The sequence below is a fragment of the Loxodonta africana genome, chromosome 3 (assembly GCF_030014295.1).
Source record: "Loxodonta africana isolate mLoxAfr1 chromosome 3, mLoxAfr1.hap2, whole genome shotgun sequence".
Lineage (NCBI taxonomy): Eukaryota > Metazoa > Chordata > Mammalia > Proboscidea > Elephantidae > Loxodonta > Loxodonta africana.
This window is the reverse complement of record NC_087344.1, coordinates 14,002,201-14,060,113: the sequence shown is the minus strand read 5'-3', so window position 1 is coordinate 14,060,113 and position 57,913 is coordinate 14,002,201. Positions and strand designations below refer to the sequence as shown.

Genomic DNA, 57,913 nt, shown 5'->3' with positions numbered 1-57,913 from the left:
TCTGAGTCCAAGGAAATATTACAGAATAGGCAAAAATGGGAAAACGGGGAAGCATGCTCCTAAAGCTATGTCTGCCAGAGTCCAAGGAACATTATAGAGTCATCAGTATATATTAACATTACGAATGGTCAAAACCATTGGAAAAGCTTCTTTTCAGGAATTAGCTAGAAAATGTGATCCTACAATCATTGGTACAGGTTTCACTAATGACAGTCAGAGGGTCTTCATTGGTCCAACAAATTTTCTATTCACTAAATGCTAATAGAAAAAAAAAAGAGTGGAAAGTCTTTTGTGTTCTGTTTGATTGGTTTATGTGAAAGGATCCCTAAAAGATATTTTCCAACGTTGTCTTAACTATTGTCTTTTTAACTCAGGGCCTAGTTGATGTGCCCTTGTGAGTTCTTGTGTGTCCAGGTCCAGCTGGGTCATATTCTGCATGCTCAAGAAAAGGGAATAATGATTCCAATAGTATTTCCTAAATCGATCCCATTACAATGTTTGCACGTAGTATACACAATTCATAGCTAATTTCTGGGTCACAATATGGATTTAAAACTTCTCACTGGTAATTTCAAATACCACTATCTGAGCAGAAAGTTTCCTCTGAATAGATTCTAATTTTTTAACAATTGTCATGGATTCAATTGTGTCCCCCCAAAAATGTGTGTATCAATTTAGATGGGCCATGATTCCCGGTATTATATGACTGTCCACAGTTTTGACATCTGATGTGATTTTCTTATGTGTTGTAAATCCTGCCTCTATGATGTTAACGAGGCAGGATGGGCGGCAGTTGCGTTGACGAGGCAGAACTCAAATCTACGGATTGGATTGTGTCTTGAGCATGTTTCTTTTGGGATATAAAACAGAGAAGCAAGCAGAGACACAGGGGGACCTCAAATCACCAAGAAAGCAGTGGCTGGAGCACAGTGTGTCCTTTGGACTCGGGGTTCCTGTGAGGAGAAGCTCCTAGTCCAGGGGAAGACCTGGTGAGAAGGGCCTTCCTCCAGAGCCCACAGAGAGAGAAAGACTTCCCGTGGAACTGATGCCCTGAATTTGGACTTCTAGCCCACTTTACTGTGAGGAAATAAATATCTCTTTTTTAAAGTCATCTGCTTGTGGTATTTCTCTTATAGCAACACTAAACAACTCAGACAACAACTTCATTAAGGTATAAATCAAAGCCATACAATTTACTCATTTAACGTGTACAATTCAATGGTTTTTAGTAAATTCACAGATACGTGTAACCATCACCTTAGTCAATTTTAGAACATTTTCATCATTTTAAAAAGAAACCGTGTACTCTTTTTACACTTAATTGTGCTCATGAAGAACCTGTATATAGACCAAGAAGCAGTCATTAGAACAGAACAAAGGGAGACTGTGTGGTTTAAGTCAGGAAAGGTGTGTGTTAGGGTTGTATACTTTCACCATACCTATTCAATCTGTATGTGGAGCAAATAATCCGAGAAGCTGGACTATATGGAGAAGAATGGGCATCAGGATTGGAGGAAGACTCGTTAACAACCTGGGCTTTTTAATATGCAAATAACACAACCTTGCTTGTTGAAAGTGAAGAGGACTTGAAGCACTTACTGATGAAGATGGAAGACCACAGCCTTCAGTGTGAATTACACCTCAACATAAAGAAAACAAAAATTCTCACAACTGGATCAGTAAGTCACATCATGATAAATGGGGAAAAGACTGAAGTTGTCGAGAATTTCATTTTACTTGGATTCACAATCAAAACCCACAGAAGCAGCAGTCAAGAAATCGAAAGATGCATTCCACAACTGCTGTCAGCATTGCATTGGGTAAATCTGCTGCAAAAGAGCTTTTCAAGTGTTGAAAAGCAAATATGTCACCTTGAAGACTAAAGTGTGCCTGACCCAAACACTGGTGTTTTCAATCGCCTCATATACATGTGAAAGCTGATGAATAAGGAAGGCCAAAACAGAATGGATGCCTTTGAATTGTGAAGTCACTGAAGAATATTGACTATTCCATGGAGTGCCAAAGAACAAACAAATCTGTCTTGGGAGAAGTACAACCAGAATGCTCCTTAGAAGCAAGAATGGTGAGACTAGGTCTCACACACTTTGGACATGTTATCAGCAGGGATCAGTCCCTGGAGAAGGACATCATGCTTGGTAAAGGAGAGGGTCAGTGAAAAAGAGGAAGACCCTCAATGAGATGGATTGACACAGTGGCTGCAACAATTGGCTAAAGCATAACCATTGTGAGCATGGCACAGGACCAGGCAGTGTTTCATTCTGTTGTGCATAGGGTCGCTATGAGTTGGAATCAACTCAATGGCACCTAACAACAACAACAATCATCTCATTCCACTTCCACTCCCAGCCCTGAGAAAACTATAGATTCCCCAGTTCTGGACATTTCATTTAAATAGAATCATGTAATATACGGTCTCTAGTGATTGACTCTTCTCACTTAGCGTAATATTTACAGAGTTCATCCACATTGTAGCAGGTAGCATTACTTCGTTCATTCTTATGGCCAAATAACATTCCATTGTACAGATATGTCACAATTTTTTATCCATTTGTTACTTCATAGCTATTTGAGATGCTGCTGTAAACATTTGTTTACAATTTTTGCATGGATATATGTTTTCTTTTTTTAGATATATACCTAGGAATGAAATTACAGGGTCATATATGGTAACTAAGTTTAATAATTTGAGGGACTACCAGAATATTTTCCCAAATGGCTGTACCATTTTAAGACTGGGGATCCAGAGGCCCCTGAGGTCAGCTCTAACCTTGTAGTAACCGAAGCTGCAAATAGACAAGGGACAAGCAACAACAGACAAAACACATCCTGGAACAATGAGTCAAAGCAACCTAATGATAGAGCTCACAGATTTCCTCAAAGCTGTCTTTTTTTCCAAAAGCAGCCAGATGGAACCAGCCCTATGGACATGCGCAGAACATCCACCTCTGACCACTATGTGATCTTCTACCAGAGGCAACAGAGAGCTACAGCTGAATCCGGGGAACTGAACTGGGGGAGCAGCACTCCATAGTAAGTCCTGCTATGAACCCCAGAAGCCCGGGGGACTGGAGCCGTCTTGAAGCCGTCTTAGAAAACCGCTGCGTGTGTACCTTAATTAACATATCCCCACCCAAATGGGCTACTTCCTGGAAAACCCCGCCTATGCCCACGAATAAACATAAATCCTTTCCCCACTCAAAGACTTTTAAAAACCTATGCAAGTTCTTAGTTCAGGGAGATGGCAGTAAGCATTCCCTAGGCCCTCCTCATCTCCGCTTGCAAGCCTCTTTTAATAAAGCTTTGCTTATATATGGAAAATTCTCCATGCCTCACCTGTTCATTCTTGATCCGTGAAAGTCAAGAACCTCCTTTTAATTAATTAAATTAATTAATTAAAGGTGAAGAGGTGCTGGCAACAATTTTACATTCCCATGAGGAATACACAAAATTTTTAATTTCTCCACATTTTCACCAACACATGCTTTTTTTCTTTTTTTTTTTTTAAATAGGAGCTATCCTAGTGGGAATGAAGTGGTATCTCCCTGAAGTTTTGATTTGCATTTCCCTGATGACTAATAATGTTGAGTATCTTTTTTCCTGTGGATTTCTTCTTTGTAGAATTGTCTATTCAAGTCTTTTATTCTCTTTTTAATTGGTTATTTGTTTATTTTGGAATAAAACTATATGAAATATATTTGATTTGCAAATATTTTCTCTAATTCTATGGATTTTCACTTCTTCAATGCAATCCTTTGAAGCACAAAGTTTTCAAATTCAATTTATCTATTTTTTTCCTTGGTTGCATGTGCTTTTGGTCTACATTTAAGAATCTTTTGCCAAATCCAAGGTCAAGATTTGTCCGTGTGTTTTCTAAGCATTTCACAGTTTTAGTTCTTACATTCAGGCCCTTGATTCACTTTGAGTTTTTTTTTAAATCTCATTTGAGGTAATCATCCTATTTTATCATTTTGCATGTGGTTTTATCCATTTGTCCTAGCACCATTTATCAAAAAGACTATTCTTTCCCCATTGGATGATCTTGGCACCTTTGTTGAGATGAGTTCTACGTACGTGTGTGTGTGTATACATATATATATATATGGGTTAATTTCTAAACTTTCAATTCTAATCTATTGATCTATATGTCTATTCTTGCACTAGTAGCACATTATCTTGATTACTGTTGCTTTGTAGTAAGTTTGAAATCAAGAAGTGTGAGTTCTCCTACTTTGTCCTTCTTTTTCAAGATTGCTTTGGTTATCCTGTGTCCCTAGTAATTCCATACGAATTTTAGCATCAGTTTGTCAATTTGTGTAAATAAATAATCTGGAATTCTTATGTTGTTATTGTTGTTAGGTGCCGTCGAGTCGGTTCCGACTCATATCGACCCTATGCACAACAGAACGAAACACTGCCCTGTCCTGCGCCATCCTTACAATTGTTGTTATGTTTGAGTGCATTGTTGCAGCCACTGTGTCAATCCACCTCTTTGAGGGTCTTCCTCTTTTCCACTGACCCTGTACTCTGCCAAGCATGATGTCCTCCAGAAACTAATCCCTCCTGACAACAAGTCCAAAGTATACAAAATGCAGTCTCGCCATCCTTGCCTCTAAGGAGCACACTGGCCGCACTTCTTTCAAGACAGATTTGTACCTTCTTTTGGCAGTGCATGGTATATTCAATATTCTTCATCAATGCCACAATTCAAAGGCGTCAACTCTTCTTCGGTCTTCCTTATTCATTGTCCAGCTTTCACATGCATATCATGTGATTGAAAATACCATGACTTGGTTCAGTCACACCTTAGTCTTCAAGGTGACATCTTTGGTCTTCAACATTTTGAAGAGGTCCGTTGCAGCAGATTTGCCCAATGCAATGCATCTTTTGATTTCTTGACTGCTGCTTCCATGGGTGCTGATTGTGGATCCAAGTAAAATGAAATCCTTGGCAACTTCAATCTTTTCTCCATTTATCATGATGTTGCTCATTGGTCCAGTTGTGAGGATTTTTGTTTTCTTTATGTTGTGGTGTAATCCATACTGAAGGCTGTGGTCTTTGATCTTCTACTAGTAAGTGCTTCAAGTCCTCTTCACTTTCAGCAAGCAAGGTTGTGTCATTTGCATAACGCAGGTTGTTAATGAGTCTTCCTCCAATCCTGATGCCCTGTTCTTCTTTATATAGTCCAGCTTCTCGGATTATTTGCTCAACATATAGACTAAATAGGTATGGTGAAAGAATACAACCCTGAGACACAACTTTCCTGACTTTAAACCAATCTGTATCCCCTTGTTCTGTCTGAACAACTGCCTCTTGATCTATGTAAAGGTTCCTCGTGAGCACAATTAAGTATTCTGGAATTCCCACTCTTCACAGAGTTATCCATAGTTTGTTATGATCCACATAGTTGAATGCCTTTGCGTAGTCAATAAAACAAAGGGAAACATCCTTCTGGTATTCTCTGCTTTCAGCCAGGATCCATCTGACATCAGCAATGATATCCCTGGTTCCACGTCCTCTTCTGAAACCAGTCTGAATTTCTAGCAGTTTCCTGTCGATATATTGCTGCAGCCGTTTTTGAATGATCTTCAGCAAAATTTTGCTTGCATGTGATATTAATGATATTGTTCTATAATTTCCACATTCAGTTCGATCACCTTTCTTGGGACTAGGCATAAATATGGATCTCTTCCAGTCAGTTGGCCAGGAAGCTGTCTTCCATATTTCCTGGCATAGATGAGTGAGCACCTCCAGCACTGCATCTGTTTGCTGAAACATTTCAATTGATATTCCGTCAATTCCTGAAGCTTTGTTTTTCGCCAATGCCTTCAGAGCAGCCTGGACTTCTTCCTTCAGTACCATCGGTTCCTAATCATATGCCACCTCTTCAAATGGTTGAATATCAACTAATTCTTTTTGGTATAATGACTCTGTGTATTCTTTCCATCTTCTTTTGATGCTTCCTGCGTCTTTTAATATTTACCCCATGGAATCCTTCACTATTGCAACTTGAGGCTTGAATTTTTTTCTTCAGTTCTTTCAGCTTGAGAGACACCCAGCATGTTCTTCCCTTTTGGTTTTCTACTTCCAGCTCTTTGCACATGTCATTATAATACTTTACTTTGTCTTCTTGAGAAGCCTTTGAAATCTTCTGTTCAGGTCTTTTACTTCATCAATTCTTCCTTTTGCTTTTGCTGCTCGACGCTCAAGAGCAAGTTTCAGAGTCTCCTCTGACATCCACCTTGGTCTTTTCTTTCTTTCCTGTCTTTTCAGTAACCTCTTGCTTTCTTCATGGATGATGTCCTTGATGTCATTCCACAACTCATCTGGTCTTCAGTCACTAGTGTTCAACGTGTGAAACCTATTCTTGAGATGGTCTCTAAATTCAGGTGGGATACACTCAAGGTCATATTTTGGCTCTCATGGACTTGCTCTGATTTTCTTCAGTTTCAGCTTGAACTTGCATATGAGTTATTGATGGTCTGTTCCACAGTCGGCCCCTGGCCTTGTTCTGACTGATGATATTGCTCTTTTCCATCATCTCTTTCCACAGATGTTGTCAATTTGATTTCTGCGTGTTCCGTTTGGCGAAGTCCATGTGTATAGTCGCCGTTTATGTTGGTGAAAGATGGTATTTGCAATGAAGAAGTCGTTGGTCTTGCAAAATTCTATCATTTGATCTCCGGCATTGTTTCTATCACCAAGGCCATATTTTCCAACTACTGATCCTTCTTCTTTGTTTCCAACTTTCTCATTCCAATTGCCAGTAATTAGCAATGCATCTTGATTGCATGTTTGATCGATTTCAGACTGCAGCAGCTGATAAAAATCTTCTATTTCTTCATCTTTGGCCCTAGTGGTTGGTGTATAAATTTGAATAATAGTTGTATTAACTGGTATTCCTTGTAGGCATATGAATATTATCCTATCACTGACAGCGTTGTACTTCAGGATAGATCTTGAAACGTTCTTTTTGATGATGAATGCAACACCATGCTTCTTCGAGTTGTCATTCCCAGCATAGTAGACTATATGATTGTCCGATTGAAAATGGCCAATGCCAGTCTATTTCAGCTCACTAATGCCTAGAATATCGATGTTTGTGTGTTTCATTTCATTTTTGACAATTTCCAATTTTCCTAGATTCATACTTTGTACATTCCAGGTTCCGATTATTAATGGAGGTTTGCAGCTGTTTCTTCTCATTTTGCATTGTACTACACCAGCAAATGAAGGTCCTGAAAGTTTTACTCCATCCACATCATTAAGATCGACTCTACTTTGAGGAGGCAGCTCTTCCCCAGTCATCTTTTGAGCACCTTCCAACCTGGGAGGCTCAAATTCCAGCACTATATCAGACAATGTTCTGCTGCTATTCATAAGGTTTTCACTGGCTAATGCTTTTCAGGAGTAGACTGCCGGGTTCTTCTTCCTAGTCTTTCTTAGTCTGGAAGCTCAGCTGAAACCTGTCCTCTTTGGTGACCCTGCTGGCATCTGAATACCAGTGGCATAGCTTCCAGCATCACAGCAACACACAAGCCCCCACAGTACGACAAACTGACAGACACGTGGGGGGAATTCTTATAGGGATTGTGTAATCAGTAGATCAGTTTGGAGAATATTGCCATCTTAAAAATGCTAATTTTTCCAACTCATGAACATGATGTATTTTTTCAAATTATTTAGATCTTAAAGTTATGTCAACAATGGCTTTTACTTTTCAATACGTGTCTTACACTTCTTTTCTAAAACTTATTCCTAAGTAGTTTATTCTGTAATTTTTGATGCTTTTCTAAATGGAATTTTTTGCTTAATTTCATTTTTAGATTATTCATTGCAAGTATATAGAAATAGAATTGATTTTGGTATATTGATCTTGTATCTTACAACCTTGCATTTATTAGTCCAAATAGTGTCTTAGCGGATTAAGATTTTCTCTACATCACCTCTCATGTCACCTGCAAATATAAATAGCTTTACGTTTTTCTTTCTAATTTGGGTACCTATTATTTCTTTGCCACGTAGAGTTTCCAAGGAGCACCTGGTGGATTCAAACTGCCGACCTTTTGGTTAGCAGCCATAGCACTTAACCACTATGCCACTAGGGGTTTTTTTTTTTTTTTAATAAAAAAAAAAAACACTTTTTAAAGAATATTTTAGGTGGCATTAAAATTTAATCTTATAATTTGGAGGCAGTAATACACTTAGATCTAGACAAAAGGAGTCCCTATCCTGGGTCCCCACTCTAGAGGCCATCTGTATTTCACGTTGTTGTTGTTAGGTGCCATCAAGTCAGTTCCGACTCATAGTGACCATATGAATTACAGAACTAAACACTGCATGGTCCTGCACCATCCTCACAGTCGTTGTTATGCTTGAACTCATTGTTGCAGCCACTGTGTCAATTCATCTTGTTGAGGGTCTTCCTCGTTTTTGCTGACCCTCCACTTTACCAAGCATGACATCCTTCTCCAGGGACTGATACCACCTGATAACATGTCCAAAGTAGATGAGACATAATCTTGCTATCCTTGCTTCCAAGGAGCATTCTGGTTGTACTTTTTCCAAGACAGATTTGTTCATTTTTTTGCGGTCCACGGTATATTCTCCACTAACACCGTAACTCAAAGGCGTCAATTCTTTGGTCTTCATCATTCATTGTCCAGCTTTCCCATGCATATGAGGCAATTGAAAACACCATGGTCTGGGACAGGCATGCCTTAATCTTCAAAGTGACATCTTTGCTTTTCAGGGCTTTAAAGAGACCTTTTGCAGCATTCCAATTCATGAATATTGTGTATTTTTTCTAATTATTTAGATCTTCTCAAATCTATTTCTACAATATTTTGCACTTTTAAAAATGTGTCTTACACTTCTTTTATTATATTTATCCCTAAGCATTTCATTGTATTCTTCTTGATGCTTTTGCAAAGTGAATCGTTCCTCTTAGTTTCAATTTTTGGATTGTTTATTTCAAGTATATAAAATTCAATTGGCTTTTGCACATTGATCTTGTATCCTGCAACCTTGCTGAGAGTGTATATTAGTCCAAATAGAATTTTAGCAGATTCTTTAGGATTTTCTCTATGTCATCTGCAAATAGAGGGAGTTTTATTTCTTCCTTTCCAAGTTGGTGCCTTTTACTTCTTCTTCTTCCTCTTCTTATTCTTCCTTTTTTGCATAATTGCCCTATCTACAACCTCCACCGCAAGTTGAATAGATATAGAATGAGTGGACACCCTTTTTTTGTTCCTGATCCAAAAGGAAAGTATGCAGTCCATTAAGTACAATGTTAGCTGCGGGTTTTCCGTACATTCCATTTATGAAGTGGAAGAAAGGGATATATGTAGAGGTAGTAAGACTATTACGTTGAAATACATGAAAACAGTACTTTTATATGTCAAAAAGAGTGAAACGCTGGGAATTTCATAGAATTCAACCCAATATAAGGAATAGCTAAGAAAATGTTAAATACAAAATTCAGGATAGTGGTTATTTCTTGGCAAGAGGGAGGATGATTAGACTGAGAGTCTCACAGGAGGATTCTAGATGACTGTAAATGTTATTTTTCTATTTAAGTGGTGGACATATATGTTCGTATTATATGAATATTCTATAAGAAAAATAGTTAAATTACACAAATTTTATATGTGTGCTATGTTTCACAAAAAGTAATCTTTCATGTATCATATTTTAAATACATTCTAGTATTAAAGATATGTTTCCAGAATATAGAACTCATCACTATTTCACAAGGGTCTTTTTAACCATGTTTTCTCTAAGGGCCTATCCACAGGGTCCAGAGTCAGTGGTCCTTGAATGAGGGGCAGATAGCTGCAGATTTAACAAAGACCCAAGATGCTGCAGGTGGCTAAGGCCATCACTGGGTGAAATCCTGCCCTAGCAAATGCCGTGGAGGCCAGTCTGAGAGCTGTCCCCAGAAGTGGTCGTGAAAATAATGGAAGTCAGTGAGGATGAGAACAAAAGGCTCTCTGGCATTCAGTTTTCCAGGGAGTCATCCATTCTCACTGTGAATTATCTCCTTAGATCAAAAAAGATCCTCGATAAAACCAAACTTTCTCCTTGCTTCCCTATAGTGTCACATCCAACACCTCCCCTATACAGTTGAGTCCTTCAAAGACTACAGTGGCCTTATTAGCTTTATTCAAGCACATTTGATGTGTGGATTTCATCTGAAATGAATAAGAAACAACAGAAAGGGTGACACGAGGTAAAAAGAAGTCAAACTCATTGCTAGCAGGTAATCAATGAGAAGGAATCAAAGGAAATTAACTGTCAGGGAAACATAATTCATCTTAGCCTGCAAAACCCATAATTGTGTCTTTGATTATATTACTAGATTCACTCAAAACACTGATACATATTTAAATAAAGATGAGGAAAACTAACTGCTAAAGCAAATGTTAAAAAATGCGCGAAAGCAAAAAGATTGCAAGGTCCAAGAATAGATGGCTATATATGGAATACAATATTAGCTAAATTTCATTGAATACTTACGGTATGCCAGACATGGTGCCTACTGCGTTCCCAACGGTAATTGCATTCTTGATCAGTGTCACTCCAACTGTAATACTTGGACTATCCACAGTGAAATCAGCTATGAGCTTGTCAGACATGCACATTCAGAGGCCCACTTCACAATAACCAGAGCCAAACCCATTGCTGCTGAGTCAATTCTGACTCATAGCAGCTCCATAGGGTAGAGTAGAACTGCACCCATAGGGTTTACAAGGAGCATTTGTTGGATTCAAATGCACTACCTTTTGGTTAGCAGGCAAATGCTTAACTACTGCACCACCAGGGCTACCAAAATCGCTGAGGATGAGCCCAGGAATCTGTGAATTAACAAGTTCTCCAGTTCTCATACACATTAACGCTGGAGAACAACTGCTGTAGGCAATATGTCAAATCCACTCATAATAATTCCATTCCCTTAACCAGAGAATGGTTTATGAAGGGTTTTGTATGTCCCAATTCAGGCACATCAGCTGTGAAAGGATGTCTTCTAAAAGAGTCATTGGAAAAGTAACCTCTTTATTAAAGAAAAAGAAAAGAAAAAAAGGCATAGTCAGCTTTCCGGTATACAATGCCTGTAAGTGATGCAGCCATCTGGTAACCTGGGAAAACCTGTCCTAGCACACAATCAATCAAATATCACAAAGCTAGAGAGGAGCAAAGTCAGCTTCCCATACCTATTTTGCACTACTGTTAGTCACTATGGTATATAGCCATTGTAGCAAAAGAATTGAAGGCAAGAACACAGATACTCGTACACCAATGTTCATTGCAGCATATTCACAATAGCCATAAGGCAGAAACAGGCTAAATGCCCATCAACAGATGAATGGATAAGCAAAATGTCATAATGCAATGGAGTACTACTTGCCATAAAGAGAAATAGTCCTGATACATCCTACAACATAGATGAACCTTGAAAACATTATGCTGAATGAAATGTCAGTTACAAAAGGACAAATACTATATGATCCCACATAAATGAAATACCTAGAATAAGCGAGTGTATAGAGACCAAAGTTTATTACTGCTTATCAGGGTCAGTGAGTAAGAAAAAAGAAAGGGAGACTCATTGCTTAGGGACATTGGCTAAGAGTGATGGAAAAATTTAAACATGAATAGTGGTGATGATTGCACAACATGAAGAAAGTAATTAATGTCACTAAATGGCACGTGTAAAAAATGTTGAAATGACAAATGTTTCATTACATATATAGTTACCAAAATAAACATAAATAAATAAATGCTTTAACACGTCTTGCTAATAAGGTAAAAATTGTCACAAGACAGAAGCATGTATAAATAAATAAATATACTCATAAGTAAAAATGCATTTGAATTGATAAACATATAAAGCTTTTTATCATCAAAATGAAAAAAAAAAAAAGACTCTTGTTACCACAAAAATGTAACATTCTGATTCCCCCAGTACAATTTCACTATGACTCATCTAGAAGCCCAAGGCTAAGGCAGATAATACAATCATGAAAAAGATGTTCTCCACAGGAGTTTCTTCAAGGCTCCCTTCATGTCCCTGTTCCTCAGGCTGTAGATAAATGGGTTCATCATTGGAGGGACCACAGTGTACATCACTGAGGCTACGGCTGTCTTCTTGGAAAAATGAGTAACTGCAGAACTAATGTACACCCCAAAAGCTGTCCCATAGAATAAGAAAACCACTGACAGGTGAGAACCACAGGTGGAGAAAGCTTTATACATTCCACCAGCTGATGGTATTCTCAGAATGGAAGAAACAATTTCAATGTAAGAGAAAATAATCCCAAGGAAAGTAACACCACCCAGTATACTTAGTAAATATGTCAGGATGTTATTGACAAGAGTATTGGAGCAGGCAAGTTTGATGACCTGAGCAAGTTCACAGAAGAAGTGAGGGATTTCCCTGTCTGTGCAGAAGGACAGCCTTAGTATCATCAGACTGTGGAGCAGGGCATCCATCAAACTAATAAGCAAGGACAGCAGAATCAGCAGGCCACAGAGGTGAGAGTTCATGATGACTGTGTACCTCAGTGGTTGGCAGATGGCCACATAGCGGTCATAGGCCATTGCTGCAAGGAGAAAATTTTCCATGCCTGCGAATATCATGAGGAAGCAAACCTGGGTGAGGCAGCCTGTGTAACTGATGGTTTTGCTCTGTGTCTGGATGTTCATCAGCATTTTGGGGACCGTGGTGGTGCTGAAACAGATGTCAGTGAAGGACAGGTTGGAGAGGAAAAAGTACATGGGGGTGTGGAGGTGGGAGTCTGAGCTGATGGCCAGGATAATGAGTAGGTTCCCCAACACAGTGACGAGGTACATGGTCAGGAATAGTCCGAAGAGGAAGGGCTGCAGTTCTGAATCCTCTGAGAGCCCCAGGAGGGAGAATGCTGCTATACCAGTTTGGTTTTTTGATGTCATGTTGTTGATTAGTCTCATGATGGAAGTGATAGGAAACAGATGTACAAAGATTGCTTATTTTAGAGAAATCCTCACATTTGTATTGTGAAATGAAGTGAACACTACAAATATTTTTTCTGTCTCCTTCCCTCTCCCACTCTTTCCTTTCATCTGCCTCTGTCCCATCCTCTCTACCTTCCTCCCTTCTTCTGTTTTCTATCACTTCTGTTATCATATCAACAAAAAAATTTCCATCTGAATAAATACCCAAGTGGTCTCCTTGATTTTGTTCTTGTTGTGTGCCTTGAGTGATATCAGTCTAATAACAGCCTTACAGGACAGAGTAGAACTGGCCCCTAGGGTTTTTCAAGAAGGAGCTGGTGGATTTCAACTGCTGACCTTTTAGTTAGCAGCCAAGCTCTTAAACGCTATGCTACCAGGGCTCTTTGCTTTAAAAGTCTTGAAGTCTCTGACCACGTAGGTAATATCTATGTGTTTATTGAATACTGTTTATCAACATTGTGCCCAGTAATAGGAATGAAATAGAAAAAAGTACATGGTTTTTACCTTTGGAATTTTCCAAAGCCTTCAAACTAGCAGAAAAACAAATTCTACATCTGCGTTTTAGAGCAATGTTTCTCAAACTGCTTTTCATCAGAATTAGCTGAAGGGCTTTTTGAGCCTCCACAGAGTATAGGCTTCAGAATTTGGAGTCTAAGCCTCTAAATTTGTTCTTTCTAAGAAATTCTCAAATGCTATTGCTGATGGCCTGGGACCACCCTTTGAGGTCCACTCTTCTAGAACATCAACCATTATGGCCCATGTACAATCAGCTCATCTGCAGGGAGGAACAGATGTGGTGCACTTCATGAGGAGATGGGGACCTGGCTCACCAGGCTCTGCAGAGGGACTTGGGGAGGAGTTCAAGCCCTTGACTCAACCATTTTCAGTTCTTCCTCAAAATCATACCTTTCAATTTTTTGTTTCCATTTAAAGTCCCATCATTTAAGTTCTTATTCCTTGTTATTATTGTTCTAATTAATAGCAGTATTATTAGAATGTATAATAAATATCTTAATTGTCAAAAACTGCTGCCATTACTACTACTAACACTTACTGAGTCCTGACTATTTCAGGAGGTTTTCAGGATTTGCTGTAGTTATTCTCAAAACAGAGATGTGAATTAGGAACTTCTATTTTCCTACATTATATCCATGACCTCAAGCGAAGGTAAAGGAGAAGTGTGGTGAATTTACAGATACAAAGTACATGGTACTCTGGAAAACAGCACTAACAGGATTTGAACTCAGGCTGTGAGATCTTAGAGCATACATCATACCACCACATGATACAACCTCTGAGTAGGGGATGACCAGGCATCCTGAAGGGTCAACAGATTCCATCACTTGCCTTTTGAAAAGTTCCACCTGAATTAAAACCCAAGTGCTTTCCCTGGTATTCAGGGTTATCTAAACTCTGACCACATAGGTAGTGACAGCATCAAAACAGGACCCACACTCAGGAACTGAAGTCAAGACAGAATGTGCTACCTGAAATCTCAAGCTGTTATCCTATTATGTCAGTGAGACTCTTTTCTTCCATTTATTTGAAGATGGAAACATTATCTTCATAAATGGTATATACCCATTGTTACAGAGTTGATTCCAAATTACAGCATCCCTATAGAACAGAGTGACACTGCTATATAGTTTCCAAGGCTGAAATCTTTGGGAAAATAGACTGCCACATCATTCCCCCATGGAGAAGCTGGTGGGTTGGACAGCGAACCTTTCAGTTAGCAACAGAGCTCTTAATCACTGCACCACCAGGGCAACAAGCTGATATGTAGCACATCCTTTTTTCCCAAAACAGAAGAATGGGACGAAAGAGGAAATGCATGGGTCTTCAAAAACTGGAAAATAAAAAAAGCAACAATTTGTTAGTGTGTCCTAAGCAAAATCCTGACATCTTTGCTTTTTAACACTTTAAAGAGGTTTTTGGCAGCAGATTTGCCCAATGCAATGTCATCTGATTTCCTGACTGCTGCTTCCATGGGTACTGATTGTGGATACAAGTAAAATGAAATCCCTGATAACTTCAACAGTTTCTCCATTCATCATGATGCTTATTGGTCCAGTTGTGAGGATTTTTGTCTTCTCTTTGTTGAGGTCTAAGGCATACTGAAGGCTGTAGTCTTTGATCTCCATCTGTAAGTGCTTCAAGTCCTCTTCACTTCCAGCAAGCAAGGGTGTATCACCTGCATATTGCAGTTTGTTGATGAGTCTTCCTCCAATCCTGATGCCCCATTCTTCTTCATAAAGTTCTGCTTCCAAGATTATTTCCTCAGAATACAGATTGAATTAGCATGGTGAAAAGATAAAACCCTGATGCACACCTTTCTTGATTTTAAACCATGCTGTATGTCCTTGTTCTGTTTGTACAACTGCCTCTCAGTCTATGTACAAGTTCTGCATGAGCACACTTAAGTGTGCTGGAATTCCCATTTTTCACAATGTTATCCGTAATTTGTTACAATCCACACAACTGAATGTCTTTGCATAGTAAATAAAACACAGGTAAACATCTTTCTGGTATTTTCTGCTTTTAGCCAATATCAGCCTGACATCTGCAATGATGTACCTCATTTCAAATTCTCTTCTTCGTTTCACATCCTCTTTTGAATCCTGTTTGAATTTCTGACAGTTCCCTATTGATGAACATGTTACAACCATTTTTTAATTACCTTCAGCAAAATTTTACTTGTGATATTAATGAAATTTTTCAATAATTTCTGTATTCCATTGAATCAACTCTCTTTGCAAAGGGCACAAATATGGATCTCTTCCAGTCAGTTGTCCAGAAATTTATCTTCCAAATTTCTTGGCATAGACAAGCAACCGCTTTCAGCATTAAATCTGTTATTTGAAACATCTCAATTGGTATTCTATCAATTTCCAGAGACTTGTTTTTAACCTATGACTTCAGTGCAGCCTGGACTTCTTCCTTCAGTACAACTGGTTCTGCATCATCTGCTACCTCCTGAGATGGTTGAACATTGATCAATGTTTTTTGGTGTTGTGACTCTGTATTCCTTCCATCTTCTTTTGAGACTTCCCGTGTTGTTCAATATTTTGCCCATAGAATTCTTCAGAATTGCAACTTTATGTCTGAATTCTTTCCTAGTTCTTTCAGCCTGAAAAATGCCAAGCATGTTCTTCCACTTTGGTTTTATATTTCCTGGTCTTTGCACATTTCATTATAATACTTTAATATTTCTTCTTTAGCTGACCTTTGAAATCTTCTGTTCAGCTCTTTTACTTCAACATTTCTTCCATTTGCTTTAGCTACTGAAGTTCAAGAGCAAGATTCAGAGTCTTTTCTTCATCCATTTTGGTCTTTACTTCATTTCCTGTCTTTTTAATGACCTTTTTCTTTCTTAATGCATGATGTCCTTGATGTCATCCACAACTCATCTGGTCTTCAGTCACTGGTGTTTAAAGTCTTAAAAATGAAAAGTGTCACTTTGAGGACAAAGATTCACCTGGTTCAAAGCATGGTATTTTCTATCATCTTATATGCATGGGAAAGATGGACAGTGAATAAGGAAGACTGAAGAAGAATCGATGCATTTGAATTATAGTGTTGGCAAAGAATATTTATAATACCATGGACTTCCAGAAGAATGAACAAATATGTCTTGGAGGGAATACAGCCAGAATTGTCCTTAGAAGTGAGGTAGGTGAAAATTTGTCACACTTACATTGAACATGTTATCTCCAATCCCTGGAGAAGAACATGATGCTTGGTAATGTAGAGGGTCAGTAAAAACAAGGAAGAACCTCAACAAGGTGGATTCACACAGCAGCTGAAACAATGGGCTCAAGCATAACAAGAATCATGAGGATGGCGCAGTGACTTGTTCTATTGTACATAGGGTCACTAGGAGTCAGAACTGACTTGTTAGCACCGAACAACAACAACGAGCAGAGCCAAGAATAAGAAAGACACACTCTACCAACACAAACATCTAGGCTGCTTACCGGAGGATCTCAATGGTAGTAGAAAAAGAAGAAAGATTGTCAAGTCAGCCTTAAAGGAGAAAAAAGACACTGAGCAAAGTACAACTGGACACCTCAAATATTTATGTAGTTGTGGGACTTAAAAAATTCAATCAATACAAGTTGTTCAGCAAGGAGCCTGACATCTGGTCGTTGTGAAGTACTATTTAAGGCTATAGCGATGACTCAATAAGATAATGGAACTTATTTTTAGAAATTCCTGACCTTCCCAAACGCAACAATGTATGAAATAAACACATATAAACTCTTTTCTGTTTGACTGCCACTCACATTTTTACATGTAAATCAATGGAAAAAGAAACCATAGAATTTCAAATTTCAAATGGAATAGAACTCATAATTAATCTCTATTAATAGATTATTACTTTCAGATTTATTTTTTCATTCCTTTCTTCTCTTTCCAGATAGCACGTTGGATCTGTTCCTCCCTTCCTCGTTCCCTTTTTATGACAGAGTATTCGAATAACCCCTCCCTGCTCAATAGCTTCATCCATTCCCTCTCCGTTTTATGTTTTGACTCATAGTCTACACTGTATAATTAGCATATGTTAGAAAAGGTAATATGAAAATCAATTGTGATACTTTGAATCTTCTTTCCTTCTGTTCCTGGCTTGGCCCCATCAAACCTGGGTCAGGAAGCATGGGCACTGGTTCTTTTGGGAATCCTGAGGCTGTGTACTGAGATCATCTCCAGGACACTCCCATTTTTTCGATATTAAGATGAGACCCCTGAAGATATCTCGATCTCTAAAACAGGTAACAGTTGATCGACTACATCTTCGATACATTTCCCCTTTATTCTTATAAACCAATGCTGTAGAAAAAGTCTGTGAAAGTGTCTATTTCAAAAATGAACAACTCATTAGGATCCTTGTTTTTTTAGCTTAATGGCACAAGGCAAACAAACTCTGCTCTCCCAACACAAACATCCAGGCTGCTTGAAAAGAGGCTCTGGCTGTAAGCATGAAGTTCTGACAACAAGCAACCTTAATAACCAGAAACCATGAAACCCAGAGCTGTCAAGTCAATTCTGGCTCATAGTGACCCTATGGGACAGAGTGGAACTGCCCCATAGAGTTTCCAAGGAGCGCCTGGTGGATTTGAACTGTCGACCCTTTGGTTAGCAGCCGTAGCACTTAACCATTATGCCACCAGGGTTTCCAGCAACCTTAATAGCATCAATCAATTGGTTTAACATTTGGTCACAGACACTCCTGACTTTAATCCAGCCTGTAGCACTTGCTTTATCAACAAAGATATTTTTAGAACTCCTTGAGAATCTTCCATCACCTCATTGTATGATAGGAACCATCATAAAACCTTACTGCAATTTTGTAAGGATGAAAATGAGTAGACAAAACCATCAAGTATGGTGTTCAACAAATGACATCGTCTCAATATTTCCTGTTCTGATTTGTTCTGCATGGGCATAACCTGATGGTTTATTATAGAACTGAGTAATTGTTGCACAAAAATCAGGGAAGAGTAGACAGAGAAAGGACATACCTAGCAAGATAATTACAAATTTTACGGAGGAATAGATATGGTAAAAGTCCACTGGGACTCTTCCTCATGTAAAAAAGCAAAGGGAAGAAAGAACCCCAATGAATATGAATGATATCAATGTTCATCTCTAATGATATATTATAAAATATATAGCAATTAAATTGAATAAATTAGATCTAGATGTATCAACACAAATAATGAAAACTCAGAAGAAAAAAGTACCTTGTCTAAAATGACAGGTATAGGAAGGGAAAATTTAAGTAAGTTTTAAAATAACATAGATATAAATTTACATTTTTTTTATCACGAAACATTTCAAGCATGCTGAGAAGTACAGAGAAAAATAATAAAATCCTGGTTTTTCACCACTGTGCACCATCAAATTAAAATCAATGTCACTGAACAATTTGTGTAGAAATTATTGAATGGAAACCTAACCTGCTATGTAAATCTTCATCAAAAACACAATATTATCTAAAAAATATGTTGCCATGTTTCCATTATTTTTTTAAATGAAATAATGCATGTTTATTTGAAATCCTCCTTTATTTTTCACATCTCAATATTTTTCCCTCCTCCAGGGGAACAACACAGAACTTGTATGCATTAGTCCCCTGTGTATTCAATATATTTATTATGATGCTATCCATAAGCAGTGTTTTTGTTTTGCTTTAATACATTTATATACTCTAATTACTCCTTAAAAATAATACATTTAATAATTTATCAGTCTTGGTATTCTTTGTTTTGATTCATTAACTCTAACTACCTTAAGATATTCCACTCGATCACATCACAATTTATGCTTTTTCCAGGTGATGGGCATTTTTACTGGGGTATATATAAAAAATTATATATTTTTTATACACATACACACACACACTTTAAACTGCACTGGAGACCAACCAAATTCGAGACTGTGGTTGCCTCTTAGGAAGCAAAGAAGGGAAATGGAGGGGACTATAAAGAGTATGTCTTCTTTATGTGTACCATTTTGTTACTTTAACAAAAAAAATGGCAAAATGTCAACATTCATTAATTCTGGAAGCATTGGTACATAGGTGTTTATCCTATTACTCTGTGCTGTATTTTCTTTAAAATATTTAAAAGAACACTGGTACACTTGGGATGTAGCTTGTGGAGTCAACCTGGTTCTCCAACTCCACTCTGAGTCCTCAGAGCCCAGTACTGGGGCCAAGGCCAAAGATCCCCCCCACGAAAGGGTGTCAAGACCCAAGTACTGAAAGATAAGGAGAAGCTGACCACATGCCCCAGCCCCCTGCCAAAGAAATAAAGGAAAATTTTAAAGAATCTAAAACATTTATAAAAATTGAGCAAGGACAGGTTTCTTTTGAGGTTGGAAAAAAATTCACGGAGCTTGAGGGTCAGAGTAGATGATTAGCAGAATGAGACCTGCTCAAGTACTGCTGCAAATGTACAAGGAAGTATGTCAATAAGGTGATGAACAATTAGGCAGGGACCTCACCTATGATTCCACTCTGCTCCTCTTCTACCAGAACACAACTCACTGCTGCCCCAAATAGGCTGATAGACAAAGACCTCTCCCTATTTTCAAAGGATAAACTAGGTGTCAAATTACCTTGGTGCCAGCACTAAGGAATGACATTCAGTTCTCCCAGGAAGTTGAAGGATAAAAATGGAAGCTCTGTATTGATGGAGCACAGAAGAGAGGGGATGGGCCAGGAAGCCTCCTGTGGAAAGTGATGGTCCCTGAGACAAGGCTCAGATGTGCTACCTACTGGCCTGGTCAGGGTTGTTGAGTGCATGGCCACAGGCAGACTATTTATAGTCTCTGCAACCTTAGAGCGTTCAATATCCAAAGCTCCTCATTAGTCAAATTCTTTTGCAAATCCTTACGGAGTAAGTCTCAGAGAAGGAAGAGCTTCACTTTGGCTGACTCCCTCATTCTGAGAGGCCAGGAATACGCATTGATACCCATCACTTCCTCTTTTCTCTATCTCCTTCTGCTCACATCCATTTCAAGTACCTTACACACATGGACACACCTACCTTCTGTAATTGACTCTAGTCTTCTTTCATTAGGTACGTTGAAAAGAACTGCTGTCCTAACAACATCAGGAAGAATGATACCACATGCAGGCTCAAAAGTACAGTGCGTTTATATGGGTGTATGAATTACCAATACAAATACAAATATAGCGAATGTATCCTTAAAAATGCACACTAACGACTATTTCTATACATTACTCATTAGACGTTTATCAGGTTTGTACATATTATATTTAGCCCTTTCTAATACATTTTCTGTAATCAATATGGACTGAACATGTAACAGACATTTTACATGCTTTTTAAAATTTTTCTACCAAATTTTCTCAATTTCAAATTAGTAGGTTCAATATACATTTGTTTTCCACTATAGTTTGAGATCATGGCTCTTTGTTACCAATATTGTTGAAGTAGATTACAAAGAATCAAATAATCAGTCTACCTCTCATGTAATGTACCTTGGTGGTTATAACCGGCTGTTGCTTGGGGTATGTTCCTTAAGACAGCAAACTTATTTTTAGGTGAGAGATATGCTATAATAATAAAGACCTGTGATCCTGATGCAGGAATAGATACAACAGACCACTTGATCTGAAAACAGAGCCCCTCAAAAATAGCAACATGAATGGACAGTGTATTTTCTTTTTAATTTTTTTGTGCTTTAAGTGAAAGTTTACAAATCAAGTCAGTCTCTCGTATAAAAATTTATGTACACCTCGCTATATACTGCTAGCTGCTCTCCCCCTAATGAAACAGCATACTACTTCCCTCCACATTCTATTTTCATGTCCACTTGGCTACCTTCTGACCCCTCTGCCCTCTCTTCTCCCCTCCGGACAAGAGCTGCCCACATAGTCTCATGTGTCTACTTGATCCAAGCAGCTCACTCCTCACCAGTTTCATTTCCTATCCCATAGTCCTGTCTGAAGAGTTGGCTTTGGGTATGGTTCCTATCTTGGGCCAAGAAATGGTCTGGGGACCATGACCTCAATGGTCCTTCTAGTCTCAGTCAGACCATTAAGTCCGGTCTTTTTATGAGAATTTGAGGTCGCATCCCACTGCTTTTCCTGCTACCTCAGGGTTTTTTTGTTGTGTTGCCTGTAAGGGCGGTCATCAGTAGCAGCCGGGCAAGATCTAGTTCTTCTCGTCTCAGGCTGATGCAGCCTCTGGTTTATGTGGCCCTTTCTGTCTTTTGGGCTAGTAATTATCTTCTATCTTTGGTGTTCTTCATTCTCCTTTGGTCCAGGTGGGTTATGATCAATTGATGCATATTGGATGGCTGCTTGCTAGCATTTAAGACCCCAGATCCCACTTTCCAAAGTGGGATGCAAAATGTTTTCTTAATAGATTTTATTATGCCAATGGACTTAGATGTCCCCTGAAACCATGGTCCCCAAACCCCCACCCTTGACACACTGGACTTTGAAGCATTCAGTTCATTCAGGAAACTTCTTTCCTTTGGTTTAGTCCAGTTGTGTTGACCTCACCTGCATTATGTGTTATCGTTCCCTTCACCTAAAGTAGTTCTTATCTTCTAATTAGTGAAAACCCCTCTCCCTCCCTCCTCCCCCTTTCTCATAACCATCAAAGAATATTTTCTTCTCTATTTAAACTGTTTTTTCAGTTCTTATAATAGTGGTCTCTTACAATATTTGTCCTTTTGCAACTGGCTAATTTCACTCAGCATAATGCCATCCAGATTCCTCCATGTTATGAAAGGTTTCACAGATTCCTCATTTTGCTTTATTGATGCATAGTATTCCGTTGTGCAAATATACCATAATTTATCCATTCATCCACTGATGGGCACCTTGACTGCTTCCATCTTTTTGCTATTGTAAACAGTACTGCAATGAACATGGGTGTGCATATATTTGTCCGTGTAAAGGCTCTTTTTTCTCTAGGATATATTCCAAGGAGTGGGATTGCTGGATCGTATGGTAGTTCTATTTCTAGCTTTTTAAGGAAGTGCCAAATCAATTTCCAAAGTGGTTGTACCATTTTACATTCCCACCAGCAGTGTAGAAGTGTTTCCACCTCTCCACAACCTCTCCAACATTTATTATTTTGTGTTTTTTGGATTAATGCCAGCCTTGTTGGAGTGAGATGGAATCTCATTGTAGTTTTGATTCGCATTTCTGTAATGGCCAATGAAGAAGACCATTTCCTTATGTATCTGTTAGCTACCTGAATGTCTTCTTCAGTGAAGTGTCTGTTCATATCTTTTGCGTATCTTTTAATTGGGTTTTTTCGTAGTTGATTTTTTGCAGTATCCTGTAGATTTTAGGCATAAGACACTGATCAGAAATGTCATAGCTAAAAACTTTTTCCCGGTCTGTAGATAATCTTTTTACTCTTTTGGTGAAGTCTTTGGATGACCATGTTGCTGTTGTTAGGTGCTGTCGATTTGGTTCCAACTCATAGAGGCCCTATGCAAAACAGAATGAAACACTCCCCAGTCCTGAACCATCCTCACAATTGTTGTTATGCTTAAGCTCATTGTTGCAGCCACTGTGTCTCTCCACCTTCAAAGTATGAAAGATGCAGTCTCACCATCCTTGCTTCTAAGGAGCATTCTGGCTGTACTTCTAAGACAGATTTGTTCGTTCTTTTGGCAGTCGATGGTATATTCAGTATTCTTCACCAACACCACAATTCGAAGGCATCAATTCTTCTTCGGTCTTCCTTATTCATTGTCCTGCTTTCACATGCAAATGATATGATTGAAAATACCATGGCTTGGGTCAGGCACACCTTGGTCTTCAAGGTGACATCTTTACTCTTCAACACTTTAAAGAGGTCGTTTGCAGCAGATTTACCCAATGCAATGCATCTTTTGATTTCCTGACTGCTGCTTGAATGGCTGTTAATTGTGGGTCCAAGTAAAATGAAATCCTTGACAAGTTCAATCTTTTCTCTGTTTTTCATGATGTTGCTTGTTGGTCCAGTTGTGAGGATTTTTGTTTTCTTTATGTTGAGGTGCGTAAAGAATGAGCATAGATGTTTGATTTTTAGGAGCTCCCTGTTATCTAGTTTTTCTTCTCCATTTTTAATAATGTTTTGTATACAGTTTATGACATGTATTAGGGCTCCTAGCATTGTTACTATTTTTTCTTCCATGATCTCTATTGTTTTAGGTTTTATATTTAAGTCTTTGATCCATTTTGAGTTAGTTTTTTCAGTGGTGTAAGGTATGGATCTTGTTTCTTTTTTTTTTTTTTTTACAGATTGATACCCAGTTATGCCAGCAGCATTTGTTAAAAACACTGTCTTTTCCCCGTTTAACTGACTTTGAGCCTTTGTCAAATTATCAGCTGCACATATGTGCTTGGATTTATGTCTGGATTCTCAATTCTGTTCCATTGGTTTATGTATCTGTTGTTGTACCAGTACCAGGCTGTTTTTACTACTGTGATGGTATAATATGTTCTAAAATCAGGTAGAGTGAGGCCTCCCACCTTGTCCTTTTTCAGTAATGCTTTACTTATCCAGGGCCTCTTTCCCTTCCATATGCAGTTGGTGATTTGTTTCTCCATCTCATCAAAAAATTGTCATTGGTATTTGGATCAGAATTGCATTGTATCTATAGAAAGGTTTTGGTAGAATAGACATTTTTACAATGTTATTTCTTCCTATCCATGAGCAAGCTTTGTTTCTCCACTTACATAGTTCTCTTTTGGTTTCTTGCAGTAGTCTTGCAGTTTTCTATGTATAGGTCTTTTACATCTCTGGTAGGATTTATTCCTAAGTATTTTATCTTCTTGGGGGCTACTGGAAATCGTATTGATTTGGTGATTTCCTCTTCAATGTTCTTTTTGTTGGTGTAGAGGAAGCCATCTGATTTTTGTATGTTTATCTTGTATCCTGATCCTCTGCTGAACTCTTCTATTAGTTTCAGTAGTTTTCTTGAGGATTCTTTAGGGTTTTCTGTGTATAAGATCATGTCATCTGCAAATAGAGGTACTTTTATTTCTTCCTTACCAATCTGGAGGCACTTTATTTCTTTATCAAGCCTAATTGCTCGGGCTAGGAACTCCAGCACGATGTTGAATAGAGTGGTAATAAAGGGCATCCTTGTCTGGTTCCTGATCTCAAGGGGAATGCTTTCAGACTCTCTCCATTTAGGATGATGTTGGCCGTTGCCTGTTGGCTTTGTATAAATTCCCTCTATTATGTTGAGGAATTCTCCTTCTGTTCCTATTTTGCTGAGAGTTCTTATCATGAATGGGTGTTGAACTTTGTCAAATGCCTTTTCTGTATCAGTTGATAAGATCATGTGGTTCTTGTCTTTTTTTTATTTATATGATGGATTACATTAATTGTTTTTCTAATGTTGAACCATTCCTGCATACTTGGTATGAATCCCACTTGGTCATGGTGAGTTATTATTATTATTTTTGATGTGTTGAATTCTATTGACTAGAAGTTTTTTGAGGATTTTTGCATCTAAGTTCATGAGGGATATATTTCTGTAATTTTCTTTTTTTGTGGTGTCTTCACCTGGTTTTGGTATCAGGGATATGCTGACTGCATAGAATAAGTTTGGGAGTATTCCATCTTTTTCTATGCTCTGAAATACCTTTGGCAGAAGTGGTGTGAACTCTTCTCTGAAAGTTTGGTAGAACTCTGCAGAGAAGCTGTCCAGCCTAGGGCTTTTTTTTGTTGTTGTTGTTGGGAGTTTTTTGATTACCTTTTCAATCTCTTCTTTTGTTATGGGTTTATTTAGTTGTTCTACCTCTGTTTGTATTAGATTAGGTAGGTAGTGTGTTTCTAGAAATTCAGTCATTTCTTCTAGGTTTTCAAATTTGTTAGAGTACAATTTTTTCTAGTAATCTGATATGATTCTTTTAATTTCAGTTGCGTCTGTTCTAATATCGCCATCTCATTTCTTATTTGTGTTATTTGCTTCCTCTCCTGTTTTTCTTTCGTCAGTTTGGCCAATGGTTTATCAATTTTGTTGGCTTTTTCACAAAAACAGCTTTTGGTCTTCTTAACTCTTTTGGTTGTTTTTCTGTTCTCTATTTCATTTAATTCTGCTCTAATTTTTATTATTTCCTTTCTTCTAGTGCCTGAGGGTTTCTTTTTTTTTCTTTTTCTATTTGTTCAAGTTGTAAGGATTATTCTTTGATTTTGACCCTCTCTTCTTTTTGTATATGTGCGTTTGTTGACATAAAGTGACCTCTGGCCACTGCTTTCACTGTGTCCCAAAGGATATCATAGGAAGTGTTTTCATTCTCGTTGGATTCTATGAATTTCTTTATTCCATCCTTCATGTCTTCTATGACCCAGCCATTTTTGAGCAGGATATTATTCAGTTTCCAAGTATTTGATTTCTTTTCCCTGCTTTTTCTGTTATTGATTTCTACTTCTATGACTCTATGGTCAGAGAAGATACTTTGTAATATTTCAGTGTTTTGGATTCTGCTAAGGCTTGCTTTATGACTTAACACATGGTCTGTTCTAGAGAATGTTCTGTGTGCACTAGAAAAGAAAGTATACTTGGCTGCTGTTAGGTGGAGTGTTCTGTATGTGTCTATGAGGTCAAGTTTTTTGTTGGGGCATTTAGATCTTCCATGTCTCTAGTGAGCTTCTTTCTGGATGTCCTGTTCTTCACCAAAAGTGGTGTTTTGAAGTCTCCTTCTATAACTGTGGAGCTGCCTATCTCACTTTCCAATTCTGTTAGAGTCTGTTTTATGTATCTCGCAGTCCTGTCATTGGATGCATAAATATTTAATATGGTTATATCCTCCTGGCATATTGTCCCTTTAATCATTATTTAGTGTCCTTCCTTATCCTTTGTTGTGGATTTAACTTTGAATTCTATTTTGTCAGAAATTAATATTACCACCCCTGCTCTTTTTTGATTGTTGTTTGCTTGATACACTGATATATTCTTTTCCATCCTTTGAATTTTAGTTTGTCTGTGTCACTAAGTCTAAGGTGTGTCTCTTGTACTCAGAATATAGACAGATTTTTTTTTAATTCAGTCTGCAACTCTCTGTCTCTTTATTGGTGCATTTAGTCCATTTACATTCAGCATAATTATGGATAGGTATGTGCTGTCATTTTGATGTCTTTTTTTGTGTGTTGACAGTTTCTATTTCCACTTATTTTTTTGTGCCGAGTAGTTTATCTTTATGTATTGTCTTTTCCTGTTATTCGTTGTTGATTTTGTTTCTGTTGAGTCTCTATTTTTTTCTTGCATTTTATTTTGATGAATGTGATAGTTAGTCACCTTTGTGGTTACCTTAATATTTACCCCTATTTTTTAAAGTTTAAACCTGACTTTTCTTTCCTTATATCGCCTTGTCTTCCTCTCCATGTGAAAGATCTATGACTACATTTCTTAGTCCCTCTTTATTGTTGTATTGTTGTCCTCTTTTACACAATGACATCGCTGTTGCCTTGTTTTGAACATTGTCTTTAATCCTGTTTTACTTCTGTCCTTTCCCTGTCGGGATGGACATCTGATTGCTCCGCCCAGTTTTCTAGTCTTGGGTTGAGATCTGATATTATTTTCCAACCAAAGAAGTCCCTTTAGTATTTCTTGTAGTTTCGGTTTGGCTTTTACAAATTCCCTAAACTTCTGTTTATCTGGAAATGTCTTAATTTCACCTTCATACCTGAGAGACAGTTTTGCTGGGTATATGATTTTTGGCTGGCAGTTGTAAGACATCCCACTGCTTTCTTGCCTGCGTGGTTTCTGCCGAGGAGTCTAATTTTATTCTTATGTACTCTCCTTTGTAGGTGACTTTTTGTTTATCTCTAGCTGCTCTTAAAGTTCTCTCTTTATCTTTGGTTTTGGCAAGTTTGGTTATAGTATGCCTTGGTGACCTTCTTTTGAGATCTGCCTTATGTGCTGTTCAATGAGCATCTTGGACAGAAATCTTTCATGATATCGGTGAAGCTTTCTGCCAAAAAATCTTCAACAATTCTCTCTGTTTTTTCTATTATCCCTTTCTGTTCTGGTACTGCAGTCACTCATAGTCTATGTCTCCTGATAGAGTCCCACATGATTCTTAGGGTTTCTTCGTTTTTTTTTTTTTTAATTCTTTTATCTGATTTTCCTCCAAATATATTGGTGCCAAGTGCTTTATCTTCAATCTCACCAATTCTGCCTTCCAGTTGCTCAGTTCTGCTCCTCCGTCTTTCTATTGAGTTGTCTCACTCTGTAATTTTATTGTTAACCTTCTGAATTTCTGATTGCTTTCTCTCTATGGATTCTTGCAGCTTATTAAATTTTTCATTATTTTCCTGAATAACCTTTTTAATTTCTTCAAGTGTTTTACCTGTGTGTTCCGTGGCTTGTTCTGGATATTGCCTGATCTCCTTCCTGATCTCGTTCCCGATATCTTGAAGAGCTCTGTATATGAATCATTTGTATTCTGCATCTGGTAATTCCAGGAAGGCACCCTTCATCCACAAAATCCCTTGATTTTTTGTTTTGAGAGCTTGTTGAAGCAATCACGGTCTGCCTCTTTATGTGATTTGGTATTGACTGTTGTCTCTGAGCCTTCTATAAGTTATTGTATTAGTTTCTTTTATGTTTGCTTACTGTCTCCTAGCTTCTTGCTTTGTTTTGTTTTGTTGTGCCCAAATAAGTTGCTTGAGTGAGCTACCTTGATTGTTTTTGCCTTTGAAGCTCTAACGTCCTGTCACCAGATGGCTAGAGCTTTTATCAGGTGTATCAGTCTAGGAGTCCATGCACCCTTCTTGTATGGATTCAGCTCATGTGTCCAGGCAGCTGATCATCAAGTGTGTGGTACAGGCTCTCTCCTACAGTCTTACAGGGGAAGGGGTGGTTGGTGTATTTACCAGTATCTGGTTGCAGCAGGGGGACACTCTAAATAAGGCAGAGGGCTGACAACCACCCCCTGAGGGTCTGTGAGGAAAGTGCATACCTGTTCCCTAAAGCACATATGTGGGTGGGGTCTGCAGAAGGACCACGGGCACCCAGTGCTTTTGGTTATAAGAACTGGGAGGTACCAATTATCTTTGGACCCCTGTCATGGGTGGCTGGATTTCCTGAGTGGAGCCACCTGTCCTTAAGCCCCTGATGTGGGTAGGTGAGGAGGCTGTTTAATAGGCAAAGTGGTGTCAAACATCAAACACCCACCTGTCCACGACAAAGCTGAAAGAGTTGTAACCTGCCAACAAGGGCCTGTTCTCCTGAAATAGCCCCACACAAGTCTATGCAGGGTGGAAAGGTGTTCAAAGTCCATGGATCATTTATGCTTGGACAGGAGCTGCTTCTGTCCTGAGTTCCCCAGGTTAGTGGAGCTGGCAGATTATCTTTTTTCCCAGTTGGGAATTTATTCCTTTTCCAAGGCTGAGAGAATGGCTCAGGTCACTCAGCAGAGCCTATCTCAGGCCCAGGGAAATCAACAGCCGCTGAAGGAGGCTTGGAGCCTGGGGGGATGGTAAAATATATGCAAGTACTTAGCTTTTGCTGAGAACACCATTATTCTCTGGTTGCGGACATGCGAGTAGGCTCTGAGGCTGCCTGTTTCTTCCTGAGGAAACTGCTGCTGGTACCCTACCACCAGCCTGGTGCTGTCACTTCTGGGAATGGTGTCTGTGGGTTCCCAGTAATTCAAGTCTTGCAACTCCTCCCGCTTCTGAACCATCTCTCCCTCCCCCTGCCACTCAGTCCATTTTCTAACTTTGCTTTTGATGTTCAGGGCTCCTAGCTTGTCAAAAATATAATTGTTTCACTTGCTTTTTCAGGTCTTTGTTGTCAGAGGTTCACCAGAAGGTTCTGACTACTCCACCTTCTTGGCCCCCAAATCATGGACAGTTTTATTTATAAATAAGTTGTATTACAGAGAATGGGTCCATATTCAATAAAAATAAAGACCTCATTAGAAATACCATAAACATATACTTCCCAAAGAAGGGAAAATAAATGGAATATAGGGTGTGAAAGAACTCTAAACCTCATAATAAATAGTATTATGTAATAATAATTTATTCCCTCTAAATTGCCATAATAAATGAACATGTGTTGGTGACGACATGAAGCAACACGGACTTCTAATGGGGGCTTAAACTAGCTCATTGACTTAGGAAAACTCTTTGGAACTACATGGAGAATAGGCTCAATGTTATAGCCAACAAGGCCATCCCAGTATAAAACTCTAGCTCATTTGCACCAGGAACGTGTGCAAAAATACTCAACTTTATTCACAATAGCAAAATGTTAGTTACCAAAAGTTTCATTTACATCAGAGAGGGAACTATTTTTTTTTATATCATCCTACATAATGTCCCAATGCATCTGTTAATTTTGTCATACTGTGATGGTGGAAATCAACTGGTACTGGCCATTTTGAATCAGAAAATAATATGGTCTACCATGTCAGGAATGACAAATTGAAGAGGAATGGCATTGCATTCATCATCAAAAAGAACATTTCAAGATCTATGTTGAGGTGCAATTCTGGTAGTGATAGGATAATATCCATATGTCTACAAGGAATTCCAGTTAATATGACTATTATTAATTTTACCCATCAACCTCTAAGGCCAAACTTGGAGAAATTGAAGATTTTTACCAATTTCTGCAGTCTGAAATTGATCAAACATGCAATCAAGATGCATTGATAATTACTGTTAATGGACTGTGAAAATTGGAAACAAAAAAGAAAGATCCATAGTTGCAAAATATGATCTTTGTGGTAAAAGTGATGCCAGAGAAGGCGTGAAAGAATTTTGCAAGACCAAATAACTTCTTCATTGCAAATACCCTTTTTCAACAACATAAATGGTGACTATTCACATGGACCTCATCTGATGGAATACACAGGAATCAAATCGTCTACGTCTGTAGAAAGGCACTATGGAAAAGCTAATATCATCAGTCAGACCAACGTCAGGGGACTGAGAGCAGAATAGATCATCAATTACTCATATACAAGTTCAAGTTGAAGCTGAGGAAAATTAGAACAGGTCAGTGAGAGACAAATTATGACCTTGAGTATATGTCATCTGAAATTAGAGACCATCTCAAGAAAAGATTTGATCCATTGAACACTAATGACTGAAGACCAGATGAGTTGTGGAATGACATCAAGAACATCATACATGAACAAAGCAAGAGGTCATTAAAAAGACAGGAAAAAAAGAAAAGACCAAAATAGATGACAGAGGACACTCTGAACTTACTCTCGAGCGTAGAATAGCTAAAATGAATGGAAGAAATGATGAAGTAAAGGAGCTGAACAGAAGATTTCAAAGGGTGACTCAAGAAGACAAAGTAAAGCATTATAAGGAAAAATGCAAAGACCTGGAGTTAGAAAACCGAAAGGGAAGAATACACTCTACTTTTCTCAAGCTGAAAGAAGTGAAGAAAAAATCCAAGTCTTGACTTGCAATATTGAAGGATTCTATGGGTAAAATAGAAGCAACGATGGGAGACTATGTTTTACATACTTTGGACTTGTTATCAGGATAGATCAGTCCCTGGAGAAGGACATCATGCTTTGTAGAGAGTCAGTGAAAAAGACAAGATCCTCAATGAGATGGTTTTGAAATAGTGGCTGCAACAATTCGCTCAAGCATAACAACAATTGTGAAGAAGGTGCAGAACTGGGCAGTGTTTTGTTCCATTGTACATAGGGTCGCTAAGAGTCAGAACTGACTTGACAGCACCTAACAACAACAACGATGGGGAAAATATTAAATGACGCAGGAAGTGTCTAAAGAAGATGGAAGGAATACACAGAGTCGGTGTAACCAAAAAAAAAACAAATTGACATTCGAATATTTCAGGAGGAAGTGCATGATCAAGGACCAATGGTGCTGAAGGAAGAAGTCCAAGCTGCACTGAGGACATTGGTGAAAAACCAGGTTCCAGAAATTGACGGAATACCAAGTAATGTTTCAACAAAGGGGTATAGTGCAAGAGGTGCTCACTCGTCTAAGTCAAGAAATTTGGAAGACGGCTACCCTACCAATGGACTGGAAGAGATGCATGTTTGTGCCCTTTCCCAACAAGGATGATCCAACAGAATGTGGACATTATCAAACAATATCATTAATATAACACACAAGTAAAATTTTGCTGAAGTTCATTCAAATGCAGTTAGAGCAGTACATGGACAGGGTACTGCCAGAAATTCAAGCCAAATTCACAAGAGGATGTGGAACCAGCGATATCATTGCTGATGTCAGTTCAATCCTGGCTGAAAGCTGAGAATACCAGATAGATGTTTACCTGTGTTTTATTGACTATGTTAAGGCATTTGTCTACGTGGATCATAAATTATGGATAACATTGTGGAGAATGAGAATTCTGGAACACTTAATTGTGCTCATGAGGAATCTGTACATGGATCAAGAGGCAGTCATTCAAACAGAACAAGGGAATACTGCATGGTTTAAAGTCAGGAAAGGTGTGTGTCAGGGTATCCTTTTATCATACCTATTCAATCTGTATGCTGAACAAATAATCTGAGAAGCTGGGCTATATGAAGAAGAAGGGAGCATCAGGATCAGAGGAAGACTCATTAACAACCTGTGTTATGCAGATAGCACAACCTTGCTTGCTGAATGTGAAGAGGACTTGAAGCACTTACTGATGAAGGTTAAAGACTACAGCCTTCAATATGGATTACACCTCAATATAAAGAAAACAAAAACCCTCACAACTGGACCAATAAACAACATTATGATAAGTGCATAAAAGATTGAGGTTGTCAATGATTTCTTTTTACTTGGATCCATAATTAACAGCCATGGAAGTAGCAGTCGAGAAATCAAAAGATGCATTGCATTGGGCAAATCGACTGCCAGAGACCTCTTTAAAGTGTTAAAAAGCAAAGATGTCACCTCGAGGACTAAGGTGCACCTGACTCAAGCCATGGTGTTCTCAACTGCCTCATATGCATACGAAAGCTGGACAATGAATATGGAAGACTGAAGAAATGACAGTTTTGAATTGTGATGTTGGAGAAGAATATTGAATATACCATGGACTGCCAAAAGAACAACAACAAAAAAAAATCTGTCTTGGAAGAAGCACAACCAGAGTGCTTCTTAGAAGCAAGGATGGTGAGGCTTTCTCTCACATTCTTTGGACATTTTATCAGGAGGGACTGAACCCTGGAGAAGGGCATCATGCTTGATCAAGTAGAGGGCCAGTGAAAAAGAGGAAGACCCTCAATGAGATGGATTGACACAGTGACCGCAACCGTGGGCTCAAGCCTAGCAACAATTGTGAGGATGGCGCAGGGCTGGGCAGTTTTTCATTCTGTTGTACATAGGGTTGCCATGAGTCAGAAACGACTTTACAGAACTTAAGAACAATGGGGTACAACAGTGATAAAAATATACTATTGAATACTTTGAAAATGCCAGAGTATAAGGTGGAAATGATCAACTTCGAAATTTCATAGAATCCAACCTAATAGAAAAACATCAAAGAAAATGATAAATACAGAATTTAGGATAGTAGTTATCACTAGATATAGGAAGGGTGATGTGATTAGCTGTTCTAATGGTATCTACGTGGTGGTAATGCTTTCTTTCTTAACCTAGTGATGAGTATATGTGTTTTTACTAGATTGCTACACTGTAAGAACTACAGATACATTTTATATACTACATTATATATAATTTTTTTTTATTAAAAGAAACGACAAAACTTACACCATCTCAATAATTTCTGTATGTACAGTTCAGTGACATTGATTACATTTTTCAAGTTGTGCAACCATTCTCCGTATCCTTTTCCAGTTTATTCCACCACCTTTAACATAAACTTAACAGGCCGCAAGCAAAACTTTCCCCTTCCCCTTCATGCCTGGTATCAACTAATAATTCTTCCTTTTCTGTATATTTGCTTATTTCATATACATGAGATCATACAGTATTTGTCTTTTTACAACTGACTCATTCTGCTCAACATGATGTTTTCAAGATTCATCCGTGTAATGGCATGCGTCAAAACTTCATTTCTCTTTATGGCTGAGTCATAGTCCACTTTATGGGTATACCCCATTTGGTTTATCCATTCATCTGTTGATAGACATTTTGGTTTTTTCCACCTTTTGGCTATCGTGAAAAGTGCTGCAATGAACCTTGGTGTACAGTTTATATAGATATCATACCAAGTAAAGTTGAGGAAAGTCCTTTTATATTCTATATTATAAATACATTCTCCCATGTTCTTCTAATATTAGTGCCTCCCTTCTCAGACTTCAGAGTTCATAAGAATTTCCAGAAGTGTTTATTTAAGCATCTCATCCTTCAGGCATCTCCCCAGAGATTCAAAGTCAGTATTTTTTTGGATAATGTCCATGACCCTGCAGTATGAACAAGGGTCTCAGGTGATGCATGCCTGAAGGTGCTCTGTGGATGTCAATGGAAGAAGGTCTACACTAGAAGATACCTTGAGTCAGGGTGGGGATTAGTCCTCCAGCTTGCTGAAAACAATCTCCCTCTTTCGCCCCAGTGATGACCAGAATAGAAGGCTCTCAAGAGCTTCTTGATTCTCCTGTGAGACCTTCATTATTCTCCCACACTCTTAGAGATGATTCTCACTGATGGCCCCCCTTTTTGTGTGTGTGAGTTTGTGGAAAATGTGATCTCCCTAGCCCTGCCAACTTCCCGTTTCTCCCACCACATTCACAACTCCTTTTCAAAGTAAAGTTCTTCTTCAAAGAAAAACTGTTTTCTTCCCGAAGAAACATTGAAAGGTTTTCTTGCCAACCCTCTAAGACATCAGCGATGTGTTATTATTCAACTATGTTTCTGTGTGTAGCTTCCACATGAGTAAGAACACAGCAAGATGTGATGACTAAGTAGAAAAGAAAAAATTCAGATGTAGTCTTATCAATAAATCAGCTAGAAGGAATTGAAGCAAAAAAGTACAAGAGAAAAATTATCAAACTTTACAATGCCTACCCTACTCACTTGATTATGTTACTCAGATTTTGTTGTTGTTTCTGTTAGGTACCTTCGAGTTGGTTCTGACTCATAGCAACCCTCTGTTCAACAGAACAAAACACTGCCCAGTCCTGAGCCATCCTCAAGATCATTGTTATGATTGAGGCCATTGTTGCAGCCACTGTGTCAATCCATCTCATTAAGGGTCTTCCTCCCTTTCACTGGCCCTCTACTTTACCAACCATGATGTCCTTGCCGATAAGGTGTACAAAGTATGTGAGATGAAGTCTCACCATCCTCAATTCTAAGGAACATTCTGGCTGTACTTCTTCCAAGACAGATTTGTTCCTTCTTTTGGCGGTCCATAGTATATTCAACATTCCTCGCCAACACCATAACTCAAAGGCATTAATTCTTCAGTCTTCCTTATTCATTGTTCAGCTTTTGCATGTCTATGAGGTGATTGAAAACACTATGGCTTGGGTCAGGTCCACCTTAGTCCTTAAAGTGATATCTTTGCTTTTTAACAGTTTAAAGAGGTCCTTTGCAGCACATTTGCCGGATGCAAAATGTCTGTTGATTTCTTGACTGCTTGTGGATTCAAGTAAAATGAAATCCTTGACAACCTCAAACTTTTCTCCGTTTGTCATGATGTTGTTTATTGTTACATTTGTGAGGATTTTTGTTTTCTTTATGTTGAGGTGTAATCCATACTGAAGCCCGTTGCCTTTGATCTCCCTCAGTAAGTGCTTCAAGTCCTTTTCACTTTAAAAAAACAAGGTTGTGTCACCCCTGCATATCGCAGGCTCTTAAAGAGACTTCCTCCAATCCTGATGCCCAGTTCTTCATATAGTCTAGCTTCCTGGATTATTTGCTGAGCATACAGATCGAATAAGTATAATGAAAAGATATAACCCTGATGCCCACCTTTCCTGACTTTAAAACTTGAAGTATCCCCTTGTAATGTTTGAATTACTGCCTCTTATACGTGTACAGGTTCCTCATCACCACAATTAAGTGTCCTGAAATTCCAATTCTTCACAATGTTATCAATAAGGTGTGATGATCCACACAATAGAACACCTTTGCCTAGTCCATAAAACACAGGTAAACCTCCTTAGGATATTCTCTGCTTTCAGCCAGGATCCATTTGACATCAGCAATGACATCCCCAGGTCTATGTCCTCTTCCGCATCCAGCCTGAATTTCTGGCAGTTCCCTGTCAATGTACTGGTGCAGCTGCTTTTGAATGATCTTCAGCAAAATTTTACTTCTGTGTAATATTAATGACATTGTTCAATAATTTCCGCATTCTGTGGGATCACCTTTCTTGGAAATAGGCATAAATATGGATCTCTTCCAGGCGGTTGGCCAGGTAGCTGTCCTCCAAATTTCTTGGTGTAGACGAGTGAGCACTTCCACCACTGCATCCATGTGTTGAAACATCTCAGCTGGTATTCCGTCAGTTCCTGGAGCCTTGATTTTCACCAGTACCTTCAGTGCTGCTTGAACTCTTCCTTCAGTATCATCGATTCTTGATTAAGAAACGGTGGTTATTCAGATTGGAGGAATAAAAGCTGCTGAGAATTATTACAATGAGGGTAAACAAATACAACCACTGGAGCAAGTGGTAAAAATATGTGAGAGCCAAATGATTAGAATACTTATGAATACAGACAAGACATGGACTACAATGACCATTTAAAGCTTTATTGAACATTTACCATTGTGCCAGGTATTTTTGGTAGGTACTCCTTTTGGTCATAGGGGTTAACATCCCAGCAGGAATTATACTTCAAATCGTCAGTCTAAGGTTCTCATGGTAATCTTTTTTTTTTCTCCACACCAGGAATTAGATTAAGTAGGGGCATATGATTCTATTCTCAGTAATGAGATGGGAAGAAACGTCACTTGATGACTCCATGGAAAGGTGCGTTAATATAAGATCCAGGGAAGGACAGTAAGGATTCTCCCTCTGGGCGTCACGTGTGGATATGACACCTGCATTTGTTGTAGTAATCAGGAGACCACAAGGGGAAAAAGTTCTAGGATGAAGCCACTTATGGGAGACTAAATAAAGTGTTTCTGTCCTGTTCTTGTGCCTTCTCTACCTCTGAAGTCTGTTCCTTATAATGAAAAATAACTTTGTGGTTTGAGCATATTAGAGTCAGAGTTTATATTTTCTTATTAGAACTGAAAGCTTCCACACTTAGGAAGCTCAAATATCTCAAAATTATCTCAAGCCAATTGAGATAACCTAATTAGCCATTTCTGTAGATGTAAGTATTGTGGATACTGATGTTGCTTTGAACAAATATGGCTTACCAGTGATATGTCTCAGTAATTACTAAATTGGGACGTGAAAAAAGAGCTCTCTTGCCTCACAGGCAGGCTAAGTCTGGATTTCCAATCGCATTTCTCTATTCATAGAATCAGGCTGAATCTAGTGTCTAGCTATGACCACAACTCTGTTTACATAATTTCCCTGCCCTATCCACGTTCTCCTGTTTTCCTTCTTTCCTAGACCACTGCCCCAAAAATCGTGTAATAAGAACACCTGCCTCAGGCTCTGCTTTTATGGCACCTGACCAAAAAAAAAAACTGAGCTTAGAGAGTTTAACAAACAGCACAGAGCTACATAAAGAGAAAAGCCAAGTTTCAACTTCAAGTTGAAACGTGTTGTTGTTGTTAGGTGCCATCGGGTCAGTTATGCACAACAAATAAAATACTGCCTGGTCTTGCACAACCATCACAATTATTGCTATGTTTGAGCCCACTGTTATACCCACTGTGTAAATCCATCTCATTGAAGGTGTTCCTCTTTTTCACAGACCCTACTGGAAACCCTGGTGGCGTAGATGTTAAGTGCTATGGCTGCACTTCTTCCAAAGAGATTTGTTCATTTTCTGGTAGTCCATGGCGTATTCAATATTCTTCACCATCACCACAATTCAAAGGCATCAATTCTTTTTCAGTCTTCCTTATTTATTGTCCAGCTTTGGCATGCATATGAGGTGATTGAAAATACTCTAGCTTGGAGCAGGTATACCTTAGTCCTCAAAGTGACATCTTTGCTTTTTAACACTTTAAAGAAGTCTTTTACAGAAGAATTCCCCAACGCAATATGTCATTTGATTTCTTGACTGCTGCTTCCATAGGCGTTGATTGTGGATCCAAGTAAAATGAAATTATTGACAACTTCAGTATTTTCTCACTCATCATGAATAAGTTGAAATGTACATAGCCATTATGTTATCTAATCATTTTAGAAGAACTTGCTCACGAAATAGTAAGACATCCTTGATCAGCAGTATTCTTTCCAATTTGACCCATCCTAGAGCCCAAAACAGGTGACACAATCACTAAAATGACAGTATTCTACTGATGAATGTCCTCAAGGGTCCCCTTATGTCTCTGTTCCTCAGGCTGTGGATAAAAGGATTCATCATTTGAGGGACCACACTGTACACCACTGAGGCTACTGCTATCTTCCTGGGAGAATGTGTAAATGCAGAACTGATGTACATGCCAAAGATTGTTCCATATAATAAGGACAACTGAAAGGTGAGACCCGCAGATGGAAAAAGCTTTATATTTTGCACCCACTGATGACATTCTCAAAACAGAGGAGAAAATTCGAGTGTAAGAGAAAATGATTCCAGAGAGAGGAACACCACCCCATACAGTAGCCACAAAATACACTAGGATGTAATTGATGCAGGTATCAGAACAGGCGAGCTTGAGAATCTGAGCAAGTTCACAGAAGAAATGAGGGATTTCCAGGTCTATGCAGAAGGACAAATGCAGCACCGACAGACTGTGAAGTAGGGCGTTCACAATGCTAGTTAGTAAGGAGAGTAGGGAGAGCAAGCCACAGCAGTGGAGGTTCGTGATGATGGTGTACCTCAGTGGGTGGCAGATGGCCACATAGCGGTCATAGGCCATTACTGCAAGGAGACAATTTTCCGAACCAGTAAATATCATTACAAAACAGGCCTGGGTCAGGCAGCCTGCATAAGTGATGATTTGATTCTGTGCTTGGATGTTCACCAGCATGTTTGGGATTGTGGTTGTGCTGAAACAGATATCAACGAAGGAGAGATTGGAAAGAAAGAAGTACATGGCGTTGTGGAGGTGGGAGTCAGAGCTGACAACCAGGACAATGAGTAGGTTTCCCAGGAGGGTGGCCAGGTACATAGATAGAAACAAACTGAATAAGACAGGCTGCAGTTCTGGATCCTCTGTAAGTCCCAGAAGAAGAAATTCTGAAACATCTGTTTGGTTTCTAGGTTCCATACTGTTGGTGAATCTGATGGAAAAGATGGGATGACAGATAATCAAATATGTGGCTCCTGGATGCCCAGCAAGAGCATCACCTGGGATCTTTTTAGAAATATAAGTTTTTCAAACTCACTCTGGACTTACTGATGATAAACTCTGGGATGAAGTTCAGCTGTTTGTGTTTCAACAAGACTTCCATGTATTTTGATGTATGGTAAAGTTTGAAAACCACCCCTGGTACAGTGTTCAGCATATGGGGCCTCACAATGACATGTCCTATTGTGATTGTGTGTGTGTGTGTGTGTATGTCATGGATTAAATCATATTCCCCAAAAAATGTGTGTATCAATTTGGCTGGGCCATAATTTCCAGTATTGTGTGATTTCCCTATATATTGTAAATCCTGCCTCTATGATGGTAATGAAGGTGGGTGGGTGGCACTTGTGTCAGTGAGGCAGGACTCAACCTAAAGACTGGATTGTGTCTTAAGGTAATTTCTTGAGATAGAAAAGAGAGAAGCAAGCAGAGAGACAGGAGGACCTCACACCACCAAGAAAGCAGTGCTGGGAGCAGAGTGTGTCCTTTGGACCCAGGGTACCTGGGCAAAGAAGCTCCTAGTCTGGGGGAATATTGATGAGAAGGTTGACAGAGTGAGAAAGGCTTCCCCTGGAGCAGACACCCTGAATTTGAACTTTTAGCCTACTTTACTGTGAAGAAATAAATTTCTCTTTGTTAAAGCCATCCACTTGTGGTATTTCTGTTATAGCAGCACTAGATGACGAAGACAGTGTGTGTGTCATGAACAATAGCACCTGGCATCTTTTACTTCTGGTACAGTGCTCAGCATATGGGGCCTCACAATGACATGTCCTGTTGTGATTGTATGTGTGTGTGTGTGTGTCATGAACAATAGTACCAGGCATCTTTTACTCCTAGGACAGAAGTGGTGAACAGTGCAGTTGAGGAAAGACAAAATGAGAGAACATTCCTAGCATTATAAATGCTAACTTCAGGGAAGAATTTATATGGGAATCTTGCTCATGTAGAGAAGCAGAAGGAAGAAACACCCTAAATGAATATCAGTGATATCAATACTCATTTGGTATGGATGGGATGATGAAATATATAACAATGAAAAAGAATAAATTAGGTCTAGATCAATCAACACACATAATGAAATCCTTGCAGAGGAAAAAAAAATTGTATGACAAGAAGTCTACAGCATGAAATTTTTTTTATTATTTTTTAAAATCTACTCGAGTGTCGCGGATTGAATTGTGTTCCCAAAAATTATGTGTCAACTTGGTTAGGCCATGATTCCCAGTATTGTATGATTGTCTACCATATTGTCATTTGATGTGATTTCCTTATGTGTTATACATTCTATCACTATGATGTTAATGAAATGAATTAGTGGCAGTTATATCAATGAGATCTATACGATTAGATAATGTTTTAAGCCAATCTCTTTTGAGATATAAAAGAGAGAAGGAAGCAGAGAGACAAGGGGAGCTCATATCACCAAGAAAGCAGCACCAGGAGCAAAGCGCATCCTTTGGACCCAGGGTGCCTGAGTCTGAGATGCTCATCCATCAGGGGAAGATTAATGACAAGGACCTTCCTCCAGAGCTGACCGAGAGAGAAAGCCTTCCTGTGGAGCTAGTGCCCTGAATATGGACTTGTATCCTACTAGACTGTGAAGGAATAAATTTCTCTTTGTTTAAGGCATTCACTTGTTATATTTGTTATAGCAGCACTAGATGACTGAGACACCTAGTGAGTTTTTTTTTAATTGATAATTCAAGCACAATGAAAAATACAGAGAATAACAATGAAGGGTTGGGCACCTACCAGTCCACTGGTAATTCCCACACGTCACCACCCTTGCTTTAGATATTTTTATTGCACAAAATAATGCAGGAATATTTGAGGCTCCCCACATCATGTATTTTGCACAATATTGATTCTTTTCCTTCTCCAGGGCTAAACACTACATTAACTTGATTGACCTTATTCCTCTGCACTTTTTACTACATGTAGTATAATTCTTCCATAGAATTGCACAGTTTGTGTTTTTTAAAGCTTTATATAAACAGAATTGTACTGTATATGTCATTTTACATTTGGCTTTCTTGGTATGTTTTTTTAATGAATGTTGATACCTTTAATTGTGCTTCATTAATTTTAACTACAATAGGGTATTCCACTATATTATTACACCACAATATATTTCTTCATTCTCTAATTGACAGCTATTTTCCTAATTGCTCTCCAACTCTCTGTCTACCCATCTACTGCCTTATGTATATATATATATAACCCAGTGACGTCGATTCAATTCTGACTCATAGTGATGCACTGGGTTTGGTTTGGTTTATATATATATATATGTATGTGTGTGTGTGTGTGTGTGTGTATGTACGTACATATACAGAGAGAGAGAAATATACATGTAGAATATAAACCCATGACTGGGGGATACCATAACATCCAAGATGCTGCTGATTCTGGGAGGAAAAGAGAGCAACAGAGAGGATTACAAAGGAGATGTTTTCTGTATACATATTATTTTGTCACTTAAAAAAAATACTTCAAGCTGCTACAGCAGAACATCAACAATGTGAATCCTGGAAGGTGTAACAGGTGTTTTTGTTTCGTTGGTTGTTTCATTATACTGCCTGTAGTATTCTAATTTCAAATATTTGTTAGTTTTATAAAGAGAAACAAATAACCTAGCGAGGCAGCTTGCTAAGTCTGCCTGGGTCTTTGCTTCTTCCCCCAGAGCTCTCAGAGCCTGGCACCAGGGATAATACCAAAACTTTCCTAAAGATGGTATATCAAGTACCAGGGATAGGAAGATAAAGTGAAGCTCAACAACTCTCCTCACCACCACCAGCACAAGAATACAAGTAAATGTCAGGGAATTTTCTAATACTCAATGTTTGAGAAGGGGTAGTTTTCTGCACAGAAAGAATTTGATCCTTGCCATTGTAGAGACACAGTAAGAGACTAGCTGAGTAAGAGCTGCCTGATTCGGGTATGAAGAAACAAGGAAACATGTCAGGAAGATGGGAGAAATGTAGGAGTCCATAGGTGACTTGGTTCTAATCATTTCATGCATGTACTGTCTTCACACCTTCCCCTGGATGAAGCTACAGAGAAACGTTTCTCCTCATTTCCAAACATTAACTAAGGGATTTAGGTTACCTGGCTGGCATCGCTGAGGAATGATGCTTCACATCTGCCCTGGATGTTGGATGATGTAGCCAGAAGGTCAGTACTCAGGAAAGGCAGAGGTACCAAGGGAGGCACCAGGCTCCTGGCATGAGAACCATCTCTGAATGGAGTCTCAGGTGCATTGCTTCTTGGCTGGAGAAGGACTTTTGAGTGAAGTGGTCACAGGTAGACTACTTACAGCCTCTGTGTCTCTAGGGACTCAATATCCAAAGCTCCTCATTAACCAAACCCTTTTATTATCATTCTATTCCCAGGGTAGTGTAAATCCTGAAAGACCAAGCCAATGCAAACCAAGCGAATCTACTGCTGACAAGTCAATTCCAACTCATAGCAACCCTGTAGGACAGAGTAGAATTGCCCCACAGGGTTTCCAAGGCTGTGATCTTTATAAGGGAGCAGACCGCCACATCTTTCTCCTGTATAGCAGCTGGTTGGTGTGAATACCAACTCTTCTGTTAGCAGCTGAGCACTTAACCATTGAACCCTCAGGGCTCCCTGACCACGAAAATGTTGCAGATGTTGTTAGGTGCTGTCGAGTTGGTTCCACCTCACAGCGACCCTATGCAAAACAGAACGAAACACTGCCCGGTCCTGAGCCATCCTTATAATCGTCGTTATGCTTTAGCTTGTTGTTGCAGCCACTGTGTCAATCCAACTCATTGAGGGTCTTCTTCTTTTCCACTGACCCTGTACTCTGCCAAGCATGATGTCCTCCTCCAGGGACTGATCCCTCCTGACAACATGTCCAAAGTATGTAAGATGCAGTCTCCCCTTCCTTGCTCCTAAGGAGCATTCTGGTTGTACTTCTTCTAAGAAAGATTTGTTCATTCTTTTGGCAGCCCATGGTATGGTCAATATTCCTTGCCAACACCACAATTCAAAGGCATCAATTCTTCTTTGGTCTTCCTTATTCATCTTCCAGCTTTCACAGGCATACAATGCAATTGAAAATACCATGGCTTGGGTCAGGGGCACCTTAGTCTTCAAGGTGATATCTTTGCTCTTCAACACTTTAAACAGGGTTGCCCACTGCATATCGCACTTTGTTGATGAGTCTTCCTCCAATTTTGATGCCCAGTTCTTCTTCATATAGTTCCGTTACTTGGATTATTTGCTCAGCATACAGATTGAATAAATACGGTGAAAGGATGCAACCATGATGCACAACTTTCCTGACTTTAAAGCACACATTATGCCCTTGTTCTGTTCGAATGACTGTCTCTTGATGCATGTACAGGAAAATTAACTTTTCTGAAATGAGAACAATTAACCATGCCAGGATTTCCATTCTTCACAATCTTATCCATAATTTGTTATGATTCACACAGTCAAATGCCTTTGCATGGTGAATAAAATACAGGTAAACATCTTTCTGGTGTTTTCTGCTTTCAGCCAGGATCCATCTGACATCAACCATGATATCCCTGCTTCCATGTCCTCTTCTGAATCTGGCTTGAATTTCTGGCAGTTCTATGTTGATATACTGCTGCAACCACTTTGGAAGGATCTTTAGCAAAATATTACTGGAGTGTGATATTAACAATATTTTTCTATAATTTTTGCATTTTTTTGGATCACCTTTCTTTGGAATAGGTATGAATATGGATCTCTTTCAGTCAGTTGGCCAGGTAGCTATCTTCCAAATTCCTTGGCATAGACAAGCAAGCACTTCTAAAACTGTATCCATTTAACAGACCCCCACATGTCTGTCAGTTTGTAGTACTGTGGGGTTTGCCTGTTGCTGTGATACTGGAAGCTATGCCACTGGTATTCAAATACCAGCAGGCCACCCATGGTGGACGGGTTTCAGCTGAGCTCCTATATTAAGACAGGCTAGGAAGAAGGACTGAGCAGTCTCCTTCTGAAAAGAATTACCTAATGAAAACCTTTTGAATACCAGCAGAACAATGTTTGATATAGTGCCAGAAGATGAGCCCCTCAAGTTGGAAGGCTCTCAAAATACAACTTGGGAAAACCTGCCTCTTCAAAGTAGAGATGACCTTAACAATCTGGATGGAGCCAAGCTTCTGGACCTTCATTTGCTGATGTGGCACAACTCAAAATGAGAACAACTACAAACATTCATTTATAATAAGAACATGGAATGTCTTAAGTATGAAACTAGGAAAATTGGAAATCATCAAAAATGAAATGGAACATATAAACTTAGATATCCTAGGCATTAGTGAGCTGAAATGGACTGGTATAGGCCATTTTGAATTGGATATTCATATGGTTTACTATGCCAGGAATGACGACTTGAAGAGGAATGGCATTGCATTCATTGTAAAAAAAGAACATTTCCAGATCTATCCTGAAAGACAGTGCTGTCAGTGATAGGGTAATATCCATATACTCACAAGGAAGATCAGTTACTACTACTATTATTCAAATTTACACACCAACCACTAAGGCCAAAGATGAGGAAATTGAAGATTTTTACCAACTTCTGCAGTCTGAAATTGATCAAACATGCAATCAGAATGCATTGATAATTACTGGCCCTTGGAATGCAAAAGTTGAAAACGAAGAAGAATCAGTAGTTGGAAAATATGGCCTTGATGATAGAAACAATGCCAGAGATTGCATGATATAATTTTGCAAGACCAACTTCTTCATCGAAAATAACATTTTCAGCAGCATAAATGGCGACTATACATGTGGACCTCACCAGATGGAATACACAGGAATCAAACTGACTACACGTGTGGGAAGAGAAGATGTAAATACTCTATATCATTAGTCAGAACAAGGCCAGGGGCCGACTGCAGAACAGACCACCAATTACACACGTGCAAGCTCAAGTCGAAACTGAAGAAAATTAGAACAAGTCCATGAGAGCCAAAGTATGACTTGAGTATACCCCACCTGAATTTAGAGACCACTTCAAGAATAGATTTGATGCATTGAACACTAATGACTAAAGACCAGATGAGCTGTAGAATGACATCAAGGACTTCATATGCTAAGAAAGCAAAAAGTCATTAAAAAGGCAGGAAAGAAAGAAAAGACCAAAATGGATGTCAAAAGAGACTCTGAAACTTGATCTTGAATGTTGAGTGTCTAAAGCAAAAGGATGAAATAGTGAAGTAGAAGAGCAGAACAGAAGACTTCAAAGGGCAGCTTGAGAAGACAAAGTAAAGTATTATAATGAATGACATGTGCAAAGACCTGGAGATAGAAAACCAAAAGGGAAGAATACACTTGGTGTTTCTCAGGCTGAAAGAACTGGAGAAAAAATTCAAGCCACCAATCGCAATATTGCTGGTTTCTATGGGAAAAATATTAAACGATGCAGAAAGCATCAAATGAAGATAGAAAGAATACACAGTCACTAATTGTCGACTAATTGGTAGACTTTCAACCATTTTAGGAGGTAGCATACAATCAAGAACTGATGGTATTGAAGGAAGAAGCCCGAGCTCCACTGAAGGCACTGGTGAAAAACAAGCTACCAGGAACTGATGGAATATCTTTTTTTTTTTTTTTTTAATTGAGGGATAGCAAGTGGGAAGTTGGATATATAAGTCTGGCATTCGGGGAAGTGCTCCTTTCTACCTATAAATTTAGGATTCATTTGTCTTCAGATGAATTTTAAATCTATGAGTCTGGATGCTGTTGCAAAGGATTGAATGTAGCTGGAGAAGAAGAGGTCTGAGGACTAAAAGAGGAGGCCCTCCAGTGTTTAGAGACTGGAAAGATGAGAAGACACATCAAGAGAAATAGTAGCTAGTCAGGTAGGAATAAAGTCAAAACAATATATGGTGCTGAAAGCCAAGTGACGGAAGTGTGTCAATATGTAATAAACTGAGACAATGTGGTTGAAAAGAGAAGGACAGAGAATTAACTGACCTGGACTGGGTTGGACTTGTTAAGGTAGAGAACACTGGCAGCTCCTCAAAAGCACTCTCTGTAAAGTGTTGCGGCAAAGGCCTGATTGCATAGACCTCAAGAGTAAATAGAGAAGAATTGGGGAGAGTGAGTGGAGACATCTCTTTTGAGGAGTTTTGCTATATGAAGAGGGCAGAGAAATGAATCTACTGCTAGAGCAAAATGAAGGGTTCAGGGAACGTTATTTTTTTTTCTTTTTTGTAAGATTTGAGGAATTCAAATATCTTGCATGCTATTGAAAATGAACAAGTCAAAGGGAGAAACCTGATGATGCAAGAGGGAGATGGGGGAATTACCAGAGTTATGTCCTAACATAGACAGGAGAGACTGAACTCTATGCACAAGTGGAAGTGTTGGTCTTAGTTAAATCCACCTGACTGTAATTCTTTCAAGCAGAAACAGAAAGCAAGTAACCTTGGAAACATTAAAAAAAATGAAGTACTCATTAATATAATTTGTCCCAAAACACAAACTGAGACATGCAGTTTTACAGGCACATTCTTCAAAGCACTCAAGGGAGTTAATTTAAAGATTAAAGGAAGGTTTCAGAAAATGTTAGGGGCCGGATAGTCTTTATCTCTCTTTATAAAGCCAGCACAACCTTAGTGCCCAAAGCAGACCAGGTTAGCACAAGAAAGAAAAATCCCAGGGTTTAAAAGTTTTGTACAAGAACAAGGAGAAACAACATCTACCTTGATGACAAATAAGAACAATGGGGACTATTTGCCTTACCAACTAACAAGATATATCATGGATCTATAATGACTAAAACAGGATGGTTCTAGTATACTATTGAAAGATAGAACTAACAGAATCTTCATCTATAAGAACACTTATCAAAGACAGAAGCATGAGACATTTTATTTATGACAACAGGGCATTGCAGAGAAAGGATGGTATCATTCAGGAAATAGTCTGAGATCAGTTTTTATCCATATGGAAAGCAAATGAAATTGAATTCTCCATCACATCATATTCAAAGATAATTCCAATGCCTTTTAAACACAAAAGTAAAAATGATTAAATGTTTACAAGACAATATAGGCAGACATTTTTATGAGATTGGAGGAGTTAATCACTTCTTGAATGAAGATACGACATGCACAATCCAAAAGGGAAAACACTGATCAATCCAACCAACTCAAAAATAAGCCACTAAAACAAGTCACTTGAGAATGAAAATTTCAAGTTTTTCTTTCAGGATAAGAAAGAGAACACAGCAGGACAAATAAACATCCAATGAAGTATTTCCAAATACAGCATTGCCTACACCACAAGTATCAATTGCTAATACATATTCAAACTAGTAAACGAGGATAATGGCTGAAGTAAGTGCTTAAAATATAGGAAACAGAAGGAATTACAAAAGGAGAAAGAGAGTGCTACACTTGTAAATCAATTGTGCTGACTCACATTCATTAGGTAAATTCATTTAATTCTACGTGGCAGGCATTGTTCTAAACATTTGTAATCATTGTAGCACTTAACCCCACTTCACACTTTTCTAATCAGAGCATTCATTTTGTCCTTCCAAGGTAATGAAATTTCTCTTGACAGTAATTATTTTTAGAAGGGGCATATGCCCCAATTCAAGCTGATGATATAGGATGTTCTCTTGATGATTCCTAGGAAAGATTATCTCTTATTGTTACTCTTGTTGTTCGGGGTCATCAAGTCAATTCAGCAGAATGAAACACTGCCCAGTCCTGTCCAATTTTCACAATCATTGCTATGTGTTGAAACTCACTGATGCAACCACTGTCAGTCCATCTCTTTCAGTGGCTACCTATTTCTCCCTGACCCTCTATTTTACCAAGCACGATGTCCTCCAAGGACTGATCCCTCCTAATAACATGTCCGAAGTACATGAGACACAGTCTCTCCATCCTCACTTCTAAGGAGCATTCTGGCTGTACTTCTTCCAAGACACATTAATTTGTTCTTCTGGCAGCCCATGGTATGTTCAAGACTCTGTCAACACCGTAATTCAAAGGCATCAATTCTTCTTTCATCTTCTGCATTCATTCCACAGCTTTCATATGCATATGAGCCAACTGAAAATACCTTGGCTTCGGTGAGGTACACCTTAGTCTTCAAAGTGACATCTTTGTTTTTTAACATTTTAAAGAATTTTTTGCATCAGATTTGCCCAATGCAATACATCATTTGATTTCCAGACTGCTGCTTCCATGGGTGTTGATTGTGCATCCAAGTAAAATGAAAGTCTTGACAAGTTTAATATTTTTCTCCATTTATCATGAATTAACTGAAATGTACCTAGCCGTTATGTTACCCAGTTGTTTTAGAAGAATATGCTGATTGAACAGTCAGACATCTTGGATCACCAGTTGCCTTAGTTATCTAGTGCTGCTATAACAGAAATACCAAAAGTGGGTGCCTTCAACAAACAAAAGTTTATTTTCTCACAGTATAGTAGGCTAGAAGTTCAAATTCAGGGCATCGGCTGCAGAGTAAGGCTTTCTCTCTCCACAAGTTCTGGAGAAAGGTCCTTCTTGTCAATCTTCCCTTGGTCTAGGAGCTTCCCTGCTCAGGAACCCCAAATCCAAAGGACATCCTCTGCTCCCAGCACTGTTTTCCTGGTGGTATGTGGTACCCCTGCCTCTCTGCCAGCTTCCCTCTTTTAGATTTCAGAAGAGATTTGATCAAGGCAAATCTAATCTTGTAAATTGAGTCCTGCTTCATAAACATAACTGCCTCTAATCCCATCTCATCAGCATCATAGACACAGATTTTACAACACCTAGGAAAATCACATCAGATGACAAAATGGTGAGCAATCAAACAATACTGGGAATGATGGCCTAACCAAATTCATACACATATTTTTAGGAGATAAAATTCAATCCATGTCAGCAGTATTCCTTCCACATTGACCCATCCTATCCCAAGCCCAAAACAGAAGACAGAGTTACTTAAATGATGGTATCCTACTGATGATTTTCCTCAAGGCTCCTGTCATGTCCCTGTTCCTCAGGCTGTGGATAAAAGGGTTCATTATTTGAGGGACCACACTGTACATCACTGAGGCTACTGCTGTCTTGCTGGAAGAGTGTGCAAATGCAGAACTGATGTACACACCAAAGCCTGTCTCAAAGAATAAGGAAACAACTCAGAGGTGAGACCCACCAGTGGAAAACGCTTTATACTTTGCACCCACTGATGGCATTCTCATAGTAGAGGAGACAATCCGAGTGTAAGAGAAAATGATTCCAGAGAGAGGAACATCACCACAAAAAAAAAAAAAAAAAGAAGCCACAAAATATACTAGGATGTAATTGATAATGGTATCAGAACAGGCGAGCTTGAGAATCTGATCAAGTTCACAGAAGAAACGAGGGATTTCCAGGTCTGTGCAGAAGGACAGATGCAACACCATCAGACTGTGAGGTAGGACATTCGCAATGCTAGTTAGTAAGGGGAGTAGGGAGAGCAAGCCACAGAGGCAGGTGTTCATAATGATGGTGTATATCAGTGGGTGGCAGACGGCCACATAGAGGTCATAGCCCATTGCTGCAAGGAGAAAATTCTCCAAACCAGTAAATACCAGGACAAAGCAGACCTGGGTGAGGCACCCTATGTAAATGATGCTATGATTCTGTGCTTGGATGTTCACCAGCATGTTCGGGATCGTGGTTGTGCTGAAACAGATATCAGTGAAGGAGAGACTAGAGACAAAGAAGTACATGGGGGTGTGGAAGTGGGAGGCAGAGCTGACAGCCAGGATGATGAGTAGGTTTCCCAGGAGGGCAACCAGGTATATGGACAGAAATAGGCTAAAGAGGAGGGGCTGCAATTCTGGATCCTCTGTAAGTCCCAGAAAAATGAATTTTAAAACACCTCTTTGATTTCTGGGTTCCATATTGTTGGTGAATCTGATGGAGAAGATGTGGTGACAGATAATCAAAAATGTGGTTCCTCGACACCCAGCAAGATCATTACCTGAAATCCTGTAAAAATGTAAGTTCTTGGGCCCACTCCAGACTTACTGATGATAAACTCTGGGATGAAGACTAGCAGTTTATGTTTTAACAAGACTTCCACGTGATTCTGATGTATGCTGAAGTTTCAAAACCACTACTTCAGAAAGAAATGTTCTTGTCTACATTATGAACCTAAGGAGATATTCAAATCTTTCTTTCCACTTACTCCTCTTTCTTCATCTCCCTCTAATCCTTCTGAAGGTTCAAATTTTATTTGAGCACCCACTCTACTTCAACACATTGTACCAAGTTATGAAGATGAAATAAAGAATAAGGCATGGCCTTTTCCCTTTAGAATTATTCCATGCTGTCAAATGGATTAAAACAATGAAATCCATTTGCAGAGCAATGGTTGTCAAACTTTGGAATCCTTCAGAATCCCCTGAAGAGCTTGTCAATGATGAATTAGTTCATACTGTCACCCCCATCAACCTGGGGGTACACTTGGGAAAGGTGGTGTTATGTCATAGACACAATGCGCAAAGTCAGCGAGTAGCAGTGATTGTGTCTGAGCTCAGATTACCTAACTGCCGAGATTATTCTCTTGCTGTCTCTCTGTTAATGTCTCCAAATATTACACAATTAATACCCCTAGTTACTCAGATTTCATAATTCCCCTTAAAAAATTTTAGTATCTCCTTCAAATAAAGTCTTCAGGGTATTTCCACCTCTGCCTACGAAGTTAGTATGTAACAGATGGGATGGCATCCAACCAGGTCCACACTTTGGATCTGGGGTGAAGATTAGAAAATGTTATCTATAAACCTGAACCTCAAAAGACTTCCTCATGGAAACATAAGTCCTCTGTATTAGTGACTGAATCCAAGAAAAGCTAGGCAACTAAGTAGATGAGATTCTCTGTTCTCCCAATTGTAGGAAGTGTTAAAAAAATTCTTCCCTGGACATGATAGGTGACATATCATTCTCTTTAAAGCCTATTTCATCAAAGAGGACATTCAAATGGCAAACAACCACATGAAAGGATGCTCAAAGTCATCCATTAGGGAGATGCAAATCAAAATCACAATGAGATATCCCTTCGCCCCTATTATAATGACAATGTTAAAAAAAAGAAAACAATAAACATTGCAGAGGATGTGGAGAAATTGGAAACCTCATCTATTCCTGTGGAAATGCAAAATGTTATAGTTGCTGTGGAAAATAGGTTGGCCATCCTTCAAAAGGTTGAACATGGGACAACTACATGACCCAGCAAACCCAATACTAGACCAATTGCTATCAAGTCAATCCAAATACATCCCCAGAAGAAGTGAAGTTAGAAATGCAAACAGATACCTGTACACTGATGCTCCTTGCAGGACTTTTCACAATAGCCAAAGGTGGAAATAACTGAAATGGTCAACTGATGAATGGATAAACAAAGTATGATATATACACGATTGAATACTTTGTTGGTGTCCAGCCTAATTCCAACTCATAACAACCCTACGAGAAGAAGTAGGATTGCCCCATAGAGTTTCCGAGGCTATAATCTTTATAGAAGCAGATTGACACATCTTTCTCCCATAGAGTGGGTGTTGGATTCAAACTATCGATTTTTGAGTTGGCAGACATTTGCTTAATCACTGTGCCAACATGGTTCCTTTTGGATAAACCTAGAAAAGATTATGCTGGGGAAATAAGTCAGTCACAAAGGGACAGACACTGTATAAAGTCATTTATATAAAGTAAGCAAATATAGATAAACCAAAGCTTATTAATGGTTCCCAGGGATGGAAGGACTGGGACAAGAGAGTTTTTGATTAGAAGGCATTGGATATATGTTCCTGCTGGTGAGATAATTTGGAAAAAGATACCTAGAATGGTTGCACAACTCGAAGGATGTAAACGGTGTCACTGAACTGAATTTCAGTGTCACTGAAATTGCTGAATTCCTGTATGTTTTGTTGTGTATATTTGTACCACGATAAAAAATTAAAAAACAAAAACTTATGGAGATGTTGCAATGATGAGAAATGAGCAGGCACAAGGCAATTGGTACAGTGCTCAGCATATGGGGCCCTCACAAAGGTATGTCCTATTATGATTGTGTGTGTGATGAATATTAGCACCTGGCATCTGTTACTCCTAGGACAGAAGTGATGAACAGGGCAGTTGAGGGAAGACAAAAAGAGAGAACATTCCTGGCATAATAACTGCAAACTTCAGGGAAGAATTTATTTGTGAAAATGCCTACTGGGAATCTTGCTGATGTAGAGAAGCAGAAGAAGGAAACACCCTGAATGAACATCAACGATATCAATATTCATTTGGCATGGACAGCTGCAGAAATATTTAACAATGAAAACAAATACATTAGGTCTAGATGCATCAACACAAATAATGACAACCTAGCGGAGAAAAAAAAATGGAGAAGAATTCTACTTACAACATGAAAAAACTTTGATTTTTTTTTTAAACCTAAGAAGGTATTTTTGTATTATGGATACTTCAAGAAAAATGAAAAGTACAGGGAATAACAATGAAGGGTTGGGTACCCACCAGTCAACACTATCAATTCACACACTTCACCACCCTTGCTTTAGATATTCTTATTGCAAGAAAATAATGTATGTATATTTGAGATTCCCCACATCATGTATTTTACACAATATTGATTCTTTTCCTTCCTCAGCGCTAAGCACTACATTAACTTGCTTGGCATTGTTCCTCTGCACTTTTTACTATATTTAATACTATTCGCCACAAAATAGTATTTTTTCCATTTTTAAAAGCTTCCTATAAACGGAATCATACTGAATATGTCCTTTTACAATTGGTTCTCTTAATGTTTTGTTTTAAATTAATGCTGATACATTTAATTCTGCTTAATTTTTTAAAGTACAATAGAGTAGGTATTTCACTATGTTATTACACCACAATTTGTTTCTTCATTTCCTAACTGATAGTTATTATAGTTATTGCCTCCTAGCTGCCTATCCACTGGGGTGCTCCTCAGAAGCAAGGATGGCGAGACTTGGTTCACATCCATGTTATCAGGGGAGAACAGGCTTGGAGAAGGACATCAGGCTTTGTAGAGTAGAGGGTCAGCAAAAGAGAGAAAGACCCTCAATAAGATGGATTGACACAGTGGCTCCAACAATGGGCTCAAGCATAACAATGATTGTGAAGATGGTGCAGGACTGGGCAGTGTTTCATTCTGTCATACATAGCATTGCTATGAGTTGAAACTGACTCAATGGCACCTAACAAAAACATGTACATACATATAAACAGATAGACAGATATGTACATTTAGAATATAAAACTAGGAATGCTGCTTCTGGAACGGAAAGAGAACAACAGAAAGGATTACGAAAGGTATGCTTCCTGTATACATATTATTTTGCCACTTTAAAAAGAATACTTGAAGTTGCCACAGCAGAACGTCAACAATTGTCAATTCTGGAAATGTGTAAGAGGTGGTCTTTTTTTTTCTTACACTGTCTATATTGTTCTAGTTTTAAATATTTTGTAATCTTATAAAGAGAAACAGACAAACTAGTGAGGTACCTAAGGCTGTGTCTCCAATTGCTTCCCTGGAGCCTCAAAGTATAATACCAAAACTTTCCCAAAGATGGTATATCAATAACCAGTTATAGGAAGATAAAGTGAAGCTCACCAACTCTCCTCCCACCGGCAGCACAAGAATACAAGTAAACGACAAGGAATTTTCTAGCAGTCACATTTGAGAAGGGCAAATTTCTGCTCCAGAAAAAAATGATCCTTGCCATTGTAGAGAGAGAGTAAGAGATTAGCTGAATAAATGCTGCTTGATATTGCTGCAAAGATATAAGGAAATATGTCAGAAAGATGGGAGACAGGCAGGAGTCCATGGGTGAGTTGGCTCTAATCATTTCATGCATCTACTCACTTCACAGTTTCCCCTGGATGAAGCTATAAGGAAACATCTGTCCTAATTTCCAAACATTAACTAAGGGATTTAGGTTACCTGGCTGGCATCACCAGGAATGATGCTTGACATCTGCCCTGGATGTTGGGTGCTGTAGCCAGAAGATCCACACTCAGGGAAGGCAGAGGGACCAAGGAAGGCACCAGGCTCCTGGGCATGAAGACCATCTGTGGGCGGAGTTTCAGGTGCACTGCTCCTTGACTAGAGAAGGACTTTTGAGTGAAGTTGTCACTGGAAGACTATTTGCAACCTCTGTATCTCTGGCAGCTCAATATCCAAAGCTCCGTTAATCACTTTTGTTGTCATTATGATCCCAGGGCAGTGCAAATTCTGATAGACCAAGACAATCCAAGCCAACCAAATCCACTGCCATCGAGTCAATTCTGACTCCTAGTGACCCTTTAGTATAGAGTAGAACTGCCCTATAAGATTTCCAATGCTGTGAAACTTTACGGAAGCAGACTGCCACGTCTTTCTCCTGCAGAGTGGATGATGGGTTTGAACCTCCAGCTTTTTGGTTAGCAGCTGAGTGTTTAATCGCTTTACGACCAGGGCTCCCTGACCAAGACAATAATAAATGGGAATTCAGAAAGGCTGATTTCCTGACCCTTAGAGGCCAGGTGACTGCCATTTACTTTTCTTCACCTGTTCCTGCTCATCTCCAATTCACACAGCTTGCACATCAATCTTCCCTTTTTCCATGCAACTGAAAGCATGTCTATCTCGTCAATGATATTAGGAAGTCTGATTCCAATTTAAGGTGTAAAAATATAGTTTATATAGGTGAAAATATTATATTTATAATAGCTAAAATATGTAAAAATGTAAATACCTAGGAATTTATCTAGTGTCATTGAATGTTTCCTGAACCTTAATCTTCATTCTGCATGTTTCATAAAGCAGATTCTAATCTATTCTTTGTGGTCAATTCTGGCTGCAAACAGTATAGACAGAACTGTTACTTCCTCTTTTGATTTTCGTAACCACCTTTTACAATTTTGTCAAAATTGTTTGAATGTGTATCTCTGTTTTCACTCAGGGGCTATGAATTGAAAGTGTGGTTCTTCCTTTTTAATAGAGTTGTGAGAAATCACAGTGTCACTGGCTAGGACCAGTTTGCAGGTTTATCTGTACTCAGTAAATTTAGGTAAATGACAACTATTATTTTATAGGTGAAGATGGTGTTCCAAGTTAATATTCACTTAAAAACATTTTGTCTTTTTTTTAAATCTCAAATTATCTTTTTTTTTAATATTGTACGATTTTGCACTCTATAAATAATGTCCCAGTGCTATCCTGACATACCTCCTTAGGTTGAGCCTTTACTACTATTCGCCATCAACATGTCAGTCACTTTGGTGTGAGCTACCTGCATTTAGTGGCACACTTTTTTTTTTCTAGTCCTTGCTCATGGGCTGTCGTGCCCCTTTAGTCTCATTCTGTTTTATAGGCCTGTCTAATCTTTGGCTGAAGGGTGAAACTCAGGAGTGACTTCATTACTGAGCTAAAAGGTGCCTGGGAGCCATACTCTCCAAGTTTCTCCAATCACTGTCAGGCCAGAAAGTCTGTAAACCTTTCATCTTTAAATGAATTCAATATTTTCATGTATTTATCAATTTATTTTACCACACGTTAACTGTTTCCATATGAACTTTGTTAATCTATGGTATTCTCGACATGCCTTTTTGAGAAAAAAAATCGCATTTTAAAATCACCCTTTGCCATCCTAACACTATCACTTAAAACACATGAAATAATAGATAAAATACAACAAGGTGTAGTGGGAGTATCCTAGAGAAGAGAGAGTGCACACACATTTGGAAAGAGACAGACAGAAAAAACAACTACAAAACCCTTATCATCATTCTGCAAATTATGATTTAAACAGCCAGGAATGAAAATCATTGTAAAACAAAAACAAGGAGCCAACAAAATCAATGATCAACATGTGGAGACCAGCAGGACTATAACAGAATGAATGCTCGGGAAAACAGAAACATGAAATCAAAGAGGTAGTGTGAGTATATTATATAAACAACCTCCTGATGATGGCAATGGCAGATGCAGGGAGGCCATGGAAAGTACTTTTGTAAAAATCCTAAAATGATAGTGGCTTGGGTCATGGTGATAACAGTGAAGGTGGTGAGATTTGCCTGAATTCTGGATACGTTTTATCGGTATAGATTACTGAGTTTTCTGAAAGGTTGGACACAGGGTATAAGAGGAATAGAAGAATCAAAGATGGTGCTCAATGAGAGAAATCTACCTAACACCTGAAAGAATACAGTTGTCATTCACTGTGATAGGTAAGGTCACTGTGTGGTGCAAAAGGTTACATGCTCAGCTACTAACAAAAAGCTGGGTGGTTGAAATCCACCCAGAGGAATCTTAGATGCATGGCCTGGTGATGTACTTCCAAAAGGTCACTGGTATTGAAAACTCTATGGAAGACAGTTCTGCTTCACATGTAGGATTGCCCTGAGTTGGAATCAACTTGACAGTAAATGATTCTGCTTCGGTTTTGTTTTTTTTGTTTGTTTGTTTTTGTTTTTTTGAGATAGGTAAGGCTGTATGATGAGCAAATAATTACCAAAGCCAGATTATATGAAGAAGAATGCAGCATCAGGTTTGGAGGAAGACTCATTAACAACCTGTAATATGCAGGTGGTACAACGTTGTTTGCTGAAAGCTAAGAGGATTTGAAGAACTTACTGATGAAACGGATAGATGAAGGCCTTCAGTATGGATTACGCCTCAACATAAAGAAAACAAAAATCCTCACAACTGATCAATAAGTAATATTGTCATAAATGGAGATAGGATTGAAGTTGTCAAAGATTTCATTTTATTTGGATCCACAATCAATGCCCATGGAAGCAAAAATCAAGAAATCAAACGAGTTATTGCATTAGCACATTTTCTACAAAACAGATCTTTAAATTGTTTAAAAAAAAAAAAAGCAAGATGCCATTTTTAGGACTAAGGTGCATGGGATCCAAGCCATGGTGCTTTCAATTGCCTTATATCATGTGAAAAATGGACATCGAATGAGGAAGACCTAAGAAGATCTGAAAGCTTTGAGTTTTGCTGTTGGCAAAGAATATTGAGTATACCGTAGACTGACAGAACAACTGCCAAAAAAACTGTCTTGGAAGAAGTACAGAGAGGATGCTCCTTAGAAGCCAGGATGGCAAGACTTCATCTCACATACTTTGAACATGCTATCAGGAGGGTCAGTTCCCAGAGAAAGACATCCTGCTTGGTAGAGTAGAGGGTCAGTGAAAAAGAAGACCTTCAACAAGATGGATTGACAGCATGGCCGTAAAAATGGGCTCAAACATAACAATGATTGTGAGGATGGTACAGGACCGGGCAGTGTTTTGTTTTGTTGTACAAAGTGTTACTATGAGTCAGAACCAAAAATACGGCACCTAACATCAATAATAACAACAAGAAGGCTGGGGGCAAGGTATACTGAGGAAAAGCAAGTGGAAATTTGGATATACAAGCCTGGGATTCAAAGGAGAATTCCTCTCTAAATACTAATTTGGGGCTTATTTGTGTTCAGATGACTTTTAAATCAATGAGTCTGGATGCTTTCACAAAGGAGTGAAGTTAGCTGCAGAAGAAGAGGTCTGAGGACTGAAATGGGAGACCCTCCAGTGTTTGCAGATTAAAAAACACATTAAAGGAGACTGAGAAATAGTAGCTAGTGAGGTAGGAGTGAAACCAAAATAATGTGTGGTGTTGAAATCCAAGTGAAGAAAGTGTTTCTGTAGGTAATAAACTAAGTCAATGTGGTTGACAAGTCAAGTAAGAGAAAGACAGAAAATTAACTGACCTGGACTGGACTGGACTTAACAAGGTAGATAATGCTGGTGGCTCTTCAAGAGCACCCTTCATGAATTGTTGGGGAAAAGGCCTGATTGCATTGACCTCAGGAGTAAATGGAAGGAGAAAAATTGAAAAAAGCAAGTGGAGACATGTCTTTTGAAGAGTTTTATGGTAAAGGAAGCAGATAAATGAAGATACTGCTAGAGCAAGATGAGGGGGTCCCTAGAGGTTTTTCGTTTGTTTGTTTTTTAAGATTTGAAGAACTCAAATATATTGGATGCTATTGAACATGAACAAATCAAAGG

The 57,913-nt window shown here is 38.7% G+C and overlaps 1 protein-coding gene and 1 pseudogene across 1 annotated transcript; both read right to left on the bottom strand.

Moving 5' to 3' along the window:
* Positions 1–9,286: 9,286 nt before the first annotated feature.
* On the bottom strand, positions 9,287–13,391 carry LOC135230609 (olfactory receptor 7G2-like). Its single transcript, XM_064280538.1, has one exon. It carries the CDS (start codon positions 12,985–12,987, stop codon positions 12,037–12,039), a length of 951 nt encoding a protein of 316 aa, XP_064136608.1. The 5' UTR covers positions 12,988–13,391; the 3' UTR covers positions 9,287–12,036.
* A 16,821-nt stretch (positions 13,392–30,212) lies between these two features.
* On the bottom strand, positions 30,213–49,740 carry LOC135230479 (olfactory receptor 7G2-like; annotated as a pseudogene).
* Between the last annotated feature and the right edge of the window lie 8,173 nt (positions 49,741–57,913).

Bases quoted from the DNA above. Each gene is read 5' to 3' on its own strand.
- LOC135230609 (XM_064280538.1), bottom strand. From the start codon at position 12,987: ATGAGACTAATCAACAACATGACATCAAAAAACCAAACTGGTATAGCA.